A 72,089-nucleotide genomic window follows, 5' to 3' on the forward strand; every position below is an offset into this window, starting at 1 on the left:
GTTTATTTATTTTTTATTAAAAATTGCCATCTCCTCCCCTCCTCTTCCCCCTCCCCTCCCCTCCCCTCCACCCACACCCCTACTCCCTCCCTCTTGAGGCCAAACAGCCATCAGGGTTCTCTACACTATGTTGAGACCAAGGTACTCCCAACTCCCCCCAGGTCCAGGAAGGTGAGCAACCAAACTGACAAGGCTCACACAGAGCCCGTCCATGTCGTGGAGAACAAGCCCATCGCCATTGTCCTTGGCTCCTCGGTCAGCCTCCACCATCAGCCACCCTCAGAGAGTCCGATTTGGTTGCATGTTCCATCAGTCCCATTCCAAGTGGACTTGGTCATCTCCCATTAGTTCTGTCCTGCCGTCTCAGTGGGTGAACGCGTCCCTCATGGTTCTGACTTTCTCATGATCTCTCTCCACCCGCTCCTCATCAGAACTTTGGGAGCTCAGTCCGGTGTTCCAATGTGGGGCTCTGTCTCTATCTCCATCCATCGCCAGGTGAAGGTTAAGGCTCACAGTGAGCCCGTCCATGCTGTAGAGTTCACATTCATTGCCGTTGTCCTTGGTTTCTCAGTCCTCCTCCACCGTCAGCCACATTCAGAGAGCCCAGTTTGGTCCCCTGTTCCATCAGTTCCAAAAAGCATCTGTTCAACTATGTTTATAGCAGCATTATTTGTAATAGCCAGAACCTGGAAACAACCTAGATGCCTTTCAGTGGAAGAATGGTTGAAGAAAGTGTGGAATATATACATGCTAGAATACTACTCAGCGGTAAAAAACAATGACATCTTGAATTTTGCATGCAAATGGAGGGAAATAGAAAACACCATCCTGAGTGAGGTAACCCAGGCCCAAAAAGATGAACATGGGATGTACTCACTCATAATTGGGTTCTAGCCATAAATAAAGGACATCGAGCCTATAATTCGTAAAAATCCTAGAGAAGCTATATAAGAAGGTGAACCCAAAGAAAAACATATAGTTATCCTCCTGGATACTGGAAGTAGACAAGATTGCCGGACAAAAAATGGGAACATAGGGGTGGGGTGGGATGGGGGGAGGGGGGAGGGGGCGAGAAAAGTGTGAAGTGGAAGATGGGAAGAGCTTGGGGAAATAGGATGGTTGGGATATAGGAAGGGTGGATATCCGAACAAGAAATTATATATCTTACTTAAGGGAGCCATTCTAGGGTTGGCAGAGGCTTGACTCTAGAGGGGTTCCCAGGTGTCCAGGAAGATGCCCCCAGCTAGGTCCTTGGGCAGCTGAGGAGAGGGTGCCAGAAATGTCCAGATCCTATTGCCATACTCATGAATATCTTGCATATCACCATAGAACCTTCACCTGGCATTGGATGGAGAAAATGACAGAGCCCCACATAGGAGCACCGGACTGAGCTCCCAAGGTCCGGATGAGGAGCAATAGGAGGGAGATCATGAGCAAGGAAGTCAGGACCGTGAGGAGTGCGTTTACCCATTGAGACGGTGGGACAGATCTAACGGGAGACCACCAAGTCCTCTTCTTATCTTATTTCCATACCTCATGTATGTGTTGGGCCCAACTTTCCTTCTCTTTCAAATAACCTTTTCCTTTACATAGACAGATCAATGTTGTTCACAATGAGCATTTACCTTTACCACTGAGAAAAGAGAACATAAGTCAACTGTTCTACATCTGGCCTTTGCTAATTGCCTTATCTACTCAACTCACAGTCACTATCATAACTCCAAGATAAGGTCACATGTGTGAACAACAGGAGTTACATAAAGTTGATATTTTTCTTGTAATTTGATATCTCACTATTGATTGAAGTTTAACACAAAGGAATTGTTTGGTATATGGCCTTAATGTACCAGGATGCAGTCATTAATTATGAATATTAACTTTTCCCCTACAGTTAAAAACATGGTTTCTTTTAAAAGAATATTTTGTTAATTATTTGAGAATCTCATACAGTATATTTTGATTATATTCATATGTTCTCCCCAGCTCCTCAACATTTGGCCCTCACTAGCATTCATTCAGAGATAACTTCTGAGAAGATAATCAATTTGTCTGAAATGACAGCTCTATTCCTTTGTTGACATTTGTTTACTCTAGTCTTTAACAACCTCTCTTTTTCTTTTTTCAAATTAAGCACACATTGTATTTTCTTTAGTTCTCTGATTGTGTTAGCTAAAATATCAAGTGCTGTACTTAACATGATGAACAGAAGGGACACACCGCATTCTAACTCATCATCAGGGGACTTTTCTGACTTTGTCAATTAAATATGTTGCCTAAAATTTATTCAAATATTACCTCATTAAAAAGATGATATTCTACATTCTATGAGAATTTGGAAGAAATGGCAATATCATAATTAAAAATACTGCTTCTTCCATGATCTTTGCATTTGCTGCTCTCTACAATAATGTGATCTATGACACTGATGGTTTTTCAAATGTTGAACAAATGTCAGAATACCTTTCTATATATTCATTGTGTTGAATTCTGTTTACATATCACTGAATACTTTTTTATTACATATTGATCATGTATCATTGGGTTCTAGGAAAAGACAATATTAAAATTCACTATGAGACAATGTTTTCATACTGCACATGTCATAGGAAAAACAGCATGGCCACAGTTTTAGTACAGAACTTATGGAACCACCTCCACATGTGTGAGATATCACTTTAAAGTTGATAAATATGTATAAATGTGGAGGAATTTTAAATTTTTATTGTTTCACCATTTCATGCATCAATAAGATGCATTTAATCAGTTATGCATACCAATTTTTTTGCATTCCATTTCTGCATCAATGGAAACTTTTTTCTTAAGAAGCCCCTTCCTTGACATGGTCCAAGATTTGTGTGTGATCAACTGAATTTAATAAGAGCTAACTGCCTAAGCACAGGAAGGAGATTATTTAGCGGAGCAAGAAGTAGTCATCTGTGGCTACAGAACTGAAGAAAAGGACAGACTCTCTCACATTGATTACTAATTGCCAATAGTGTCTCTGGAGGGGTGCATTTTACATTGATTATATTTGCTTCCTTTTCTTTAAGATATAGATATTCATTTTATTTTTTGTAAAATGCATTTAGGTGTTTAACTAAAGCAACTCATTTTAAGCAGACAAAGCCCTGGGTGAAATTAAGACTAGTATTAGACAGAAGATAAAAAACAGCACTTTTTAAATTTAAAGGTAAATTCTTGTTATTTTTGAAAGTTTTTATTTTAACAGCACTTCTTTGTGGGATCAAAACATGATTTTTGCTTTGTAACTAGAATAAAGTGACTTTCCTCTTTTAAGAATTTAAAATAAAGTATAAATATGTCATTTCTCCTCTCCATCACCTCCTGACTGAACTTCCAATAGTCCCATCCTCACTGTCCGCTCCCACACCCAGGGCCTTCTCCTCACTATTTATTGCTGTTATATATACATAGAATCCTCAAATGAATAAGACCCTCTGAGTCTGCTCATTTCTATTTTTGTGTATAGTTTTCCAGGGATTATCAATTGATATTTTCCACTTTAGATATTTTGTTTGATGCATGGCATTAATTACCATTTTTTTGCTTTGATGGAATACCCATTAATGTAAACTACATTAGATATTAAGCTTTCATATTTTCAAGGTTGGTTAATAGGCCAATGAAAAATTAAAGTGTTCAATCTAAGAGAATAAAGGCATTTGCCTTGCTTGGTTTTCAGGACAATATTGGACTCAATTGTGTATTGGTCAGAAAGTCCTAGATTAATTTACCCCATCCACCTCCTCCTCATTACACTCCCAATATTAATCTTCCCACTTCTCAATCCCAAATTCACAGCCTCCTTTTTACTAATGATTATTGTTGTATATACATATAAAACAACATATTATTTGAATTATTGAATACAACCATCTGTATCCATTCATTGGTATCTGTGGGTATAAGATTTACGGCTGACCATGTGGTATTTTGCACATTTGATATTTTGTTTGGTACATTAATTTCATTGTTTTTACTTTTAGTGGAATATCCATTAATGTAAATTGTGTTAATAGCTATTCTTAATATTTTCAAGGCTTATTTGTAATCTAAAAAGAAAACAAAACTTTTCATAATAACACAATAAATAATTTTGTCTGGTTTGACAGTCAGAAGAGTCCTGACTTCTACTGTGTGTTTGTCACATTTTCTAAATTAACAGATCATGCAGACATATATAATGGATCTCTCTCTCATATATATATATATATATATATATATATATATATATGTATCTATATACATATATATGATAGATTGACATTAGTATTATATGTAGTAAGTACTATATATATAGAGAGAGAGACAGAGAGACAGAGAGAGACAGAGAGAGAGACACAGAAACAAAGAGACAGAGAGAGGCGATTTAATAGAACAGCTTACAGTGATCTACTAATGCAATGTTGGTTGTTTATGAATGGAAGTTCCAAAAATCCAGTATTTGTTCCATGCACTATGCCATATGTCTCAGCTAGCCTTGAGTATATGCTAGAATCCCAAAGAATTAGGCTCTAATGCAAGTGAAGGAATGAACTTGCCAAGAAGAGCTAGATTAAGCAGACAAAGAGAGATCAAGCTTCCTTTTTTCCATGTTCTTTACAAAAACTGCCAGGAGAATGTGTAGTCCAGAGTGGAAGTAGATACTCTCACCTATAAAGATCTTGATTAAAGCTGTAAGTTTTCATCTCAAAAATCCAGAGCAGAAGTTATCTTTCCTAATCAAATTATTTAATTAAGAAAAAGTCCCTCACAGGTGAGTGCTGTCATTTGTGTCTTTGCTAATTTCAGAAGTAGCTAAGTTGATAACTAAGAAGAGTCCTTGAGATTCTACTTTTAACAACTGCCCTATAGGTCCAGCTGTTCAGGTTGGCACCAAAATAAAACATTCATTCAACAACATTGCAGGTGAGGAGATGTCTGTTTGATCTCTCCTTTATCATCGATCTATTTCTCTGTTAATCCCCTAATCTGATTTTAAACTCTAAGTGTAGTCATTACAACTTGGATGGAAAGGTATCCGGGCAGTTGGGAACCAAGGAATACCACAGAGTCATACCACAAAACAAACCTCACACATGAGATTTACTGGGAGGGGGAAAACAGGAGGGTGTTTGCCTCTCCTTGGGGTACAAAACAGCCAAGAATTGAGCAAAAGGCAGAGTTTATATAGTTTCTTGGGGAGGGTAAATCTTTTCTGGTGAAGCTTTCTAGTATGTGAATTGCTGAGATTTAAAGTCCAGAGTTTGGGTTTATTAATCTGTGCTGTGGGGCCTGGGACATACCTTCAGGACATAGTGTTCTGTGGGTGGGATCTGGCATGTGGATGTCCTCATGGGAGGGTCACAGCTACTCACTTGCCTTGAAGTACTTACAATATGTAAGTGGTCTTTGGGTACTAGATACCTCCAAAGAGAAGCAGACTGATAAGATAGTTCAGTTGATGGTAATAATAGATAAAACTGAATACCGTGATAAATCCAGAACAGAAAAAAAGCTTGTCAGAATTGAACCAGTCCTTTTATAATTCTAATAACTCCTAATAAAGCCCAGACTTCCTCCCAAAGAATTGAACTCCCTCTCTTAGGGAACAAATGTGGAAATCACAGCTGCTATAAGTGAAAGAGAAAAAAAATCATTTTTATTTCAGGTCATCCTCAGAGAATGGTTTCACGCAACACTTCATACAGATATCCCCAGTACTTGGTGATATTATTATGCCCCTGAGATAATAGAAACCAGTCACCAAAGTTCAAAGAGGGGAAAATTCCTCTTCTAAGCAGAACAATAGACCCAAAGATGTCTGCATTCTCACTTCCAGGACTTGAGCTTATTACCTCTAGTGCCAGTTAGGACTTAATTAGAGATCTAAGGAGAGAATTTAAGCCATGAGGTATTAAACAATATTAATTTCTTGATAATACAAACAAGTGGACAAGAGGGTCAACTTCATAGAAACAAATAAGGAAAGGAAAAAGAATTGGAAAATGCTGGCGCTCAGCTCCTATGGATAAGTAAATTGTGGCAAAGGGTATGGAAGACCATTAGAGGTCATAGAGAAAAAAGAGTGCTCTGAGACCTGCCTGAAGGAATATCTGACTTGAGCATATGGAGATACTTTGAGATTCCAGCCTCCCCTTGTAAGATTATAAGTATATTTTATAAGATTATAAGTATATATTATAAGATTATAAGTATCTTGTCTTAGAACACTGTGCTGATCTTATCAACACCAGTTTGATATACCTGTGGTCTGAAATTATGTTCCTTTGTGAAATAAAATGCTGTGATGTGTGAATGTTCATTTCCTGGCTTGGAAAACACAGAGGACGGGGTGGGGGAAGCTGTGAGGAATAGAGGAAAAACATTTTATTTAAAGACTCTTCTGAAACCTGACTACTAAACAAAGTTCCTGCACTGGCAGAAGAAGAGAAGTCTTCCTTCCTGTGACAACACTGATGTGAAAAATCTCTAACAGGAAGGACTGGCCCTCAGATTGATAGAAGCATGTCTTCTGCTTCTAAAGAATTGATACACTGCTCCAGGAGCATGAGTAAGAACAATACCAAGACTCACCCTGATCCCAATGCTCAGAGTGCTGCTGTGCCTTGGTAAGAGATGGATCTGTGACTCCCAATGACAATGGGACATTCAGGTGCTATGGTTATTTTATGAACAATCCCCAGCTGTGGTCAAAATCAAGTGATCCCCTGGACCTCATGGTCTCAGGTAAGCATCCCTGATCAATCCTTTCTTAGTGTACAGGTACATTCAGGAATCTTCTCTGAGAAGAACTCTAGTGTAGAATAAGAGTAGCAAAACTCTTAAACTTTACAGTCCAAAAAACTTCACCTTTCATTTATGATCAGGAATCAGCATAGCTTTATGCAAGTCCTCTTCTCCAAGACTCATTGGAATTTAGCTGAGAAAAGGGGATCTAAGGGAGACACACAATTGACAAAGGGATCAGACATTGTCTCTGTACTAGTTGGGTATTTTGTTTTCTGATAAAACTCAGTGAGGAAAGTTTTTATTCCATCATATAGCCTTCAATCTATCATGAAGAGAAATTGAGGTAGGTACTAAAGGAAAGACCTGAAGCAGAGGCTATAGAGTAGCACTTCATGAAGGTTTATGCTCCAGTGGCTTGCTCAGACGCTCAAACCACTCACATCAATTATCAATCAATCAGAAAATTTCTCCTGTAGTCTTTCCTATAGGTCAATAAAATCGAGACAGTTTTTTTCAATTAAAGCTGCATCTTTACAGATGATTCTAGCTTGTCTCAAGATAGCAAAACATCATCAGAATAGTTTCTCGTTCCCAGTAGTTTTCTCAGCCTGTTTTCTTATACCATCAAAATCCAACTTTTATTTTCTTCTTTATTTTCTGAAAGCTTCGAGCCCATTATTGAGGTAACTGCTGTTCATGAAAGTCTTGGGGTACACAGATTGCAAGACCCAGTCAAGCAATTTTGAGTCCGTCAGTCTGGATTAGCCCCTTACATCCAATGATAAAGTTGTTTATGCCTGGGTGGGACTGAATTTTGATCTTGTTATACATCTGAGAACCCAAAGGCACAAAATTTGATCTGTGACAGGGTAAAACCCAGAAGTACTTAAAGTCCAGATTGAGGTATAAAAAAGCATGTCAAATTCAAGGGCTGGGAGCTCAAATATTCACCTGTGCATTCATTTCTGATAGAATCCAAGGAACAATTCCTCACCCCTACTGAGAATGGCAAGTGAGAGCTCTACTGGGAGGTGGGTACTGAAAGGCATGAAATCAATATGGGTTTGTGACGTTTCTGACATTGGGAAATTAGGGCTACTGGACTTGCTCAACCCTTACAAGCAGCAGGAAAAGTCCATGTAATAGCTTCAAAATCAGATGCCATTAATAAAATGCATTTATAGAACAATTAGAATTAGTCAAGACATGAGTAGCCTACAGGAATGGCTCAGCTCTCTTAAACATGTTACATAGTCTGTGCTATTATTTTGATTCTCTTCATAAACTCAGAATATTAGAACATGAAAAGAGCAAGACTATATGAGAATTGGTTGAGAAAGAAAATTCTAGATTAAGAGATAGACACAAACATTTGAGTTCTGTCAAGGATATGAGGAGCTGAGTACACAAATCGTATTGTGAGAAGACTTTGATGTGACCTGACTTCTTTGACCTCTTTATGCCAAAACCCACAGCATCACAACACCAAGGTCACCCAGTTGAAAATCTCATAAGGATGGCTGTGGCTGCCTTAATTCTGGTGACTCTAGTGATACTGCAGTCAGAGGCTTGGAACAGCAAGAAAATGGAAAAAAAAAAGATGCAACCAGAAGTTAAATAAGAAAGTCCTCTAGATTCCATACTTGAGAACACTGTGTAGAATAAGTCTGGTGGACCCATTCAATTCTGTAAACAAAATTGTATGTACAATAAGAAACTGTATTCTGAGAAAGTACAGGCAGCAAATAGGTTCTAGATGCATGCGATTCTGGAGTTCCTGTCAAGAGCACTTTATCTGCTCAATTATATTCCTTCCCTGACACCTTACTGTGGATATTTTCTCAATTATTCCTTTTCTCTTCTTACCTTCATGAGTATGTATGACATGGCCCTGGTTTTGTTTCAGTTTCAAAGAACATTTTACTTTACAATGCCAGAGTCAATATCATTTATCATGGATCTTTACTTTTACTACTGACAGAGAGAACACAGATCAGACAACAAATGCATTTATAGAAGCCAGATTCTGGAGTGAATTAAGTGGGATGAAAATAACGTCCCCAAATGCTCTATGGTGGCATCAGTATCATCTGTGATAATTACTAGATTGATTTGAGGACTCTTTTTGAACACTTCATATTTTCTTTCAATGCAATGACAATAGTAGGAAATAAAGAGGTACAATATTGTTGCCATGACTTTTAATGGTTTCATGACTTTTAAATATAGCATTTTCAGTGCTTGTTATGTAATATACTTACAAATAAAAGTCCTGACAGACTAACATAAGCCAGACCTGAAGTCTGTACATCTCTATGAACATTGGTGAAGTTAGAATAGCTATTCTAAAGATGTACTTCACATTGAGTTTTACATTTCCAAACTATCATCTTTGTAAACACATCCTGCACTTGGCATTTGATGATCACTTGTGGGTTCCAGTCACAGTCATTATCATGATTCCAACTTAAGATCACATGTGTGGAGTGCAGGAGTGATACAGCGATGATGTCTTCTTTGTCATTTGAAATTTCACAGTTTATTGATATTTAATAAAAAAGCAATTACTTTATACATGGTCTTAATCTACATGGATAAAATAAATAATTACAAATATTAACTTTTCCTTCAAATTTGAAAACCTGGTTTTATTAAAAGAGATACTCTGTCAATTCTGGAGAATTACATACACTGTAATTTGATCATATTCATATATACTCTCAAGCTTGACTACAATTGACCCTCATTCCCCAACAATTCAGAACTTCTGGAGAGATAAATTTGTCTTAAAGGACACTTTTATTCCTTTATTTTTTATTATAAAATATTCAGCTTTAATAAAGGAAAGAAAAGGAAACTTACAAAAGCCAAAGTTCCAGCGAGGAGCACAGGAAAACAAAAAGGAAGCAGGCCGCACACCTTAAGATTTTATAAGTAAATATTAGCCTAAAGGGGACATGCCTTACAAACAAGGTGATTGGCTCGGCTTCCCCTTCAATTCCACCCCTTTTTTCCTGTCTCTCTGGAGAAAACAAGAAAGCAAATGAAAAAGACAAACAAGAATAAAATAAAATGAACACATTAACAACAATAAAAACCTGAGACCACAAGAAATGCATATGAATACAGACACACATACACACACAAAACCTATAAAAACATTAAATCTAAAACCATAATATACAAGCAAAGGAGGGACAGAGGCAGGCAGGTCCCTGTGGCTTCAAGGCCAGTGTAGTCTACAAAGCATTCCATGACAGCCAGAACTGTTACACAGAGGAACCCTGACTCCAAAAACAAAACAAAACAAAAATATAAGATCAAAAATACCTTTTTAAGTCCATTTTGTGTTAGCTATCTACTAGTGGTCATGGGGCCTGCACTGAAGTGTGGTTTTTTTTTTATCTTTTTTTTTCTCATGGTTTAATTTTTTTTTTATATTTAAAAATTTCCATCTCCTTCCCTCTTCCTCCCCCCTCCCTACACTCCTCCTCCCCCTTCCCTCCCCTCCTTCTCCTCCTTCCCTCTCCTCGCCTCCACCCATACCTCCCCTCCCTCCCTCTCAAGGCCAAGGAGCCATCAGGGTTCCCCACTCTATGCTAAGACCAAGGTCCTCTCAACTCCCCCCAGGTCCAGGAAGGTGATCGACCAAGCTGAGAAGGCTCCCACAGAGCCCGTCCATGCAGAAGAGTCAGAGCCCAGCGCCATTGTCCTTTGCTTCTCAGTCAGCCCCCGCTGTTGGCCACATTCAGAGAGACGGGTTTGGTCGCATGATCCATCAGTCCCATTCCAACTGGAGTTGGTGATCTCCCTTTAGTTCTGTCCCACCGTCTCCATGAGTGAACGCACCCCTCTCGTTCCTGACTTTCTCCCTCATGTTCTCGCTCCTTCTGCTCCTCATCAGGACCTTGGGAGCTCAGTCCAGTGCTCCAATGTGGGGCTCAGTCACCTTCCCCATCTGTCGCCAGCTGGAGGTTCCCTCACAGTCCTGACTTTCTTTCTCATGTTCTCTCTCCTTCTGCTCCTCATCAGGACCTTGGGAGCTCAGTCCGGTGCTCCAATGTGGGGCTCTGTCATTTTCTTCATCTATCATCAGGTGGAGGTTCTATGGTGATATGCAAGAAATTCATCAGTATGGCTATAGGAACTGGCCTTTTCAGGCTCCCTCTCCTCAGCTGCCCAAGGAACTAACTGGGGGTGTCTCCCTGGAAACCTGGGAACCCCTTTAGGGTCAAGTCTCTTGACAACCCTCAGGTAGCTCCTTAAATTAAGATATGTGCTTCCCTGCTCCCATATCCACCCTTCCTATATCCCAAGCACCCCATTCCTGCGAGCTCCCCCCATTCTCCCCTTCACACTTTTCTCTCCCCATCTTCCCTTGGCCCAGTCTCGCCCAACCCTCAAGTTCCCAATTTTGCCTGGCGATCGTGTCTACTTCCAATATCCAGGAGGATTACTATATCTTTTTTTGGGAGTTCACCTTCTTATTATCTTCTCAAGGATCCCAAATTTATAGGCTCGATGTCCTTTAATTATGGCTAGAAACCGATTATGAGTGAGTACATCCCATGTTCATCTTTTTGGGTCTGGGTTACCTCACTCAGAATAGTGTTTTCTATTTCCATCCATTTGCCTGCAAAATTCAAGATGTCATTGTTTTTTACTGCTGAGTAGTATTCTAGCATGTATATATTCCACAGTTTCTTCATCCATTCTTCCAGTGAAGGGCATCTAGGTTGTTTCCAGGATCTGGCTATTACAAATAATGCTGCTATGAACATAGATGAGCATATGCTTTTGTTGTATGATTGGGCATCTCTTGGGTAGATTCCCAATAGTGGAATTGCTGGGTCCTGGGGTAGGTTGATCCCGAATTTCCTGAGAAACCGCCACACTGCTTTCCAAAGTGGTTGCACAAGTGTGCATTCCCACCAGCAATGGGTGGGGGGATAATGTGGGAGGAGCAGGAGGAAGGGAGGAAAGGGGAACTGGGACTGATATGTAAAATAAGAAAAGATTGTTTAAAAAAATAAAATAAAATAAAAAAGAAACATCTGAAGTCTTCTGTGGAGACTACAGCTCTTTGACCAAACTGAATGGGGTAAAGGGTTTCTTTGGATTACATATATTGCACAATCCTAGGCCACATTCCATTGAGGGAAGTCAAGGCAGAAACCTGGAGACAGAAACTGAAACAGAAATGATGGAAGTTCACCAAATACTGAATTGTTTGTTCCCCATGCTTTGCTCACCCTGCTTTCTTATACAATTTGGAATGATCTCATGAGGAGTGGCACCACTCATAGAAGTCTAGGCCTTCTCACATTGACCATGAATCAAGAAAACAGACTTGCCTGTAGGCTAATCATATGAATGCATTTCTCAGTTGAAAGTCCCACTTGTCTAGTGACTACAGCTTGTGTCACATTGGTCAAAACCACAACTATTACACTATCCCAAAGGTTCTCTTTTGCATTTTCCTGCATCTACTATGAGATACATCTTTGTCTGTCTGTCTGTTTCTTTGCTCTTTTGAAACAGGGACTTGCTAGATAGCCTCCAACTTTAGATCTTCCTGTATCAACCTACCAATAGATAATGTTACAGGGACTGTGAACACACTGAAAAAGGAAATTTATTTGAAGTCTCTTTAATCCAAGTTGCCTTCCAAAAGTGTTTCAAAAATTCAGCAGAGAGATGCTTTCAGGCCCAGGTGACATAAATTTTTTAATCCAGTTATGCTTTGGGGCAATGATCTTTTATCCTGTCACTTGTATTGTTTTTAATAAAACACTGACTGACCAGTAGCCAGATAGGAAGTAGAGGTGGGGCAACAAGAACAGGAGAATTCTGGGAAGAGGAAAGCTCAGTCTCGAGTCATCACAGAGAAAGCCAGACACAGAGCAAACAAGATGAGAATGGGTCAATTTAACATGTAAAAATTAGTTAATAAGAAGTCTGAGCTAATAGGCCAACCAGTTTATAATTAATTTAGACCTCTGTGTGTTTCTTTGGAACTGAACAGCTGAGGGACTGGATTGGACAGAAAGTTCTGTCAACACAGTTATAGCAAAAAAATCAAATAGAACATCTGCAGGAAAATGGATGCAACTTAAAACTATTATGTGTAGCAAAATAAGCTGGATTCAGGAAGATGAATACATGTATACATTTATATTATACATACTGTGTGTATGTATGAGTGTGTGTGTGAGAGAGAGACACACACAGAGAGAGGAGAGAGAGAGAGAGAGAGAGAGAGAGAGAGAGAGAGAGAGAGAGAGAGAGAGAGAGAGGGAGGGAGGGAGAGAAATAAAGAACTAGAAAAAGTATCATGGGACTAAATTAAGAGTTCTTAGCATAAGTTTTCTAACTTGGAGGAAGTTTCATATGTGCATGAAATGTGTTTTGATCATATCCAATGCTCACTCCAATCCCGCAAATGGCTGTTTTATAAAGTGTAGGTCAACCTTTTCCAGGGCTCAGGGAACATCACAAAATGAAAGACAGTGAAATGACCATAAGAGCCAGAGGACAGGAAGGAACACTGTGAAATGCGAGCCTCTGAACATAGCTGTTACACACAGGAACTCACAGCAGGTGCTATTACCTAGTTTGTCAATAAATACCAATATGTAGAAGTCTCCAATGGTGTGGTGACTGAAAGCCCTTCAGGTATATTCTCAGGTGATGTAATAGGATAAAATGTTGAGACTTCTTTCTAAATACATAGGCAGTTGTAAATATTGGTGTTACCTTGGTGTTACTGCTATTGTGAGTTTTAATTATTAATGTCACCCTGACACAATCTAGAATAACTTCAAAATAGAATATGAAAGAGAGTTTGTCTAAGTCAGAGATAATTGGCCTATAGGCATGTCTGGGAAAAATTTTCCTGTTTAGTTTAATTGGTTTGAGGAGACCTACCCACAAATTAAGGAATGGCACCATTTCCTAAACAGGATATCCTGGACTGTTTAAGAGTGAAGAAAATTAGCTGTGCATAAGAATACATTCCTTGATCTCTGCTTTCTCACTATGTCTGCCTCAAGTGACTGTCTCTGTAACACTGTTAGTCAAATAAACCTTTTCTTCCAAAAAAAAAAAAAAAAAGACCTGAAGAAGGACACACATGGAGGGCCCCAGGAAGGGGAAGTAGTTAAGATGCTCTGAGTAAGAAGTATCACCTTTCACAATAGCCACAAATAGCATAAGATATCTGGGAGTATCTCTAACCAAGGAAGTGAAGGATTTATTTGACAAGAACTTTAAGTCTTTGAAGAAAGAAACTCAAGAGGATACCAGAAAATGGAAGGATCTCCCCTGCTCATGGATTGGGAGGATCAACATAGTAAAAATGGCAATTCTACCAAAAGCAATCTATAGATTCAATGCAATCCCAATCAAGGTCCCATTAAAATTCTTCACAGAGATTGAGAGGACAATAATCAACTTTATATGGAAAAACAAGAAACCCAGGATAGCCAAAAAAATCTTATACAATAAAGGTTCTTCTGGAGGCATTACCATCCCTGACTTCAAACTCTATTACAAAGCTACAGTATTGAAAACGGCTTGGTATTGGCATAAAAACAGAGAGGTCGACCAATGGAATCGTATAGAAGACCCGGATCTTAAACCACAAACCTATGAACACCTGATTTTTGATAAAGGAGCCAAAAGTACACAATGGAAGAAAGAGGGCATCTTCAACAAATGGTGCTGGCATAACTGGATGTCAACCTGTAGAAGAATGAAAGTAGATCCATATCTATCACCATGCACAAAACTCAAGTCCAAATGGATTAAAGACCTCAATATTAATTTGAACACATTGAGCTTGATAGAGGAGAAAGTGGGAAGTACTCTACAACAAATGGGCACAGGGAACCGTTTCCTACGCATAACCCCAGCTGCACAGACTTTAAGGGCAACATTGAATAAATGGGACTTCCTGAAGTTGAGCAGCTTCTGTAAAGCAAAGGACATTGTCACTAAGACACAAAGGCAGCCTACTGACTGGGAAAAGATCTTCACCAACCCTGCAACTGACAAAGGTCTGATCTCTAAAATATATAAGGAACTCAAGAGACTAGACGGTAAAATGCCAATTAACCCAATTAAAAAATGGGGCGCTGAACTGAACAGAGAATTCTCAACAGAAGAAGTTCGAATGGCCAAAAGACACTTAAGGTCATGCTCAACCTCCCTAGCTATCAGGGAAATGCAAATCAAAACAACTTTGAGATATCATCTTACACCTGTCAGATTGGCTAAAATCCAAAACACCAATAATAACCTTTGCTGGAGAGGTTGTGGGGTAAGGGGTACACTCATCCATTGCTGGTGGGAATGCAAACTTGTGCAACCACTTTGGAAAGCAGTGTGGCGGTTTCTCAGGAAATTCGGGATCAACCTACCCCAGGACCCAGCAATTCCACTATTGGGAATCTACCCAAGAGATGCCCAATCATACAACAAAAGCATATGCTCATCTATGTTCATAGCAGCATTATTTGTAATAGCCAGATCCTGGAAACAACCTAGATGCCCTTCACTGGAAGAATGGATGAAGAAACTGTGGAATATATACATGCTAGAATACTACTCAGCAGTAAAAAACAATGACATCTTGAATTTTGCAGGCAAATGGATGGAAATAGAAAACACTATTCTGAGTGAGGTAACCCAGACCCATAAAGATGAACATGGGATGTACTCACTCATATTCGGTTTCTAGCCATATTTAAAGGACATCGAGCCTATAAATTTGGGATCCTTGAGAAGATAATAAGAAGGTGAACTCCCAAAAAAAGATAAAGTAATCCTCCTGGATATTGGAAGTAGACACGATCGCCAGGCAAAATTGGGAACTTGAGGGTTGGGCAAGACTGGGCCAAGGGAAGATGGGGAGAGAAAAGTGTGAAGGGGAGAACGGGGGGAGCTCGGAGGAATGGGGTGCTTGGGATATAGGAAGGGTGGATATGGGAGCAGGGAAGCATATATCTTAATTTAAGGAACTACCTGAGGGTTGTCAAGAGACTTGACCCTAGAGGGGTTCCCAGGTTTCCAGGGAGATGCCCCCAGTTAGTTCCTTGGGCAGCTGAGGAGAGGGAGCCTGAAAAGGCCAGTTCCTATAGCCATACTGATGAATTTCTTGCATATCACCATAGAACCTCCACCTGACGATAGATGAAGAAAATGACAGAGCCCCACATTGGAGCACCGGACTGAGCTCCCAAGGTCCTGATGTGGAGCAGAAGGAGAGAGAACATGAGAAAGAAAGTCAGGACCGTGAGGGAACCTCCAGCTGGTGACAGATGGGGAAGGTGACTGAGCCCCACATTGGAGCACTGGACTGAGCTCCCAAGGTCCTGATGAGGAGCAGAAGGAGCGAGAACTTGAGGGAGAAAGTCAGGAACGAGAGGGGTGCGTTCACTCATGGAGACGGTGGGACAGAACTAATGGGAGATCACCAACTCCAGTTGGAATGGGACTGATGGATCATGCGACCAAACCCGTCTCTCTGAATGTGGCCAACAGCGGGGGCTGACTGAGAAGCAAAGGACAATGGCTCTGGGCTCTGATTCTTCTGCATGGACGGGCTCTGTGGGAGCCTTCTCAGCTTGAGCGATCACCTTCCTGGACCTGGGGGGAGTTGGGAGGACATTGGTCTTAGCATAGAGTGGGGAACCCTGATGGCTCCTTGGCCTTGAGAAGGAGGGAGGGGAGGTATGTGTGGAGGGGAGGGGAGGGAAGGGGGAGAAGGAGGGGAGGGAAGGGGGAGGAGGAGGGGAGGGAAGGGGGAGGAGGAGGGAAGGAGATGGAAATTTTTAAATATAAAAAAAATAAACCATGTGGAAAAAAAAAAGATGCTCTGAGTAAACTGGGATGGGATAGAAGAGAGGGGATGGGAGATAGGAGCATAAGGGATTGAGATGGCCAAGTTAGAGGAGGGATGGAAAGGGAGGACAGAGAAAGAGGTACCTTGATAGAGGGAGCCATTGTGGGGTTATGGAGAAATCAGATGCTATGGAAATTCCCAAGAATCCACAAGGATGAATCTAACGAAGACTCCTAGCAATAGTGAAGAGGGTGCCTGAACCGATTCCCCTAGAAACAGATTAGTGACTACCCTATTTGTTATCATAACACCTACATCCAGTAACTGATGGTTCACAGTTAGGCACTGGACTGAGCTCCTGGAGTTCAGTTAAAGAGAAGAAGGAGAAATCATATGAGCATGTGAGGGAGGTCAAGATCATGATGGGGAAAATCACAGAGACACCCTACTTAAGTTAATGGGAGCTTAAGGACTCTGGATCAACAGCTGGGGAACCTACATGAGACCAAACTAGGCCTCTGCATGTGGATGACAATTACATGATTTGATCTGTAGGGGTTCTGGCAATGGGATCAGGAATTATCCCAGGTACATGAATTGGCTTTTTGGAGCCCATTCCCTATGCTGGAATACCTTGATCAACCTTGATACAGACCGGGGTAGGGGGGTGTGAGGTTGGTCCTATCTCAACCTTGTTTGTCAGATTTTGTTGACTCCCCGAGGGAGGCCTTACCCCTTTGAGGAGAGGATAGGGGTGGGAAGAGTTGGGGAGTGGGAGAAGGAGAAGAAGAGGAAACTGGGGTTGGTATGTAAAATGAAAAAAATGGAAAGAAAAAATAGAAATAAAAGTTATTAAAACAAGCATGGTGGTAGTTCACACCCGTGTTTCCAGCATTTGTCAAGCTGAAGAAAGAACTCAGTTTAAATATAGTCTGGACCTCATACTGAATTCTGGAATACACTGGATTGCATAATAGAGACTGCCAGGAAAAAATAAAAAGAAATTTCTGACAGAAAAAAAAGGAATTTGAACATCTCTAGCCATTGCATTGAGGAAAACCCTCCTTCGTGTCTGAAATATAAAAAGGATTCTCTCTCTCTTCTAAGAGTCCACCCAAGAGCAACTGAGAACTTTTCAAAAAGGAACTGTTCCTTTTGCCTATGGAGGAAAAGATGTAGAAATCCTGTGGTCAGGAACTCAGGCCTCAAACATCCTGTGCATCCTACTGTCTCACAAGTATCTGTTGTCTGTGAATGCACACAGACGGGACGATAATTGGGCTGAGGCCATATCAGCATCATGGCTCCACAGGACACCACCTATCTGTGTCTCGGTGAGTCCTGAACTGAAAGTGGGTTAGCAAGACAGGCAGGGTTCCCACAAAAGCTAGCACCTCTCTTAACACGGAAGCTAGGTGACTTTATTGGCAGCCAAGAGTAACCTAGTCTCCCAGCATTCTGCTCAGGTAGTAGTAACTGGGTCTCTGTTAGAATCTAAGCTGTGGGACTTGTTTGCCTCTATTCAGTTCATGACATACTGTCTGGGTTTCATGACCATTTATGGGCTTTGTGAGAGGAGAGGGAGAGGGACTGAAAATGTAAGGGTGACCCTCAAGGCTGGTTATTTTGGGAAAAATACTATTATGAATAAATAGACATACATTTGAAAACAAGAGCTAGATAGAAAAAATGATACACCACAGACAAAACTAGATGATCTACAGAAGAAAGGTGATAAATAAATGATTGAAACTGACTTGTAGATTTATTGATAGATTGCAGATAATAGACAAAAGATGATCAATTAATAAATAATAGCAATACAGGTAGATAGAGACAGATGATTGACACATACATATATACACACATGCATAATAGACAGATAATAGATAGAGAGAGATACCTGAAACTACTATAGATAATAGATAGGTGGTAGATAAATAAATAGACAAACAAACAATGCATACACACACACACATACAAACACACACACACACACACACACACACACATAGATTTACTCCATAACTCATTATGCAGGGAGATCTGCACCAGAGGTTGGATACTGGAAGTTGAATTTTCATCAATGATTCTCTTCCAGCAGTTTTCCTGGGACAGACAATTTGGGCACAAAAAGGTAAGTGCCCCCTAAGTCTTCTTTTTCACAACACTTAGGTACTACTCACAACTGTTGTGGAGTAGAATAATGAATGGAAAGATGGTCTTAAGATCAGGTAAATTCCCCCTCTACTCTCATCCTAGTGTCTGCTGTTTACATCACTGTGTTATCTCATTAAGGGGACCCCAGAGCCCTCTGGAGCTACAGCCTTGGAATCTGCTAGTGGCATGTCTAACAAAGACCTGTGTTTTACTAACTATTCATATGAGGAAGTCCTGAGTTGTCTTTCTGATTGTTGATTCCCTTTTTTCTCCAAGTTCATTTACTTCACCTATTTAGAGGAAGTCAATCTATCCTAGCTCTACTACAGTATTCATGTACTCTACCACAATGTTGAGACCTAAGTAGTACTGAGGGAAGCATCAACATAAACTAACAGGAGTACTAATAGTGTTAAATTCTGTATACTCTGTCCCTGTAGCTCCTGTTTTGACCTCCTAGTGCATGTGAACCCTCATATATCCTGTCTCCTCTCTTTAACATCCTTCCAAAGACTGGGTTATTTGTATGCTTATGATAAAATTCTAGGTATCTCCTGCTTATAGTTTCTCAGATCTGTCTTAGGTGTGATGTTTATGCTCCCTCCCACCTTCCACTTCCTGGCTTGTATCTACTCCTCCATAGTGTCTTCTCTTCTTTTCTCCCACGCTAACATTCTTTCAGCTTATCTTTCACTTTTTGCATTTATCAAGTCTCAGTCTTGCCTGTAATGGCTCCTTCCCTCTGCAGTCCTCCATCCCCCCATGCATACCTTCTTGGCAACTCCTCCACTTCCCTTTCTGAACTTCCACCCCAGTCACCTGATCTCCTTTCTGTAATAACGCTGTTGATGACAGAGTCATACTTGGAATGTTAAACTGCACAAATTCAAAGGGCTCAATGCGTTGTAGCACACAATGGAATCAGGCCACATGTGCCAATCAAACCAGGTAAATTAATATTTCCATCTCAGTATATGGAAATAACACAACATGCATGTAAAGATCATAAGACAAACTTGGATATCTGTCCTTGCCTTTTACCCTAGTATTATATGTGTTTTAGAGCCTTTCAAATTCCTCTCACCTGTTTATTCACAAAACATAATAATAGATTATTGAAAATTATAGTTTTCTAGTTGTGCTGTAAAGAAGAGCATTTATTGAACTATTATTAAACTTCTACCTGTCCCCACTCCCTCATACTCCCCAGCCTCTAGTGATCACTATTCTACATTTATGTCATATTTATTGTCATCATTAATTATTGTTTATTTAACCCCTTTTCTACAGGACAGTGATGTCAGGTATATATTATTCTAAATGATTGATTTATTGACTGTTAGGATCAGCTATAAAATTACTCAGCTGAGTAAAATTACTCAGCTGTTTTAACTATACAATATCATGGATGTATCCATAACCCTCATTGTGGGTCTAGGACAATTCATGGGTTCTGGGGAAGGGATGTCATTTTCTTCAGTACTGTAGTCTCTACTAAGTTACCCACATACCATTAAATAATACATGTCCAGGAAACTCTGGTGGCATTTGGTGGGTCAAAAGAAGACATCAAAGTAAAAGGGGGCTTCTGGACAAGAGTGGACTCAGCCACAGAGCAAGAACAGAAGGAAATGGGGGATGGCAAAAATGGCCAAAATTTATTATATGCATATTTGAGAATAAAAGGGTATTTTAAAATAGCCTTTCTGAACATCCACATATGAGAGTGAACATACAGTACTTGTATTTTTGTTTTGGCTTGGCTTTGTGATACCAAAGGTCAAACCTAGAACTTTTTGTTTGGTAGGAAGTGTTCACCAAATGAGCTGCTCCCACAGAACAGATGAAGGAAACCTGTTTCCTTATAGTGAATAAAATGCCTGTTCCATATAATGAATAAAAGCTGAGAATAAAGTCTTCCAGATGCACAAATCACTTGATCAAGGCAAATCAACAGTAATCAGGAAAGCCAAGAAGATAAGTAACATATTCTGGCTCCCTTTGAGGCCCTGGATCAGCACCATGATCTGCCCATTTCCAGTTCCAGGCAACCATGAGTCTTTGCCTTCACTGCTGCTGCTTGAAGTAGTGTCTCTCACTAGCCTGGGGCTCATTGATTGAGCTAGCCTGACTGGCTCGCAAGCCCAGAAATATGCTTGCCTCTAATCTGCTTGCCTCTGCCTCCTGCCTCCTGCCTCCTGCCTCCTGCCTCCTGCCTCCTGCCTCCTGCCTCCTGCCTCCTGCCTCCTGCCTCCTGCCTCTGCCTCTGCCTCTGCCTCTGCACTGGGTTTGTAAGTGCACCTCACCACTCCTGGCTATTTGTGTGGGTTTTAATGTGGCAAAGTTAGGTGCTCATTCTTAAAGGTCAAGGGGGCTGGAGAAATGACTCAGTGATTGAGAGCACTGGCTGTTCTTCCAAAGTACCCAGGTTCAATTTCCAGCACCAACATGTTTGTAACTCCAAGATTTGACACCCTCACACAGACACATGCAGGAAAAATGCCAATGCACATAAAATAAAATACATTTTTTTAAAAAGAAGCTTGAAAGTCAAACACTTTATCAACAGAGATTTATCTCCAGAGACCCATAATACTATTTTTAAATGAAATGTTAATAGGTCCTTTGTAGTTCAACTCATGTCCCCCAACATCAATGGAGTAAAATAGCTTCTGCAAGCCATCTGAGCCTAGGCTGTTTCCTTTCAGAATTTCCCATTCCTACCATATCTGCTGCCACAAGTCCTGTGGTTCCCTGGAATGGGTCTGTGAGGATCCTCTGCCAGGGAATTCCTGAAGCCTTCCTATACCAGTTATCTCTGATGAAAAACTCTACACACACAGTTATAGAGAAGAAACTTGGATTTCAGAAAGAGGCCGAATTCATCATCAACCACATGAATACAACCACAGCAGGTTGTTACCAGTGTCGGTACAGGAACAAGGACCACTGGTCACAGCATAGCAAACCCCTGGAGCTGGTAGTGACAGGTAAGGAGATACCTTGGGAGCCTGGTCTTCTGATAGTTATTTTGTCTTAATTTTGGCAGACTTTGTTTTGTTTTTGTATTTGTTTTTTGTTAATTACATTTGTTAGTAGATAACTTGATACCATGTACACAATACATATGGACCACTCTCACCCCCACTTCTGCTCATTTTGTTTTGTGACCCACTGAGATTAACCAGGGCCATTCCTATTACTAAGGGTTTGAAGGTATCTTATGTGGGCTCAGCAGTAGGTATACAACTAAAGGCAATGATTCCCCCTCTCCCAGAGTCTGTCAGTAGCCAGTAATTTCATCACAAAGGGTAGGACCCCTTGATTACTCCCTCATCCCCCAACTCCCCTACTTCCTTGACTTATTATTGACAGGATTGCTCTTGTAGGTAATTACAACTGTATGTTAATAATTGTGGTGGTTCTTTCAAGTCTAGAGAGTGACATTTAGTAGGCCCTACTCTGTCTTCCAACTCTTAGATAATCCCTGTTCACCTTGGGCAGTGTTGCCTGGGTCTTAGACAGAGATAGCACAAACATCTTGTTTATGTCTGGGCCTACAACTGTCTTTATTCTGTGCATCTTGGGCAGCTGTGAGTATCTGCATTCAATGATGTTCCTCTTTTAGTTTTTATTTAAATTGTTTTCACATAATGTATTTTTAGCACATTCCTTTCTCTCCCCCAATTCTTCCCAGATCCTCCCCACCTCCCATATTTTTAGAATAGCTTTAGGTTCATAGAAAAACTGAGTTGTTGAAGACCAAGAAGACCAAGAATTAACGAACAAATATTGACATATCTCTCTTAGTTGATATCTAAAGCATATTCAGAGTTTCTTGGCTGGTATCTAATGGTCCTTTTCTCCTCCAGGACCCCTTCCAAGATCTCACATTGCACTTGGTTCTCTCTTGTTTTAGATAGCTTTGAAAGCTTTGAAATGTACAGGCAAGTATTTTCCGGGACTTCCCAGTCTTAGAAATTGCCTGATACTTTTCTCATGACTACACTGGGTCATAGTTCATTACAAGAAAAACAGAGGTGACGAATGCTGTATTTCAAATGTTCTTACAACAAAAAAAAAAGCTGTGTGAGGTGATATATATGTTATTCACTCTAACTAGTCATTATACAATATATACACACAATAAATATCATGGTATACAAGGTAAGTACACAAAACCTTTTTAGTTTAAAAACTAGACCAGGTCTGATGATGCACATTAATAATCAAATAATCCCAGAGGTAGAGGCAGGAGGAACAAAGGTTCTAGGTCATCTATTGCTTCATAGTTAACTTGAGGTTAGCCCAGGCTACATGAGAGAGTATTGAAAGAAATGGGGAATTGGGGGGGGCAAAGGAAGGAAGGAAAGGAAAGAGAAGAAGATGACAGGTGAGGAGAGAGGAGTGGACATGGGAGGGGAAGGGAAGGGAGGAGGGAGGAGAAATTGGGTGTGTTAGTACACACCAGTGATCCCAGCTCTCAAGAAGCTGAGACAGGAGGATTATGAGTTCAAGATCACATCTCAAAACCTAAGTAAATTTTAAAAAATCTACCCACAAAACCACCTGGCCCTGCTCAGCCTGGGCAGATAGAAGACACCCATAGGCTCTGACCCTGCTCACCCCATGCAGGTGGAAGACACCCATGGGCCCTGGCCCTGCTCAACCTGAGAAGATGGAAGACCCCCACGGGCCCTACCAGCAGCTCAAGGCAATAATATGGAGGAGAAATTGGAGAGAAGGAGTAGAGCAGTTCAAGTACTGGGAGAGAGGCAGAGCTGAAAAAGTGAAGGCAGTGAGAAAGATGCTGATGTGGGTGGCCTGAACTGCCACCCAAACCCATGGTGATATTCTGCTGGGCTTCTACCAAGGGCCATGTCTGGGTCTGTGGCCCCACAGCAGCCAGGGTCTGTGTGGATATCCATGGCTCCTGTTACTACTGAAGACCATGTGGAAACCCAGCATCTGGGTCACTACCTGAGACCATGCTGGTGTCTGAGGACCATACTGATCTGAGTGGCCTGCGCTGCCACCCAGAGCCATGGTGACATTCAAGCCCAAGATGCTGCAGAGAGTCATGGCTGGGTCTGTGGCTTGCCTCTGCCAGGGTCTGTGTTGTCTGTGGCTTCTTTTACCATAAAATGCTATACAGGTGCCAGGAATCTGAGCTGCCACTTTAGACCATGTTGGTGCCCAAGTGCCATGCTGTTCCCAGGGCCTTTACTGATCTGAGTGGCCTGTACCGTACCCCAGGACCAGGGTGACAATCAGGTCTGAGCTACTGCCAAGGATGATATTATCTGGGTTTATGGTCCTGCTGTAGTTGGGGTCTGTATTAATTTTTGTGGCCTATGTTATGACCTTGGGGAGAAGGGGGAAATGTAAACCATTCATGTAGAAATCCTAGGGCCATCATGAGCTGCCCCCCCACCCTTTCCTGGCCCTAGAAGATCTGCCCCTGACCCTCTCTGGCTGCTACAGCATGAGAACTGGCCCCACCCCACGTGGGAGAGCTGGCTCTAATGACCCCGACCCTGGGAGATATGGCCACATTCCTCACTATGGACACAGGAGAGCTGACCCCGATGGTGGGAATGCAGAAGAGTTAGCTCTGCCCCTCACCTGAGGAGGACTGTCCCATTGGAGGCCCGGACTGGCCAGATCAGCTACTATGCGAGTATCATATCCAGCACTCTGTGTTGGCCCACCCCGTCTATGGAGTACAGGAACTGGTCCTGTGGAACCATGGCTGCAGGATCTCCTTGACTCTGGGCAACAATAGGATGCCTAAGAGGACTATCGGTGCAGGACCAGTATTGTTGGTGTACTGCAAGCCAGAGGCCTTGAACCAGACCAACAACTGATTATAATGAACAATTGCAAGTAAAGCTATTTGGACAGAAGGGTCTGCTGAATGACACACCACAGCTACCAGTGCCGCTAAGATGAATGAACAGGTGATGGAGAGGCAGGAAAGGCAGGGGAATGAAGTCTTTGTTGTTTGTTCATTAATAGTTTTATTTTTTATTTTCTTTTGGGGGGAGTTACAAGGGGGAAGAGCAGATATGAGGGGACTGGGAAATGAGTGGGGTTGAGATGCACGATGTGAATTTCCCAAAGAACCAATAATAAAATTACTCTTTAAAAATTAAAAATGTTAATACATAATGAGTAGTATGGTGTTTGCCTCTTATACATGAGGCGCTGGATTCCAACCCCATAACAAATAATTAATTTGTTTTTGTTCTTGTAGGGTTTTGTGTGTGTGTGTGTGTGTGTGTGTGTGTGTGTGTGTGTGTGTGTGTGTTTAGTATTGCTTCTCTTTCCATGTCATATAGCCATACATTAATTTATGTATAATGTAAAAGTCTATTATCCACAAATAAGAGAAAACATGTGATACTTTTTCTGAGTCTGATTTAATTTACCTAATATAATAATCCCTATTTGTATCCATTTTCCTACCAGCGACATAATTTTATCTTCGTGGTTGGAAACAACCCCATTGTACATCACATCCCCAGACAGACATAGAGTTGATTTCGTAACTTTTTTCTACTTGTGAGAACAAGTATCACTCCATGTCCCATGCTACTCTTCACTCGTGATGTTCCTACCTCACTTCCCAAGTGCTGAGATTACACTTACAAATCATAATGCCTGGATGTAAATAATTTCTTAAACAGCAAAAAGGCAACATCTTTTAGTCAACTTACTCAACTGAATATTTTCTCCTTAAAATATTTATTATTTATGTCTATGAGTGTTTTGTCTGAAAGTATGTCTGCACATCAGAAGAGGATATCATAGTCCATAGGACTACAGTTATAGATGGTTGTGAGCCACCATGTGCATTCTGGGAATTGAACTCGGGATCACTGAAAGAACAGCCAGTGCTCTTAACTGCTGAGCCATTTATCCACGACCATCAACTGATTTTTTTTTTATTTTCTGTAAATGGATGTTTCCTTGCATGTTTGTCTGTGAACCATGTGAATACAGTACTCATGGAGGTCAGAAGAGGGCATCAAATCCCCAAGAACTGGAATTACAAACAGTTGTGTCTCTGGCTAGTGTTTTTAACTGCTGACCCTTGCCCCAGCCCCTGAAAATAATTTTTAAAGAGCAAAATTTTGCTAACAGCTCACTGTCTTATCTTTCAGGCTTATACAACGAACCTGTCCTCTCCACAGATCAAAGCCGTGTGCTGATAGCCGGAGAAAGCATTTCCTTCCAGTGTAGTTCAGCACATGACCTGTTTAACAGATTTTCACTGGTCAAGGAGGGAGATGCTTCTTTGCCACAGCACCAACATAAAGGGTACCAAGGAATCTTCACTCTTGGTCCTGTGAACCCTAACTTCTCTGGGAACTACAGGTGCTACTGCTGGCACAACAGCAGTCCCTACGTGTGGTCAGCCCCTAGCAAAGCCCTGGAGCTCATTGTCACAGGTAGAGGCATCACATCCCAGTTCTTTGTTCTCCACCAACATGGTGTCTAGGCAGGAGTGGGAAGAGATGCTCTGAGATCCATGAACATGGGAGTAGACTCACTCTCCTGAGGAGCATGAAGAGAAAGGGGCTTCTCACTCCACACTTATCTTTCTTCATTTTCCGAAGTCTTCCAGTGTACCCTTCAGAAACCTATGATATATGTTTCAGGGTGTTTGTGAGGGGTGCATGCATAGTGCTGGCAGGGGCCAGAGAGGGTGACAGATTCCCTGGAGCTGAATTTACAGATGATTCTGAATCACCCATTGTGGATACTAGAAGCTGAACTCAGGACCTCTGCAAATGCAGTGAATGGTTCTAACTACTGCATCATCCCTTCAGCCTCCCAGTTTATCGATAAAGGAAAGGTCCACATTCAGAATCACTTCTGAGGGATCCGTGTTGAGACAGAAGATCCAAACATAGTTTAGTCTGGTGCATTTTCTTCATTTGCAGAATTTTTCATTACAGAATCCTCTGGGAGTGGTTGAATATAAAGACTGAATTGTAGAACTCATTTTTTATGTGGTTTGCCTATAACACTGTGCTTGAAGGAAGGAGAAAAAGGTCAGACTTCAGGCAGAGGAAACCAGTTGCTGGTAGCTCAGTGGGCTGACCACAATCCGTATCTCATGCCCATCTTCTGAATAAAGTGTCATCACCCCAGTCATGCAATAAGCTCTGCAGTGTGGTAGCTGTGCATCACAGTGCTACAAAGCTGGGTAGATCTTTTCGATTAGTGTCATGGAGACAACTGAATTTCCATGCAGAAGAATTGAAGTACAATTAAACAAGAACACATTTCTGATTGGTTAGAGGCCTAACTGCAAAATATATCCTGTGGGAGACCACAGAAGAAAATTACCTTGACCCTGACATAGAAGATGGTTTCTAAAACAAGATGCAGGACCTGCCTGCTCTATAGAAGAGGACTAATCAACTCAACCCAACTAAATCCTAAAATACATGTTCATGATAATAATAAAAAGGGAAAAATACATTTCACGTAAATGACTAGGTAATAGAATCATCTTGGTTTTCTGAGATAGAATCTCACAAACTCATGCATGCTAGACAAACCCTCTTTTAACAGGAAAATGGTATTGAACATTTAATTTTTCTGAACATTGTAGGCTCACATATTACATTACAGCCAATGGAGGAGGAAACAGGTTAACAATGATAAAGACTGTCTAATACATAAAAATAAAGATATGTAATTCACTGAGCACCATTGTCTATAAAATGTCACACAATAATTGGTGTTGAGAAGTTGGAATGAAGTTGAAAAACAGATCACCTGCCTATTATACATACAGCAATTGGTTCCATCCTCATCACACGGGTCATTTTTAAGTAGAAATGAGTTTTAGCTAAATTTATCTTAAATTTTACCATATATATCCAAGGCAGTGGTGGCTGAGTGTCTATTTTGCCACATTTGAGAGTAATATAAATTGTCATGTAGAGTGACAAAAATATGAAGAAAAAATTTTAGAGCTCCTGACTCAGAGAGGTGTTGAAAAAATAGTTGGGTGGGCAATGAAACCACCAAGAGAGGTGAGAAAGACAAAGTACAAACTCCCCATATTCACTTCCTTTTCTAGGAACCACAGTTTCGCACCCTTGGCCTCCCTCTATCTTACATACCCTAGAAGTGTGGTGCCTGAGAATATATGAGCTCATTAAAAAGGATTAGGATAGAATGGATCATGGCCAACAATTACCTATGTCTTTCCCTTATGTCTCTAGACTCCACGAAGCAAGGTTACATGATGGAGAATTCAGTCCGGATGAGTATGGCAGGGCTGGTGCTTGTGGTCCTCTTGGTGATACTAGCTGAAGACTGGAACAGCCACAGGATATCACACAAGGAAGACTGTCAGGAACTGACTGCACCAAGATGGAGCAGACAGTGACTGCTGGTGGGGATGGGGGCTATCGGTGGGGAGGCTTCTTGCAAAAAGGAAAAGCAATTAGAGGCTCGAATCCATTTGCAGAAAGCAAGGCATGGGTGTAAAGTATCCACCACCCATGTGTTTGAACACTGGCTCCCCAGCAGATGGTACTGTTTACGAGGATGTGTAAACTTTAAGATGTGCTATAAGTAGGTCACAGGGGCTACTATTTAAATGTTATACTCACTTCAGGTTCCCACCTAGCTTTCTGCCACCTGTGGAGCTGCTCCTATTTCATGCTTTCCTGCCACAATAGAATACTTCCTCTGAAAACATCAGCCAGAATTAGCCTTGCCTTCCTTTCTTTTAAGACAAAAATAAATTAACTAGTACACAGAGTTATCACACGGTGTGGTCCTAGGTGAATCTGATGCTGTTTCTTCTCTCCTGGTTAGTATTCTGGTTAGTTTTAAATACATTTTTCTTTTATTTGTGAGATTATAATATAACTACATCCCTTGGTTAAGTTGGCTTTTTTGTTTACTTTTTGTTTTTTGGGGGGGTATTGTTTTGGGGGGTTTGGGTTTTTTGTTTTGTTTTGTTTTGTTTTGTTGTCAACTCGACACAGGTCATATGGGAAGAGGAGACCTCAACTGAAAAAATGTCTCAATCAAATTGCCCTGTAGTCAAGTCTGTGGAATATTTTCTTGATTAACATTTGTCATGGGAGGGTCCAGCTCACTGTGGGTGGTGCCACCTTGGACAGGTGGTTCTGAGTTTTATAAAAAGCAAACATACTGGACTGAGCTCCCAAGGTCCTGACGAGGAGCAGAAGGAGCGAGAACATGAGGGAGAAAGTCAGGAACGAGAGGGGTGCGTTCACTCATGGAGACGGTGGGACAGAACTAATGGGAGATCACCAACTCCAGTTGGAATGGGACTGATAGATCATGCGACCAAACCTGTCTCTCTGAATGTGGCCAACAGCGGGGGCTGACTGAGAAGCAAAGGACAATGGCTCTGGGCTCTGATTGTTCTTCATGGACGGGCTCTGTGGGAGCCTTCTCAGCTTGGTTGATCACCTTCCTGGACCTGGGGGGAGTTGGGAGGACTTTGGTCTTAGCATAGAGTGGGGAACCCTGATGGCTCCTTGGCCTTGAGAGGGAGGGAAGGGAGGTATGGGTGGAGGGGAGAGGAGGGAAGGGGGAGAAGGAGGGGAGGGAAGGGGGAGGAGGAAGGGAGGGAGGGGGGAGGAGGAGGGAAGGAGATGGAAATTTTTAAATATAAAAAAAATAAACCATGAGAAAAAAAAAAGCAAACTGAGAAAGACATAAACAGAAAGCCAGTGTGCTGTACTCTTCCATGACCTCCATTTCAGTTCCTGACTCAGTGTTCCTGCATTGAGTTCCCATGATGACAGACTATAACCTGTAAGCCAAATAAATGTTTTCCTCCCAAAGTTGCTTTGGTCATGGTGTTTTACCACAGCTATAGAAAACAAACTAATGGCCGGGCAGTGGTGGCGCACACCTTTAATCCCAGCACTGGGGAGGCAGAGGCAGGCTGATCTCTGTGAGTTCGAGGCCAGCCTGGTCTACAAGAGCTAGTTCCAGTACAGGCTCTAGAAACTACAGGGAAACCCTGTCTCGAAAAAACCAAAAAAAAAAAAAAAGCTGCAGAGAAACCCTGTCTCGAAAAACCAAAATAAATAAATAAATAAATAAATAAATAAATAAATAAATAGAAAACAAACTAAAAACATTGATTATAATTATAATTTCCATCATTTTACAACCTTTTTATGTTCCTCCTTTTTGTGGTACAGGGGATTTTTCTCATGCATGCTAGATGAGTTTTCTACAACTGTCTTTCATCCCAGCCCTCTTTTCATTTTAAGACAAGCTTTCGTAGAGTTGTCCAGGCTGACCTTGAATTCATCTTGTGGCACAGACTGACCTCAAACTTGTGGTCCACTGTGAGAATGTTTTTTGAGAAATGCTATTTAAAGTTTGCCTTTACAAATTAAACTTCCATCCAACTCATAATCAAGTCAATAATGTGCTTTGAGATCCTTATAGCTATGTACTAATTCTTCTGACAAAATATAGACTCAGCCTGTTTGAAATTACCTGAACTCTGAGATAACCTTGCAGTCAAACTTATTGTTCTTTGGACTTCCAATGTAAGTAACTTCTCCAAGCTCGGCTGAATGCACAGCCTCAATTATACCACATTCCCCATTTCATCTTTGTGATACATTCATGCCCTGAATGTGTGTGTGTGTGTGTGAGAGAGAGAGAGAGAAAGAGAGAGAGAGAGAGAGAGAGAGAGAGAGAGAGAGAGAGAGAGAGAGAGAGAGAGAGAGAGAGGTGGTGAACAGATCTAAGACTATGTGCTGGCAGAGACAGCTGATCCGAGCTCACAGGAGCTCATAGATTCTAGACCAACAGTCAGGGTCCCTGTATGAGACCAACCTAGGTCCCCTGCATGTGTGTGACAATCATGTAGACTTCTAACAGTGAGAGAAGGACCTTTCCCTGGCACTTAGCTTGTTTTTTGGTAGCTTTTGGTAACCTGTTCTCCATGCTGGATTGCCTGACTTGATCCTGCCTCAACTTGCTTTGGGCAATCCCATGGAAGGCCTGTCCCTTTCTGAATGGAGACAGAGGAGGGGTGGATGAGGAGGGGGTATAAGGAAAAGGGGAGGGGACAGGACAGGAGGAGAGCAAGGAGGGAAAACTGATTAGTATGCAAAATAAATGAAAAATGTTAGTTAAATAATTAAAAAGACTATGTGCCGGAATCATCGAGGGGTTGAAAACAATGACCCACATGCAAAATATGTTAGAAGCAACATTTGGGTATAGAATGATGATATGTGATTATGGCTTTGCATGCTGTTCTGAGTAAGTAGGGCCAGGAGCACAATTTTCTACCTCATAGACTCCTGTAAATTAAGAAAACAGTCCCTCTTTCCTTTTTGCAGCTGTATTTGCTGTGTCATTTGATACATAGAGAGCACGCCTTTATTCACACTACTTCTTAGATTAGACCATTCACTTTTACAGTAGGTTTGTTTTAAATTAGACAAATACTAGATTAAACAGGAAAGACCAAAATTCTTCTGAATATATCCAGCCCATGCCTGAGTAGCCAAAACCAAGAGTCTTTCTTCTTCTATATGACATTGTCACAATCTTCTTGCCTCAGCCTCTTGAGTAGCTAGGATGACAGGTCTGCTCCAGCAGGCTCGGACCTAATTTTATGTTCAGATTTTCTTCTTTATTCTTTATGTTTTTTTATATTCTCATTTGTACTGTTCAAGAATTCCATGTGTGAATATATTTTGATGAAATCCACTCCCATCTCCTCCCCTTGTATTTATCCCTATCCACACCACCACTCCCCACCCTTACTTCATATACTCCATTTTAAAACTCACTGAGCCTAGTTAGTACTGCCAGTATGTGCATGGCTATAGGGACATATGCTGGAACATGGGAAGCCTCTCAATGGCTGCACCTTAGGGAAAAAATGACCCCCCTCTTCCAGCAGCTGTCAGTTACCAAAATAGTTCCTCAACTAGTGGGTGGGACTTTGTGACCTCACTCCCCATCTACACTGGGATTTAGATTTTTTAAATGTGTATCCACCAATTATTTAAAAAAACTAGTAGGCTTGCTGTAATAGCAAGTCTTCTGCTTTGTCCTTAAGGTATTGGTTTTGTCTAAATGTAAATTAAATGAATAAACACAAGAGCAAATGAAGGTCACAATCCTATTTGGGAAATATGAAACCGTATTAAATGACAACTTTATTTGGGGCACAGAGTTTACATTTACAACTTTAAAAGATGATATAATTTTGTCTTTTAACAGTACTAATGTATCTCACACTATTGAACCAATAATTGTATATCTTAAGAAGTTCAAAGAAATAGACCAGACTCACAAACACTAGCAACATGCATTTTTTATTGTATATGTAATTTGAGGTGGAAGAAGGACATAAAAGTATAATGAGGATTATTAGAGATGTGGAAGGAGAAAATGGGAAAGGTGATAAAAAGTAATGGAGAGGATGGGTATCTTTAGGACCACAGAGTAGTGTGCACATGTAGGGAAATGTCAAACCGAAAGCAATTAATACATACCAATACAACTGGATAAAATCTCCATGAAATTAATTGAAAATTTATATCATTAAAGAAATCATGAGACAGGAAAGATGGATCAGCTATTAAAAGCTAGACTCACAACCAAAAGCAAGAAATTCTGAGTTTGAGAAAATAGGATGTGAATTCCTGCCTTGATGTTCCAGTGATAGACTTTAATGTGGAACTGTTAGCCAAAAAAAAAAAATTCCTCCCCTAGTATTCCTTTGCCAGAGTAATTTATCACAGCAATGAAAGTGACACTATGCAGTGATTAAAAGACAAAACCCAAGAATCCACCAGGTGATAAGAAGTTGTCAAAAATCATCAAATGTCTAGTCCCCTGAATATCATGAGCCTATTTTCTACCCCTGTGGATGTGCCTATTCTAGATATTTCATAAAAATTGACTCAAACAATACATGGTCATTCATATCTGGCTTCTTTCACCTAATATAATGTTTTGATCATTCATGTTAGGGCGTGTGTCAGTACTGGATTTCCTTTGATTTGTGTACAATATCCCATTCTATGTTTTTTTTTAAAAATCACATTTTGGTTGTTCATTTATCTACTGATGAACATTTGGATTATTTACTTTCTTGACTATTATGAATAATGCAGTATGCATATATGTAAATGAATTTTATATTTCCTTGGTATCTGCCTAGGAGCAGAATTGCTGGATTGTATGGTAATTCTTATTTTTCATTGCTGGAGAAACTGTTTTCTAGACTGTTTTCCAAAGTAAAAACACTATTCTGATGAAAATAAAATAAAATAAAATTATAGCAGAAAATCTCCCAAGTCTAGAGAAAGACCTAGACATCCAAACAAAAGTGTTGTCTTGAACTCCAAGTAGACATGATCAGAGTAGAACTCTGTATGACATAATACAGTCAAGATATCAAAAATACAAAACAGGGCTGGAGAGATGGAGAGAGAGTTAAAGAGCACTGCTTCTTCTTTCAGAGGTCCTGAGTTCAATTCCCAGCAACTGTATGGTGGCTCACAACCATCTGTAATGAGATCTGGTGCCCTCTTCTGGCCTGCAGGCGTACATGCAGACAGAATAATGAGAATACTGTATACATGATAAATAAATAAATCTTAAAAAATGCAAAACAAAGAAAGAACACTTAAAGCCATAAGGGAAAGATATCAACTCACTTATAAAGGCACATAAATCAGAATAATGTCAGCTCTCCAAGCAACCCTAAAAGGTATAAAAATGTGGGATGATATATTTCAAGACTTGAAAGCAATTAGCTCAACTAATGTTGCTATTTCCAGGAAAGTTGTGCTGTGAAGTTGGCAAGGAAGTAAGGACATTTCAAGATAAATACAAACTAAGCCTGGTCATGACCACAAAACAAGCCTCAAAGAAGATAAGAAAATTAATATAATGTACATAAGAAGAACGTCTCCCAGTAAGTGCCTCCTCAGTGGCAAGACTGTAAATAACCAACTAGGTCCTCTAGAAACCTGGGGAAGTTAGTACGTGGGTGGAAAGAGGTCCAGCTTGCCAGATAAAGGCTACCACATGAAGAGGAAATAACTTGGGCAGTTGTCCTCATCAACTCAAGCCATGACACGCAATATGGACAAGTTCAACAGAAACACCTGGGCTAATTCCCAGAATCTGACAGTAGCCTGGTACCTCCATGTGATGATGCTTCTCTTTTAAAGCTGAAAGCAGAGAGGGAAGCTGATAGAAATGGACAAGAATGGCACTTCCTTATGCTGAAAAGAGTTACCACAATAGAGGCATAGAATGTGAGAACACTAAACAGAGTTGGGAGAACCAGCTTGCTCAGACTTGAGTTCAGTCACCTCAGGTGGGAAGTCATTGAACTGGCAGAAACACATTGGACAGGAACACAAGAACTCATAGTAAATGGACGTAATATTAAAACTAAGATGGAGAGGAAAAACACACAGCAGGTGTAGCTTTAGTGATATCCAGTTTGACCCAAAAATGCATACTCGGGTACAGACCTGTAAATGAACAAATTTTATCAGTCAGATTTCAGACAATGACACATACAATCACTATCATACAGGAATACCCACACAGAGAGGAAGCAGAAGAGGAAGACATGAACAGTTTCTACACAAAACGAAGTCAGCAGGACATACAAGAATGAAATACTAATCATTATGGGTGACTTCAATGCAAGAGTAGGATCTGGAGAAAGAATGGACTATTGTGTCATGGGAATGTATGGATTGGGACAATGGAACGTTAGAGGGAAACAACTGCTTGACCTCTGGAATGCAAATGATTTGTCCATATCCAACACAAAATTCAAGCAGGCTAAACCATCAAGATTCTGGACATGGGGATCCCCTGACAAATGCACATATAGCCAAATTGACCATTTGGTTTCCTGGTCATCAGGAAACTCTTATCTAGCCTCTAAAACAGCCGATCATTTCCTAGTGCTGACTTAGGGTCAGATCACCAACTTGTTATAGCCAACATTCAACTTAGGAGAGGCATGCCAAGCAAGACAAAACAGAAGATCGATCATAAACAACTGATGAACCAGCTGTACAGAGAGAGTATAGAAAAACCACTAAGAAAAAGATGAGGGCAATCATTAAACAACCCTTTACAGATATAGGAAGCAAATGGGAGGAAATCAAAAGAGCTATACGGGAGGCTTCAAAGGAGACACTTGTTTATGCAAAGAGGGCAACAGCATAGAATGAATTTCTGCAAAGATGATCAATCTGGCAGAAGAAAGAAGGAGCTAAAGAGCAAAGAGAGAGGAAAACCACAGGCAGCAAAACACCACAACTACTCAGGGCGATCAAAAGAAGAACAAAGAAGGATAGAGAGCTGTGTATACAAGGTCTATGCAAAGAGGTCAAAGAGGTTAGACTCTATAATAAAACACATCTTGTTTACAAAGTTATCAGATGAATAGCTGCCAGATATGCTCCTCAGACTTGGGTGATTAAAGATGGGAAAGGTCATTTATTAACAGAACCAGGGGAAATAAAGCAAAGATGGAGACAATACTTTGACATCCTGTACAATGGCTCTAATGCTGTCAACATAGACTACAATGAGAAACACATCAGCAGCCACTCCAACGCCAGAGATGATGAAAAATATTAAATATTGACAGGAGCAAGATAGAGGAAGCTATCAAGAGAGCAAAATTCAAGAAGGTCTCAGGAATGGATGGCATCACAGTGGAGGAGCTGGAGGCAGCTACAATAGACTCAGGAGCCAGGCTGAGGTGCTTCTCAGACTCTTCAGGGAGATATGGGAATATGAACTAATTCCTATGGAATGGAAGCACTCAGTCATAATTCCCACACACAGGAAGAAGGACAAGCTGACTGCTCAAATTACAGGGGCATTAGTTTGTTGTGCCATAGCAGCAAGATCTTCTCCTCCATTATCCTGAAAAGGATCAAGGGAAGAACAGAGAAAATCCTGGGAGGGGCAGAAAAATACAAAGAATTTGGAAAAGACATATGCCTATTACATTGACTTCAGGAAGGCTTTTGATAGCATTTGGGGAAAAGACTTTGGGAAACAATGAGGTTCTACAGATAACCAGAGAAAAATCATAAGAATTCTAGGGAATGCCTATAAACATATTTTTGCATTGGTCAAATCTGTGGAGAACTAAGCAATCAGTTTTAGCCAATCATAGGAGTGTTGCAGGAATTCATCCTCTCACCACTCCTCTTTAATATATTCCTGGAATTAATAATAGCAACAACCCTGGAGGATGAGAAGATAGGCATGCAGACAGTTGTGCGAATCAATAACTTGCATTCCGCTGGTGATATCGCACTACTTGCTGAAAGTCCAAATGAGCTGCAGGCCATGGTAAATAGAGTGGTGGAAGTAAACAAAAAGCCTTGATATGAAAGTAAACATCGAGAGACTGAGATACAACACATGTGAAGGGCACACAAGGATTTTAACATTGTAATAAAGAATCATAACCTCAGTCAACTTTGTCTATCTGGGAGGAAACCTCAGTTCAAAGGAGGGAATTATTTTAGACATAAAGAGGGATGTAAGGGCTGCATTCCAGGCATTAGGAAAAGTTTGGTCAGCAGCAAGAGACATAATGAGAACAACAAAATTACAATTCTATGAGTCACTTGTCTTGAGCTGCCTTCTTTACAACTCTGAAACCGGGACAATGAAATGCTCCTCTGAACAGCAGTTGAATGTGTTTGAGATGGCATGTCTCAGGAGGATTCTAGGTATCACAAGAAGAGATGGGCTACACAATGATGACATTAAGACACATCTCCATCTACAGAATGAAGTAAACTACTGGATACAGCAACAGCACTTGAGATACTTTGGCCATGTTGTGAGAATAAATGATTGCAGATACCTGCTTGGAGGAGTGCACAGAATAAGGCAAAGAGGAAGGCCCCCCCCCTCAAAAAAAAACTCTGAATAGCCAGCATAAAAGAAGACTATGGAACCTTGGGTATGACAATAATACAAGCAGCTAGGACTGCCCAGGCTAGGAAAAACTGTAGAACCAACATAAATGAGCTACCCGTGCATGCTTAAGCATTGCAAAGGCATGGATGATGATGACGACGACATAGGAGAAAAAAAAAGATGCTCTCGGTCACAAGGGTATGGGAAATAACAAATTTCATGAGAAGAAGAGATATAAAAGACAGGAAGGAATCCATGGTGTCCAACATAGTGAACCAGCTAACCTCAACAATAATGGAGGAGAAAGAAAGAGCAAAAATTTGACAACAAGCCAGTAAAATGCTTGTCTCACAAGTATGAAGACCTCGTTCAATCCCCAAAAGCCACATAGATAATAGAGCCAGGCAGAAGCTGGGAAGATGGCTCTGCAATTAAGATCACCCACATGAGGAGGCTCACAATCACCTGTAATTCCAGCTCTAGGGAATCTTATTCCCTCTTCTGGCCTCTAGCAGCACTACACTCATGTACACATACCCACACACAAACACATAAAATTAAAAATGAAATATTTAAAACATAAAAGCCAAGTGTAACAACACATGCTTATGATCACTGTGCTGGGAAGGGAAGACATGTGGGTACCTAGAACTTATATATCAGCTGACCTTATCTACTTTGCAAGTTTCTGGCTCTGGAGGGTTGTTGTATACAAAAATATGTGGATATGTGCATGCACACACACAGAAACCTAGTAAAGGTTAGAGAGATAGCTCAGTGATTAAAATGCTTACAATGCTAGAATGAAGACCTGAGTCCAGCTCCCTAACACCCACATAAAATATCAGACGGACATCAAAGCCCACTTGTAATTCCAGCCTGAGAATGCAGACAAGGGGTCTCCAGAACACGTTGTCTAGGGAGATTTATCATATTGGTGAGCTCTGAGTTTGATTGAGAGCCCCTGACTCAGTGAATAAAGTGGTAGAGAAATCAAAGTTGATCCATGACATCAACCGCAGGCCTCCACATGCACACATGCACACAGATCTGTCTATACATATGCAAACACACATACACTTACATATGTATGCCACACACATGCACCTGAAAATAAAAAATAATAATAGCATTTTCCTTGAATAAAATAGCAAATATTTTAATATTGCATTAGTGTTGCTTTCTGATTAAACCAATGATCAAATTCAAACACATGCATGTTACACACAGAAATACAAAGGTTAAAAATCCCCATTTTAGGAAATACTCAGACTTTTTGCTCTGTAAATCTCCCCCATGACTTCCCCAGATGAATTTATAGGTTGACCTAGAAATGTATTTCAGACTGGGCAGATGATGGTCAAGGGAAACTTTTAGATTCAAAATGTGGTTAAACATGTTGTGTGAACCACATCTCTGCCTGAAGCCCAAGGTTGGTGGTGAGGGAAGAGCTGTGAATCTTTATGTTTAAAAAATGTGTGAAAGTCCCATGATGAGTGGTGTTGGGGCTCACCCACCACATCCTGTGCATCTCCCCCAGCCACTGGACTCAGTCCACACACAGGTCAGCATTGGTCTTGCCAGTGGTATGCTGCCGATACTCACTGCCCTGCTCTGCCTGGGTGAGTCCTTCAGGAAAGGGGGATGGAACCAGAGCAGGAGTCAGGGAGACATTGTATCATTATTGTTGTTTTCTAGGGCTATGTCTGAGCCAGAGGATCAACGCAGAGAAACGTAAGTGCTTCCTTGAGACCCTCAGGATTGGTCTCATGCTTTCATTTCAAGGGTCCATCTGAGAGCATCCAGAGACAGGCAAGCATGCTGCCTCACTATGATGGCCACATTCTAGTGGCAGGGGGAAAGTAGGGAAGATAGGTAATGGCTCATCTGGGACTCATGCCTCTGGTTCCTTTTCAGAGAGTCTTCCGAAACCTATCATCTGGGCCAAACCCAGTACCAGGGTCACAAATGGAAATGCTGTGACCATCTGGTGCAAGGGACATCAGACTGCTACCCATTATCAACTGTACTTTGAAGGAAGCTTTTCAGCCTTGGAAAGACCTAAGCCAAGTAGATCAATCAATATAGTCAACTTCACCATTCCACAAATGACCTCACATACTGCAGGGAAATACACCTGCTGCTATCAGAGTGGGGAGCGCCAATCAAAGAGCAGCAAAGGCCTGAATCTAATAGTTACCGGTGAGTGTCTTGTTATTAGATGTAGAGTCAGCTTGGTATGAATCATGGAGAGTGCCAGTGTTCATAAATACTGAAAACTCGTTTGTTTCCTTTGCCATCCTTTTTTAACTTTTTTTTATTTTTTTAAAAAGAAAGCAAACTATATTTTTTTCATTTTACATGCCAATCCCAGTTCCCACTCCCTCCCATCCTCCAATTCCCTCCATCTATCTGCCACCACACCCCCCCCCCATCCACTCCTCAGAGAGGGTAAAGCACATTGTTTGGAGGAGGTCCAAGGCCCTCCCTACCATATTTAGGTTGAGCAAGGAATGCATCCAAAGAAAATAAGTTCCCCAAAAGCCAGTACAAGCAGTATGGATAAATCCTGGTGCCACTGCCAGTAGCTCCTCAGTCTGCCCCAGCCATGCAACTGTCAACCACAGTCAAAGGGACTAGTTCAGTCCTATGCTGTTTCCTTCCCTGTATGGCTAGAGTTGGTGAGCTCCCATTAGCTCAGGTAAACTGTTTCAGTGGGTACCTCCATCATGATCTTGACCTCTTTGCTCATATCTTCAACTGAACAGTACTCCAATGCAGGTCTCTGCCTCTGTATCCATCAGTTGCTGGAAAAAAGTTCTATGGTGATATTTAAGATATTCATCAGTCTGACTACAGGACAAGGCCAGTTCGAGCATCCACTCCTCTATTGCTTAGGGTCTTAGATGGGATCATCCTTAAGGATTCCTGGTAATTTCTTTAGTGCCAGGTTTCTTGCTAGCCCCATAATGGCTCCCTCAATCAAGATACCTCTTTTCTTGCTCTCATCTCTGTCCTTCCTCCATCGCGACTGTCCCATTCCCTCAAGTTCTTTTCCTCCCTCTCCTTCTCCCCTCATCTTCCCCTTCCATCCTCTCTATGCTCCCCACCCCCATGCTCCCAATTTTGTCAGGTGATCTTGCCTGTCTCCTCTTCCCAGGGAAATCTATATATGTTTTTCTTAGGGTTCACCTTCTCTAAGCTCAATATCCTTTACAGCTAGTATCCACTTATGAGTGAGTACATACTGTGTTCAACTTTCTGGGTCTGGGTTACCTCACACATGATGGTTTTTCCTAGTTCTATCTATTTGCATGCAAATTTCAAGCCGTCATTGTTTTGTACTGCTGAGTAGTACTCCAATGTGTAAAGATGCCACATTTTCTTTATCCATTCTTCAGTTGAGTGGCATCTAGGTTGTTTCCAGGTTCTAGATATTAAAAATAATGCTGCTGGCCGGGCAGTGGTGGCGCATGCCTTTAATCCCAGCACTCGGGAGGCAAAGGCAGGCGGATCTCTGAGTTCGAGGCCAGCCTGGTCTACAAGAGCTAGTTTCAGGACAGGCTCTAGAAACTACAGGGAAACCCTGTCTCGAAAAACCAAAAAAAAAAAATAATAATAATAATAATGCTGCTATAAATGTAGTTAAACAAGTGTCCTTGTAGTATAATTGAGCATCTTTTGGGTATATGCCCACGAGTGCTATTGCTGGGTCTTGAAGTAGGCTGATTCCCAATTTTTTGAGAACCTGCCATACTGATTTCCAGAGTGGTTGTACAAGTTTGCATTCCCACCAGGAATAGAGGAGTGTTTCCCTTATTCCACATACTCTCCAGCATAAGCTATCATTGATGTTTTTGATCTTAGCCATTCTCACTGGTATAAGATTAAGATGATATCTCAGAGTTGTTTTGATTTGCATTTCCATAATGGCTAAGGATGTTGAACATTTCCTTAAGTGTCTTTCAGCCATTTGAGATTCTTCTGTTGATAATTCTGTTTGGTTCAGTACCCCACAATTTAATTGAGCTATTTATAATTTTGATATCTAATTTCTTGAGTTCTTTATATATTTTCAAGATCAGTCCTCAGTCTGCTGTGGAGTTGGTGAAGATCTTTTCCCATTCAGTAGGTTGCCTTTTTGCCTTATTGACTGTGTCCTTTGCTTTACAGAAGCTTTTCAGTTTCAGGAGGTCCCATTTATTTATTGTTGCTTTCAGTGTCTGTGATTCTGGGGTTATACATAGGAAGTGGTCTCTTGTGCCCATGCATTGAAGACTACTTCCCACTTCCTCTTCTATCAGGTTCAGTGTGGTCAGATTTATATTGAGGTCTTTAATCCATTTGGACTTGAGTTTTGTGCATGGTGATAGATACGAATCTTTTCATTCTTCTACAGGTTGACATTCAGTTATGACAGTACCATTTGTTGAAGATGCTTTCTATTTTTATTGTATAATTTTAACTTCTTCATCAAAAATCATGTATTCATGGGTGTATGAATTAATATCTGGGGCTTTGATTTGATTTCACTGGTCATCCCCTCTTCTTTTATGCCAATACCAAGTTGTTTTCATTACTGTAGCTCTATAATAGAATTTAATGCCAGGGACGGTGATGCCTTCAAAAGTTCCTTTATTATACAAAATTGTTTAGGTTATCCTGGGTTTTTTGTTTTTCCATGCATTGAATCTATAGATTGCTTTTGGTAGGACTGCCATTTTTATTATATTGATCCTACCTATCCAAGAGCATGGAAGATCTTTCCGTTTTCTGGTATCTTCTTCAATTTCTTTCTTCAAAGACTTAAAGTTCTTGTCAACAGATATTTCACTCCTTTGGTTAGTATTACCAAAGATACTTCATGTTATTTGTGGCTATTGTGAAGGGTGATGTTTCTCTGATTTCTTTCTCGGCTTCTTTATCATTTGTATATAGGAGGGCTACTGATTTTTTTGAGTTGATCTTGTATCTTGCCACATCACTGAAAGGATTTGTCAGCTGTAGGAGTTCCCTAGTAGAGTTTTTGGGGTCTATTATGTATACTATCATATCATCTGCAAATAACGAAAGCTTGATTTCTCCCTTTCCAATTTTAATCCGCTTGATCACCTTTTGTTATTGATCTAGCCAGAACTTTAAGAACTGTGCTGAATAGATATGGAGTGCAGAGCCTTGTCTTGCTCCTGATTTTAGTGGAATCACTTTGAGTTTCTCTCAATTTAATTTGAGGTTGGTTGTCGGCTTGCCGAATATTGCTTTTATTATGTTTAGATATGATCATTGTATCCCTAATCTCTCCAAGACTTTTATCATGAAGGGGCGTTAGATTTTGTCAAATGCTTTTCAGCATCTAATGAGATGATCAAATGGTATTTATCTTTCAGTTTGTTTATCTGGTGGATTACACTGGTAGATTTTCATATGTTGAGCCATCTCTGCACCTCTGGGATGAAGCCAACTTCATCATGTTGGACTTTTTTGAGGTTTTCTTAAGTTCGGTTTTCCAGTATTTTATTGAGTATTTTTGCATCTATGTTCATGAGTGAGATTGGTCTAATTCTCCTGGTTGAGTCTTTGTGGTTTTAGTATCAGGGTAACTGTATTCTCATAAAAAGAATGTGGCATTGCTCCTTCTGTTTCTGTTATGTGGAAAAGTTTGAGGAATATAGGTATTAGCTCTTCTTTGACATTCTGGTAGAATTCTGCACTGAAACCATTGGGCCCTGGGATTTTTTGGGGGGGGACTTTTGATGGCTGCTTCTATTTCCTTGCAGGTTTAGGTATATTTAAATTGTCTACTTGGTCTTGATTTAATTTTGGAATGTAGTACCTATCCAGAAAATTGTCCATTTTTTTTTACATTTTCCAATTTTGTGCAGTACATGTTGATGCAGTATGACCTAATAGTTCTATGAATTTCCTCAGTGTCTGTTGTTATGTCCCCTTTTTATTTTTGATTTTGTTAATTTGGCTGTTCTCTCTCTGCCTTTTGATTATTTTGATTAAGAATCTGTCTACCTTATTGATTTTCTCAAAGAATCAGCCCATTGTTTCATTGATTCTTTGTATTGTTTTCTTTGTTTCTATTTTATTGATTTCAGTCCTCAATTTGGTTATTTCCTATCTTCTATTTCTCCTTGGGTGAGTTTCATTTGTTCTAACAGGCGTGCTGTTAAGTCACTAATGTGAGCTTTCTCCATTTTCTTTATGTGGGCACTTAGTGCTATGAACTTATCTCTTTGCACTGCTTTCATAGTGTCCCATAGGTTTAGGTACATTGTGTCTTCATATTTTTTAATTTCTAGGAAGTCTTTAATTTATTTCTTCCTTGACCCAGGGGTGGTTCAATAGAGCACTGTTTAATTTTCATGTGTTTGTGGGCTCTCTGAAATTAGTGTTGCTGTTGAATTCTAATTTTAAACCATGGTGATCCACAAAGATACAAGGGGTTATTCCAGTTTTTGGTATCTGTGGAGGTTTACTTTGTTTTCAAATATGTGGTCAATTTTAAAGAAGGTTCTATGGGGTGCTGAGAAGAATGTGCATTCTTTCGTGCTTGTGTGGAATGTTCTGTAGATGTGTTAAGTCCATTTAATCCATGACATCTGTTAGTTCTCTTATTTTTCTGTTAAGTTTCTGTCTGGTTGACCTGTCCATTGGGGACAGTTGGCTTGAAAGGTGTTGAAGTCTCCTACTATTAGTATATGTGGTTTGAGGTCAATTTCAGCTTTAGTAATGGTTCTTTTACATATGTGAGTGATCTTATATTTGGGTCATAGATGTTCAGGATTGAGACTTCATCTTGATGGATTGTTTCCATTATGAGTATAAAGTGTCCTTCTCCATCACTTTTGGTTGATTTTAATTTGAAATCTATTTTGTTAGATGTTAGGATAGCTACATCCACTTGTTTCTTAAGTCCATTTGATTGGAAAATCTTTTCTCAACCCTTTACTCTGTCTGAGATATTGTCTGTATTTGAGGTTGAGGTATGTTTCCTGTAAACATCAGAAGGAGGAGTCCTGCTTTTATATCCATTCTCTTAGCCTATGTCTTTTTATAGCTGAATTGATTCCATTGATATTAAGAGATATTAATGACCACTGATTGTTAATTCCCATTATTTTTTCAGTGGTAGTAGTAGTGTGTTTCCTTTCTTTGGGATTTTATAGTGGGAAGTTATCTTTTGCCTGTGTTTTTGTGGGTGCAGTTAGCTTCCTTCGGTTGGGCTTTTCCTTCTAGTACTTTCTGTAGGGCTTGATTTGTGAATAAATATTGTTTAAATCTGCTTTTGTTATGGAATATCTTGTTTTCCCCATAGATGATGATTGAAAGCTGTGCTGGGAATAGTAGTCTGGGCTTGCATCCCTGGTCTCATAATTTCTGCAACACATCTGTTCAAGACTTTCTGGCTTTCATGGTTTCCATTGAGAAGCCAGGTGTAATTCTGTTAGGTCTACTTTCATATGAAATTGACTGTTTTCCTTTGCACATTCAACATTCTTTCTTTATTCTGTATGTTTTGCATTTTTGTTTTTATATGGTGAGAAGACCTTTTTTTCATTCCAGTCTATTTGGTGTTCTATAAGTTTCTTGTACCTTCATAGGAATATCCTTCTTTAGGTTGGGAAAGTTTTCTTTTTTTCTGTCTCTGAGGTCTGTTTCTTCTTTTTTTATTTTTCCATTCAAAAATGTACACTTCCTCCCCTCCTCCCATTCCCCTCCCACTCCCCCACTCACCCTCCTCTCTCACCCTCCTCCCTCCTTAAGAGAGGGCAGGGTACCCTGCTCTATGGGAAATTCAAGGCCCTCCCTGCTCAATCCAGGCCTAAGAAGCTGTGCATCCAAATGGACTAGGGTCTCAAAAAGCCAACACATGCAGTAGAAACAGGTCCCAGTGCTATTATCAATGGCTTCTTAGTCCGCCCCCATTGGCAGCCACATTCAGAGAGTCCAGTTTGATTACACGCTCGTTCAATCCCGATCCAACTAGATTTGGTGAGATCACAATAGATCAGGCACACTATCTCAGTGGGTGGACCAACCCCTCACAGTCCTGACTTCCTTGCTCATCTTCTCCCTCCTTCTGCTATTCAACTGGACCTTGGGAACTCAATCCATTGCTCTGTCTCTATCTCCATCCATCGCTGGACGAAGACTCTATTATGATATTCAAAATAAACATCAGTGTGATAGTGGGTCAAGGACAGTTCAGGCACCCTCTCCTCTACTCCTCAAGGCTTAGCTGGGGCATCCCCATGGACACCTGGGATCCCCGCTAGAGCCAAGTCTCTTGCCAACCCAAAAAGAGCTTCCCTGCTTCTATATCAGCCCTTCCTCCATCTCCACCCTCCCACTCCCCATGCTCTCACCAGTCTTCCCTTTTCCCTTCTCTCTCCCCCTCTCCCCTTCCCCTATTCCCACTCCCATCCCTACCCCCACCCCATGCTCTCAACTTTTACCCAGCAATCTTGTTTGTTTCCAATTTCCAGGAGGATCTATATATGTTTTTCTTTGGGTTCACCTTGTTATTTGGCTTCTCTAGGCTTCTGAACTATAGGCTCAATGTTGTTTGTTTATGATTAGAGTCCACTAATGAGTGAGTACATCCCATATTCATCTTTTTGGGTCTGGGTTATCTCACTCAGGATAGTGTTTTCTATTTCCATCCATTTGCATGCAAAATTCAAGATGTCATTGTTTTTCACCTCTGAGTAGTAGTCTAATGTGTATATATATTGGGTATATTCCCAAGATTGGTATTGCTGGATCCTAAGGGAGGCTGATTCCCAATTTCCTGAGAAAATGCCACACTGATTTCCAAAGTGGTTGCACAAGTTTGCATTTCCACCAGCAATGGATGAGTGTTCCCCTTACTCCACATCCTCTTAAGCATAGGCTATCATTGGAGTTTTTAGCCAATCTGACAGGTGTAAGATGGTATCTCAAAGTTGTTTTGACTTGCATTTCACTGAACGCTAAGGAGGTTGAACATGACCGTAAGTGTCTTTTGGCCATTTGAACTTCTGTTGAGAATTCTCTGTTCATCTGAGTACCCCAATTTTAATTGGCTTAATTAGAATTTTAATGTCTAGTATCTTGAGTTCTTTATATATTTTGTAGATCAGACCTTGGTCTGATGTGGGGTTGGTGAAGATCTTCTCCCATTCAGTAGGATGCCTTTTGGTCTTAATGACAGTGTCCTTTGCTTTACAGAAGCTTCTCAGTTTCGGGATGTCCCATTTATTCATTGTTGCTCTCATTGTCTGTGCTATTGGGGTTATACATAGGAGGTGGTCTCCTGTGCCCACGTTTGCAGTCTACTTCCCACTTTCTCTTCTATCAGGTTCAGTGAGGCTGGATTTATATTGAGGTCTTTAATCTATTTGGATTTGAGTTTTGTGCATGGTGATATATGGATCTATTCTCATTCTTCTACAAATTAACATCTAGTTATGCCAGCACTATTTGTTGATGATGCTTTCTTTCTTCCATCGTATACTTTTAGCTCCTTTGTCGAAAATAAGGTAGTCATAGGTTTGTGGGTTAATATCCGGGTCTTCTATTTGATTCCATTGGTCAACGTCAGTGTTTTATGCCAATACCAAGCTGTTTTCATTACTGTAGCTCTGTAATAGAGTTTGAAGTCAGGGATGGAAATGCCTCCAGAAGTACCTTTATTGTATAAGAATGTTTTGGCTATCCTGGGTTTTTTGTTTTTTCATATGAAGTTGATTATTTTTCTCTCAAGATCTGTGAAGAATTTTGTTGAGATTTTGATGGGGATTGCATTGAATCTATAGATTTCCTTTGAAAGAATTGCCATTTTTACTATATTGATCCTACCTTTCCAAGATCATGGGAGATCCTTCCATTTTCTGGTGTCCTCTTCAATTTCTTTCTTCAAAGACTTAAAGTTCTTGTCAAATAGATCCTTCACTTACTTGGTTAGTGTTACCCCAAAATACTTTATGCTATTTTGGCTATCATGAAAGGGGAAGTTTCTCTGATTTCCCTCTCTGCTTCTCTATCCTTTATGTATAGGAGAGCTAGTGATTTTTTTTAGTTGATCTTGTATTCTGCCACATCACTTAAGGTATTTATCAGCTGTAGGGGTTCTTTGGTAGAGTTTTTGCAGTCACTGATGTACACTATCATATCAACTGCAAATAACGAAAGTTTTACTTCTTCCTTTCCAATTCAAATCCCCTTGATCTCCTTATATTGTTTTATTGCTGCTGATAGAATTTCAAGCACTATGTTGAAGAGATATGGTGAGAGTAGACAGCCTTGTCTTGTTCCTGATTTCAGTGGAATGGCTTTGAGTTTCTCTCCATTTAATTTGATACTAGCTGTTGGCTTGCTGTATATTGCTTTTGTTATATTTAGATATGAACCTTGTATCCTTAATCTTTCCAAGACCTTTATTTAAAGGGGTGTTTAATTGTGTCAAATTCTTTTTCTGCATCTAATGAAATGATCATATGGTTTTTTCTTTCAGTTTATTTATATGATAGATTACATTGAAGCCTACTTGATTGCAATGGATTATATTTTTGATGTGTTCTTGGATTCGGTTTGCCAGTATTTTGTAGAGAATTTTTACATCGATGTTCATGAGCGAGATTGGTCTGTAATTCTCTATCTTGGTTGAGTCTTTATGTGGTTTTGGTATCAGGGTAACTGTAGCTTTATAAAAAGTTTGGCAATGTCTCTTCTGTTTCTATTATGTGAAACACATTAAGGAGTATATGTATCAGCTCTTCTTGGAAGTTCTGATAAATTCTGCATTAAAACCATCTGGTCCTGAGCTTTGTTTGGTTGGGAGTTTTTTATGACAGCTATTTCCTCATGACTTATAGGTCTGTTTAAATTGTTCACCTGGTCTTGATTCAATTTTGCTATATGGTATTTCTCTAAAAACAAGTCAATTTCTTTCACATTTTCCAATTTGTGGTATATAGGCTTTTGTAGTAAGATCTAATGATTTTCTGAATTTCCTCAGTGTCTGTTGTTATGTCCCCCTTTTCATTTCTGATCTTGCTAAATTGTGTGTTTTCTCTCTGCCTTTTGATTAGTTTGGATAGGGGTTTGTCAATCTTGTTGATTTTCTCAAAGAACCAGCTCTTTGTTTCATTGATTCTTTGAATTGTTCTCTGTGTTTCTATTTTGTTGATTTCAGCCCTCAGTTTGATTATTTCCAGTCTTCTACTCCTCCTGGATGAGTCTTCTTCTTTTTTTTCCTAGAGCTTTCAGCTGTGCTGTTAAGTCTTTAATGTGAGCTTTCTCCATTTTTTTTAATGTGGGCACTTAGTGCTATGAACTTTCCTCTTAGCACTGCTTTCATAGTATCCCATAGGTTTGGGTATGTTGTGTCTTTATTTTCATTGAATTCAAGGAAGCCTTTAATTTCTTTTTTTATTTCTTCTCTGACCCAGGGGTGGTTCAGTAGTTGGCTGTTCAGTTTCCATGAGTTTGTAGGATTTCTGCGGGTAGAATTGTTAAATTCTAACTTTATTCCATGGTGATCCAATAGTACACAGGTGGCTACTACAATTTCTTTGTATCTGTGGATGCTTGCTTTGTTGACGAATATGTGATCAGTTTTTGGGAAGATTCCATGAGATGCTGAGATAAAGGTATATTCGTTCCTATTTTGGTGGAATGTTCTATTGATGTCTGTTAAGTCTATTTGATTCATTACTTCTTTTAATTCTCTTATTTTTTCTGTTAGGTTTCTGTCTGGTTGACCTATCTTTTAGTGAGAGAGAAGTATTGAAGTCTCCTAATATTAGTGTGTGGGGTTTGATGTGTGCTTTGAGTTCTAGTAATATTTCTTTTACATATGTGTGTGCTTTTATATTAGGGGCATAGATATTCAAAATTGAGACTTCATCCTGATAAATTATTCCTTCTCCATATCTTCTGATTGATTTTTATATGAAGTCAATTTTGTTAGATATTAGTATAGCCACACCCACTTGTTTCTTAGGTCCATTTGACTGATAAATCTTTTTCAACCCTTTACTCTGAGTAAATGTCTGTCTTTGTGGTTGAGGTGTGTTTCTTGTAAATATCAGAATGTTGGATCCTGTTTTCATATCCATTCTCTTAATCTGTGCTTTTTTATAGGTGAATTGAGTCAATTGATATTAAGTGATATTAATGACCAGTGGTTGTTAACTCCAGTTACTTTTTTGGTGATAGAGTTTGTGTGTTTCCCTTATTGAGTTGTAATGGTAGAGGATTGTTAGATATCTGGGTTATTGTGGGTGTTGTTGGCTTCCTTGGGTTGTAATTTTCCTTCTTTTACTTTCTGTAATGCTGGGTTTGTGGCTACGTATTGTTTAAATTTGTTTTTATCCTGGAATATCTTGTTTTCTCCACTGATGGTGAAAGAAAGCTTTGCTGGGTATAATAGTCTGGGCTTGCATCCATGGTCTCTTAGTTTCTGTAGCACATCTATCCAAGACCTTCTGGTTTTCATGGTTTCCATTGAGAAGTCAGGTATAATTCTGATAGGTTTACCTTTATATGTTACTTGACCTTTATCCTTTGTAGCTCTTAATATTCTTTCTTTTTTTCTTTCTTTAAATATTTATTTATTTATTATATATAGAATATTCTGTCTGTGTGTATGCCTGCAGGCCAGAAGAGGGCACCAGACCCCATTACAGATGGTTGTGAGCCACCATGTGTTTGCTGGGAATTGAACTCAGGACCTTTGGAAGAGCAGGCAATGCTCTTAACCGCTGAGCCATCTCTCCAGCCCCATTAATATTCTTTCTTTATTCTGTGTGTTTTGTGTTTTGATTATTATATGGCGAGGGGATGTTGTTAGGTTTTTGGTTTGTTTGTTTGTTTGTTTGTTTGTTTGTTTTGATCGAGTCTATTTGGTGTTCTGTATGCTTCTTGTGTCTTATTGTATAGGAATATCCTTCTTTAGGTTGGGAAAGTTTTCTTCTATAATTTTGTTGAATATATTATCTGGGCCTTTGAGCTGTTATTATTCTCCTTCTTCTTCTCCTATTATTCTTAGGTTTGGTCTTTTCATGGTGTCCCAGATTTCCTGGATGTTTTGTGCTAAGAATTTGTTGGATTTGCCATTTTCTTTCATCAGTGTACCGATTTCCTTTATAGTATCTTCAGCATCTGAGATTCTTTCTTCTATCTCTTGTATTCTGTTGGTTATACTTGCCTCTGTAGTTTCTGTTCATTTACCCAGATTTTTCATATCCTGCCATCTCTCGGTTTGTGTTTTCTTCATTACCTCCATTTCAGTTTTCAAGTCTTAAACTGTTTCCATTACCTGTTTGATTGTTTTTTCTTGGGTATCTTTGAGGGATTTATTCATTTATTCTAACTTTTTGTTAGTCTTCTCATCCATTTCTTTAAAAGAGTTTTTTACACCCTGTTTAATGGTCTCTAACACTTTCATAATGTTATGTTTAAATTCTATCTCTTCTACTTCTTCTGGATTAGGGTGTTCAAGTCTTCCTGTTGTATGTTCACTGGACTCTGGTGTTATCATGTTGTTGTTTTTTCAGATTGTTGGAGGAATTCTTGCATTGGTGTCTGCCTACCTCTTCCTTCAAATGCTGTTAGGAGAGTCTTGGCAGCTTGTTCCGATCTTTGCTGTGGCTAACTGTGTACTTGGGGGTTCTTCTTGGTCTGCCCTCTCTTAGGTCCCCTCAGCCCTGGAGTTGGCTCTCAGATCTTCTCCACCCTGAAGTAGGCTGTGGTGGTGGATCCCTCCGGATGGATCTACTGGTACTGTATCAGGGCTACTTGCCGGCCAAGGACCTCACAGACAAAAGGGCAGGCTTGGTAGATGCCAGCTTGGTGAAACAACGAAACCACTGCAGCCTTGCACTCGCCACTGTGTCCCTAGACCCTCAGCCCCAAAGCAGACCAAGTTGTAGGATCCTAGGACTCCGTAGATGAAAAGGGGTGCTTGGCGGCAAGTTGGGGTGGGATAAGTAGAGAAATACAGTAGCCGGAGAGAAGCCCCACTGAATACCCAGAAAGTTTAGGGGATTGGAGGGTGCCTGTACTCCCCAGAATGTCTGGCTGGCCTCGGTGGGGCACATACTTACCCCTCTGGATGGATCTGAAAGTTTTCTTTTATGATTTTGTTGAATATATTTTCTGTGTCTTTGAGCTGGTGTTCTCCTTCTTCTACCCCTGTTATTTTTAGGATAGGTCTTTTCATGGTGTCCCAGAGCTCCTGGATGTTTCGTGTTAAGAATTTACTCAATTTAATGTTTTCTTTTACCAGTGAATCTATGTCCTCTATAGTATCTTCAATACCTGAGGGTCTCTCTTCAATCTTTTGTATTCTGTTGTTTATGCTTGCCTCTGTAGTTCCCATTCATTTACTGAGATTTTCCATATCCAGAATTCCCTTGCTTTATGTTTTCTTTATTGCCTCTACTTCATTCTTCAAGTCTTGAACAGTTTGCTTCACCTGTTTGATTGTTTTTTCTTGGGTTTCTTGGGTTTCTTTGAGAGATTTATTAATATCTTCCAATTTTTGTTTGTCTTTTCCTCTATTTCTTTTTTTTTTTTTTTTTTTTTTTTTTTGGTTTGTCGAGACAGGGTTTCCCTGTAGTTTCTAGAGCCTGTCCTGGAACTAGCTCTTGTAGACCAGGCTAGCCTCGAACTCAGAGATCCGCCTGCCTCTGCCTCCTTAGTGCTGGGATTAAAGGTGTGCGCCACCACTGCCCAGCCTCCTCTATTTCTTTAAAGGAGGTTTTTTTTTTTATTTCTTCTTTAAAGGTCTCAATGATCTTCATAAAGTTACGTTTAAAATCGCTTTCTTCTACTTCTTCTAGGTTAGGATGATCAAATCTTCCTGTTGTATGACCACTGGGTTTTGGTGTTACTATGTTGCTTTTTAGGTTGTTGGATGACTTCTTGCATTGGCACCTATCCATTTCTTCCTTCAATTGATGCTGGCAGTATCTTTGCATCTTAGTCCAATCCTTGCAGTGGCTGTCTGTGTCTTGGGAACTGTTCTTAGTCTGCTCTATACTATCACTGTCTGTGTCTCAGGGAGCCACCGAGGTCTCTCTTAGCCTGCTCCCTTGATCTGCTCTCCTGGTTCGCTCTCCTGCTTCACTCTCCTGGTTTGGTCTCTTGGTCCACTCTGTGTAGTCACAGCTTGTGCTTCAGAGCTTGTCTCTTGGTCCTCTTTGTGTAGCTGCAGCTTGTATTTCAGCTTTCCTCTGAGTTTGTGGGGTGGGGCAGTGTTGGAAGGCTTAAGGGCTGAGTAAGACTTGGAGCTTTCAGGGTCCAAAGGATGGGATGGATGATTTGGAACAGCCTACCTGCAGGAACTCTCCTACTGGCTGGCTAGAAAAGTAAAGGCAGGTCAGGGAGGGACCCAGGTTTTACCCAAGTATGGAGGACCTAGAGAGTGGGGTTTTCTTCCAGGTGGCTGGTCACTCACCAGTTGGTCCTTTGTGTGCAGTACCAGGCTGTGTTTCAGAGTTCCACTGAGGTTGCAGGGGGTGGGGGATAGGAAAGTTTGGGGGCAGGGTGGGACTTGTAGCTTGCAGCGCCTAATAAATGGGATGGGAGTATTGGAGCAGCCTTCATGCAGGAAACTCCCCTGCTGGCTGGCTAGAAAAGCTGAGGCAGGTGGGGGAGGAGCCAGTTTTGCCCCAGTATGGAAGGCCTAGAGAGTGGGGTGTCCTGCCTAGTGGCTGGTCCTCTCTGTGTAGTAGCAGGCTGTGTTTCAGAGTCCCAGTCACGAAAACTCTTTATACCTCACTCTGACACTGCTTATCTTGACTGGAAGTCAGGCGATGTGTCTAATCATAGTAACTTTCTTCAGGGTTAAACTTCAGAGTCAGCTTTCTCTCCTGGCATCAAAGGCATTTTAGGTCATGATCTCTGAACAAGGTGTCTATAATAGACCACTGTGTGCGGGGTATGTCTAAGAACTGATGGACAGGAGAATCAAACCTGGGCAAGAAGAGGTTGGCACATAATGAAGTTTCATCAGAAAATGTAGTCATGCTCATGGCTCTCAAATTTAACCTAGCTTGAAAAACACCTAGAGGCCTTTTAAAACACAGATAGCTCTCACATACATGCTCATGGGAGCATTAGTCACAACAGCCAAAAGGTGGCTAGTTAGATGGCTCATGAATAATAGAGCTTGCTGTTCAAGTATGAGAAGCTTAATTCGATCGCCAAATCCACGTAAAAAGTCAGGTATGTCTGAACACCAGAAGTGGGAAGGGAACAACACCTGATTGCTGGGGCTTGATAGGAACCAGCCTAGCTGTGGGTTTAGTGAGACCCTGTCTCAAGGCAATAAGATGAAGGATAGAGCAGAGCACCCACCTCTGGCCTCCACACATAAGCTTACAGGTACACACACTTATATACACACAGGAGCATACACAACACATAGCACATACAATCACACAGAGAAAAAAATAGATTAAATAAGTAACTAAATAAACCAATAGCTAAAAGGAAGCAATAACACTAGTGTCTCTTGGTGAATAAATGGATGAATGAAATGTGCTATAATCATACAGTGGAATATTACTCTACCTTTCAAAGGAAGAAAATTCTGGAACACTCTATGACATGGTTGAACCCCAAGGACATTACATAAATGGAGACAAACCAGTCACAGGAGGACAAATACTGTCTGATTGCACTTAACCAAGTTATCTGGAATGGTTGAATTCATAGAGACAAAAAAATGTAGAAAGGTGATTGCCAGATCTTGGGAAGCCAGAAATGGAGTTGTTTAAAATAGTTGAAAAGTTTCTGGTTTTGAGAAGAAAAAGTTCTTGAGGCAAAGGATACTTATGGTTTATAGCAGTGTCATATGCTTAATGGCTCTGAACAAGTGTGTACAAGTTCATGGGTGCACAGGGAAGAGTGTGTGTGTGTGTGTGTGTGTGTGTGTGTATATATACACCAGAGGACAGTCTCAGACATCAAGACATCATTTTCCAGGAGCTGTTTACCTTGGTTTTTTAGACAGTCTTTTGTTGGGATCTGGGACTGACCAAGTACGTACACTAGGCCAGCTGACCAACAAATCTGCCGGTCTCTACCTGTCCATCAGTGGGATTACAGGCATGCATCACCTTCCCTGGATTTCTATGTAAATACTGGAGATCAAACCCAGATCCAAGGATCAAACTCGGGATTTTATCAACTGAGTTACTTCCCCAGCTCTCCTCCCTCAACCCCCCCAAAAAAATTTGTTTAGGGCAGTATATAGCCCAGGAGGCCTCAACCCTACACACAGAACTAAAGGCAAATAAGAAATGCTGTCAGCAAGAGATAGTCTTATCCAGCAAAGAGCGTACCAATCGGTTAGCCCATACCCAATGATCAACTCTGAAAACATACCAACAAACAAACAAGTAACCGTATACAGACTAAACAGGTTGTACTCACATATTTAGGAACATGTGTAATCATATACATACATATATTTATGTATACATATATGTATGTGACAACAGTTAATAAAAAGGACACCACAAATTTGAAAGAGAGCAAGGAGGGGTATACAGGAGCTTTTGGAGAGAGAACGGGGAAGAGGAAATGGTGTAATTATACTATAATCTCAAAAAATAACAATTTTTGAAGCATAAAAGGCTATCCTATCCCTGGGTTTCTAACACAATGGTTCTGGATAGGGGCAGAGCACCTTCAGGCCACTGGTTTTGGTCCTGAGAGCCAAACTCAAAACCACGGGTAGGGAAAGATGCAGAAACTAGGCCTTAGTCCCAAAAGATAATGGCTCTATCTGTGACAACCACAAGTTTAGGAAGCAGAGTGAGCACAGATTCCAAAGAGTGATACATGGTCATAGGGAAAGGAAAGCAGTGGACTGAGGAATTGGCATATGAAAATGTGCTGTATATACCATCCCTGTTTCCCCCACAGGTCTGTATGACACGCCCAACCTCTGGGTTCATCCAGGACCTGAAGTAACCTTGGGAGAGAATGTGACCTTCTTCTGTCATCTGGAGACTGGGACAAGCAAATTCTTTCTGCTCAAGGAGGGAAGATCCAACCATGTCCAGCACAGAGTTGGGAACATCAAAGCAGAGTTCTCCATGGGCCCTATGACCAGAGCCCACAGAGGGACATACAGATGTTTTGGCTCTTACAATGACCATGTGTGGTCTTTCCCCAGTAAACCTGTGACACTACTCATCCCAGGTAAGGACACTCTCACCTGTGTCTTAACCACAACCCTAGGGGATGCCCTTGGCAGTGATTAAAAAGATAACAAAGAGTTCTTTACTTTTTAGAGATACAGCTGGCCAATCAGGAACCCCGGAGGGGCAGAGAAAGGTGAAGGAATAAAGGATATAGGAGGAGAAATAAAATTCTCACTTTTAAAAATTGTTTTCCATTTCTAGGAGATGTTGATAACACCACCCTTGCACCCACAGACCCTACTTCTTCTCTTGGTGAGTCACTTCCAAATTCACCAGAAAAGAGCTGGAGAATTAGCTATTGGTAAAGTACTTAGTCTGAGAACCCAAGTTGGATCTACAGCACCCATGTAAAATCCAGGCATGGTACCCTACATCTGTAATCCTGATGCTATGGTGGGGGAATCCCTGGGGCTCAGTGTCAAGCCAGTCTAGTTGAATCAGTGATTTCAAGGTTTATTGAAAGACCCTGTCTTAAAAACTAAGATGGAGAGGATTTGAAAAGGGTATCCAATGTTGACCTCTGGCCTCCTCACTCACACACACACACACACACACACACACACACACACACACACATCATAGGAAAGATCAAACTTTTCTAATGACACTAAAATGAGGCATTTACTCATAACATCCATTTAATGTACATCCCCCAACTAGCAGCTGCTGCAGAGTCAGTCAGCCAAACATCCTTACCTTTGTGAAACTTATATTGTAGCAGTAAGAAGCAAACCAAGAGACAAGTAAGAAAAAAAATAATAAATGTGTTCTCTAGCACATAAAGAGGGAAACAGTGATATAGAAAAAGATAATGGATGAAATTGATCAGGGAGGAAGGCAACAATATGAAAGATGGTTTCCCAGAGTGGGAAGCATCTGAGATAAAAGCCACAGGGAAACTACGTGGAGGTACAGAGGGAGAGAGATGCATAGCCATGGGAAGACATATAGATGATACAAAACTGCTGTGAAGCACTGGGGTCAAAAACAGTTGTGTGGGCTAGTTTCATCTCAGTTTTTAAATTTGTATTAATTCTTTGAGAATTTCATGTGATGTTTTGATGATACTCAACTCCTACCAGATTCACCCCCTCACTACCCAACTTTTGTACCTTCACTTTTTAAAAAACTCATCAATATCTTGTGTGTGTAGCCTTCCACAAGAGTATGGTCAGTCTACCAGGGGACAAAAACCCTAAAGAAACCTACTCTTCCTTTGCTTAGCAGCTGTAAAGTGCTAGTGGCTCCCCCTCCAGGGGTGAGACTTCACATCTATCTCCTCTTTCCATGTTGGGATTTGGTCTAGCTTGAGTTTGCACAGGCTGTATAAATGCTAACATAATACCATGAGTTTGCATGTGCAGCTACCCTATGTGATCAGAAGACACTATTTCATTGTAATCACCCACTACCTATGGCTCTTACAGTCTTTCCACCCCCTCTTCCACAATAATCCCTAATCCTTGGGAGAAGGGATGTGATAAAGCTCATTTAGGGCTGAGAATTCCACAGTCTCTCTTATTCCCTGCACTTTGAGAAACTACAGGTCTCTATTTTAGTTACCTTCTCTGGTGGAAAATTCATTTCTGTTGCTGTGATAAAACACCCTGGTTAAAAGCAACTCTGAAAAAGAAAATATTTATTTGGTCATCTGTAGAAGGAGCAGTGGGCCACTTCCCGCTGCCCGGCTCCCGGCCGCGGGCTAGCTTTACCCAAAATAATTATATGGAAACTGTATTCTTTTAAACACTGCCTGGCCTATTAGCTCTAGCCTCTTACTGGCTAATTCTCACATCTTGATTAACCCATTTCTAATAATCTGTGTACCACCACGAGGTAGTAGCTTACAGGGAAAGATTCTAGCCTACATCCATCTCGGGTCAAAGAATCATGGCTTCTGACCTCATTGCCTTCTTCCCAGCATTCTGTTCTGTCTACTCTGCCCACCTAATTTTCTGCCCTATTAAAAGGCCAAGACAGTTTCTTTATTAACCAATGAAAGTAACATATAGAAAGAAAACCCACCTACATCAGTCATCTCTGAGAGAAAGTCACGGCAAGAACTCAGGCAGCTAGTTGCATTACATCCACAACAAAACACAGAAAGAAACAAATACATCCATGCTACCTGTTTCAGCTTTCACCCAGTGTTCTCCTATCCTGTCATTCATACAACCCTGCCCAGGGAATGGTGATGTCCACAATAGTCTGGGTCTTCACACATCGATTATTAATAAAAGCAATACCACAGGGACATGCCCACAGACTAACCTGATCTAAATAAATCCTCACTTCAACTATCTTTTCAGACAGTTCTAGATTGTGGCAAATTGACATTTAAATCAGAGCATCATAGGAGTGATGATGGGGATGGGGTGAAGCTCACTTCAGATGGTGAAAAAAATGTCATGTGTGAATTTGTCTTCATGTGAGAAGGAAATTATATTGAATGAATGACAAAAATGAGGCTTGCCCAGAGTTTCTCTCTAGCATGACCATACATTAGTACTCTGTGTGAATCCATACTTAAGTACATCTGTTTCTTTTTTATTTTTTTTCTCATTTTTTATTAAAAATTTCCATCTCCTCCCCTCCTCTTCCCCCTTCCCTCCCCTCCCTTCCACCCAAACCCCCACTCCCTCCCTCTCCAAGCCAAAGGGCCATCAGCTTTCCCTTCACTTACTAGTCTACTCTATTTCCAGATGAAGCCCTGAGGACTTAGATTCCTAGGTGGGAACCAATGTTGCAAAGCCATGAAATGCCATGGGGCCTATACAGAAAAAGAAATGTTTCAAAGGAAGGATCTAACAACATTGTTCATTCATCCCTTCTTCTTTTCCTTATCCTCAGATTATTGGGAGTACAACTTTTCAGCCGAAGAAGAATCAGGATTACAGAAGGGTAAGTGGACATTTAGAAGCATAGATTCTGAAGAAAGGCATAGGGGAAATCAGGAATGTCAAAGAAGAAGAGGGAGGATGGGGTGGGTGTAGCCTTTGCCAGCAGTGACCCTTTCTTCTGACTCCAGACTTTGCCTTCTGGGATCATACAGCCCAAAATCTCATTCGGATTGGTCTGGCATGCATAGTCCTGATGACTCTAGTATGGCTTTTGGTTGAAGACTGGCTCAGCAGGAAGAGGGATAAAGAGGGGACCAACAGATCACCAAGTCGGGAATACAAGAGAAGATGGAGAGTACAGCATTCCCTTGAAGGGGAACAAAGGAATGCAATTTCTGTGTGGGAACTGAAGGCAACTCCTGGACCTGGGGCCATATGAGCTCTATGCTGCCCCCTGGAGGAAGGAAGGCATCATTGCAGGAATGAAGGGGTAGTGTCACCCAGTCTGGCAAAACATCCTAAAAGGGCATGGTGAGATGAAATGTCTTTCTATTATAGACAAATTCTCTGTCTCTGTTAAACTTTAAGTTTAAAGTTTATTTACTGCAAGCTATACTTTTAAACACTCTGGTCTTTCCTAGAAAAAAACTACCTTCAAAAAAAAAAAAAAACATGTTGGCCATGGGAATATTTTCTTACTACTTTTGTCTTTAGCATTTTTTCTAATTTTATTTATTTATTTTTACATGTATGGGTATATTTGTGCATGTATGCTTGTGCACCATGTATGTAGCTAGTGTCAGATCCCCAAGGACTCAAGTTACAGATGTCTGTGAGCTGCCCTGTGGGTGCCAGGAATAAAACACAAGTCCTCTGGAAGAGCAACAAGTGTCCTGAACAACCAAGCTGTTGCAGCGTATTTGTTTACACTGTGTAAAGATGTTTCACTGTAATCGGTTTTAAAAGAGCTCAATAGCCAATAGCTAGGCAGGAGAGAATAGGTGGGACTTCTGGACAAAGAGAAAAGTCTGAGATGGATCTCTGTGCATAAGAAACACCAGGAAGACATGGAACAAATCAGACATACAGAATGGAAGAGAGGTAAAAGCCACCTGTCAAAGCATAGATTAGTAAAAGCAGGATAATTTAAGTTATAAGAGCTAATTGGAAAAAAAGCCTAAGGTAAGGCAAAGCTTTCATAATTAATAATAAGTCTCCATGTTGTTATTTGTTAACTAGCAATCCAAAGAAAGACTGGCTATACTGAGCCTTATCTCCAGCTCCATCCTCAATTCAACTTTTGTATTGTGTGTCCATGTGTGAGGTACATGTGTGCACACATATGTCATGTCACTCATATGAGGTCAGAGGACACCTTTGTGCAGTTTTCTCCTTCCAATTATTTTAAAACATTATTTCTTTTGTTTTCTGATATAATACAACTATATCTCCCCCTTCCTCCCTTCAAACACTCACATCCCTCCTTGCTCTCTTTCAAATTCATGGCCTCTTCTTTTCATTAATTGTTGCTACACATATATGTATATACATATATGTTCCTAAACACATAAGCTTTTTGTGGGTTCCAACGATTGAATACAGATTCTTAGACATATACAGCAAGTGTTTTTAACCTACTGAGCCTTCGCCTTGCTAATCTATCATTCTTTCTTCTTTCCTTTGTCTACAAGAATTCCATTCGAAATAAGTACTGAACAACAATACTAATAAGTAGACATATACTGCTCTAGCTAGAATTATGTCAATTTGATACAAGTTAGAGTCATTCTGGAAGAGGGAACCTCAGTTGAGAAAATGTTTCCACAACATTGGCTTGTAGGAAAGCCTACAATGCATTTTCTTGGATGATGAGAGATGTAGAGGGCCCAGCCCACTGTGGGCAGTGTCATTCCTAGACTGAAAGTCCTGGGTTCTGTAAAAAAGTAGGCTGAAAAAACATGAGAAAAAAGCCAATAAGTACCACCCCTCCCTGGCCTCTGCATCAGCTCCTGCCTTCGGGTTCCTGTACTGATTTATCTCAGCAATGGTCTGTGGTATGGAATTGAAAAATGAAATAAACCCTTTTCTCCCCAAGTTACTTTTGGTCATGGTATTTTATCACACACCAGAAACCCTAACTAAACATGTATGAAATGTTTCAAAACCCATTGCAACCACAACATACCATTATAAATGCAAACTATGAACAAATAATGCAGAGATATAGGTGTGTCCTAGCTAGTTCTCACCCAATTCTTTTTTTCTCATTTTTTATTAAAAATTTCCATCTCCTCCCCTCCTCCTCCCCCTTCCCTCCCCTCCCCTCGACCCATACCCCCACTCCCTCCCTCTCCAGGCCAAAGAGCCATCAGGGTTCCCTACACTATGTTAAGTCCAAGGTCCTCCCAACTCCCCCCAGGTCCAGGAAGGTGAGCCACCAAACTGACAAGGCTCACACAGAGCCCGTCCATGCCATAGAATCCAAGCCCATCACCATTGTCCTTGGCTTCTCAGTCAGCCTCCACCGTCAGCCACATTCAGAGAGTCCCGTTTGGTCAGTTGTTCCATCAGTCCCATTCCAACTGGTCTTGGTGATCTCCCGTTAATTCTGTCCCACCGTCTCAGTGGGTGAACGCACCCCTCACAGTCCTGACTTTCTTTCTCATGTTCTCCCTCCTTCTGCTCCTCATCAGGATCTTGGGAGCTCAGTCTGGTGCTCCAATGTGGGTCTCTGTCTCTATCTCCATTCATCGTCAGGTGAAGGTTCTAGCTAGTTCCTTGTGCAGCTGAGGAGAGGGAGCCGGAAAAGGCCAGATCCTATAGCCATACTGATGAAGATCTTGCATATCTCACCCAATTCTTGGTTTCCCCCATCTATATACAATGTGGGTCCTAGGGATTGAACTCGTGATCACCCTTGGTGTCAAGTGACTTTTCCATCTGAGCCATTGCACCTTCCCTTGATATTATAGCACCAGAACCACGTTAGTGATCACATACCCATGTTCCCATCTGTAGTATAGGTTTCATGTGAATTGAGTCGATCAATTTGGTGATTATATTCTCAGTCCTCAAGGAGATATCAGGAAACACACTGAGTTAGTGGGCACATGAATACAACATGGAACTTGAGACTTCTGAGTCTTGATATGAGGTAGAAGGTCCCGCAGCTCTTTCTTCCTTGAACTATTTGATTGCTCCAATAATATACTAATATGGATCATCATTCCCTACTATAAAGACACATCAGGCATGTAAAACCCATCTCTAAAGCTAAGTTTACTGTTAAGGATATTCCTAAACCCAAAGAAATGCTATAAGGTACTTTATTGTTATTCTTTACTGGTTGGTTGCTTAGTTGGTTGATTGGTTTAGGCTGTTTTGTTTTGTTTTGTTTTGTTTTTTGAGACATAATCTCACTATGTGGTTCAAGATGCCCTCAAATAGGGGGAGGACCTTGGACTTCCCACAGGGCAGGATACCCTGCCCTCACTTAAGACTGGAGGGGGAGGGAGGAGAGTGAGTGGGGGAGTAGGAGGGGAATTGGAGGAGGGGAGGAAGTGGAAATTTTTGAATGGAAAAATAAAAATATTTGCCGGGCGGTGGTGGCGCATGCCTTTAATCCCAGCACTCGGGAGGCAGAGGCAGGCAGATCTCTGTGAGTTCGAGGCCAGCCTGGTCTGCAAGAGCTAGTTCCAGGACAGGCTCTAAAAAGCTACAGAAAAACCCTGTCTCGAAAAAATAAAATAAAAATAAAAATATTTTTTAAAAAGATGCCCTCAAATTCTTGATCCTCCATCCTTGGCCTCCCAAGAGTTGGGATTATAGGTATGTGCCACCATTCCTGGTTTGATACAAAGATGTAATGAGGAGTAATATCTAGAAAGTAGCCTAAACTCTGGTATACATGTCACTCACTGCACTCTAGGCAACTGGTGGTTGTATCCATTGCCCAGGGGACTCCAAATTGAATTTTCTTCTCTGTTTTCTCTATTGGTAGAACTTTCTAATTTAGTATAATCTCCCAATACCCTATTCAACCCAAGATTAAATGGATTGGTTTGGAGTGAGTTTATGACATGTTAAATTTTCCCTATTCTGGTTTATGTCAAGGAACCAGTCAACTTAAACAAAATAGTATGTAAGTTAGGAATTTTTATAGCCTTCTACCTAGAATCAGAACTTGGTTTTGGTAAAGGAGCCTCCTCAGGGGAATGAAGAGGGTGGTCCTGACCAGCCCTAACCCTCTTAACTCATCCTAATCGAAATCTCTCAAACTGATCACAAGCAATACCCAAGAGTTCTACCACATTTATATTTTGTAAGATACTGAACATGATATCTTAAATATAAAAATGAAGGATGCACGCCGGGCGGTGGTGGCGCACGCCTTTAATCCCAGCACTCGGGAGGCAGAGGCAGGTGGATCTCTGTGAGTTCGAGACCAGCCTGGTCTACAAGTGCTAGTTCCAGGACAGGCTCCAAAGCCACAGAGAAACCCTGTCTCGAAAAACCAAAAAAAAAAAAAAAAAAAAAAAAATGAAGGATGCAGAGAAAACACCTTCAGTTGCTAAGTTAAATTATATATAAAAAAAACATTATTATAAAAATCCAAAATGAGTACAGCTTCCATAATGGACAAAGTATCAAAATTTTAAACAAAATTGTGCATATTGTTTGTCAGAAATGCCACAACAAAATACTACAGGAAAAGTATCACGTCATAAATTTATTACCTTAAAATTGTGATATGCTCTGAGATGAGATATTCACTATTGATACACTCTGTGAGAGAGAGGAATCTCTTTAGATGTCTGCCCAATATAGGTGTCAAAGCATAGCTCCAACCCCCCAATCACACAGATGAATCTCATTAGTCTCAGTGATCACAAAACAAAATGAATGTAAGATAGTTTCAGGAATGAAGGGTGGGCAGGAGTGGAGGGAAGATGGAGGATGACAGAGATCACCATGCAAGGTGTACATGTGAAAACTGTCTAAAAACAAATTTAAGAAATAATTTTTAAGATCAACATTTGGACAGGGTTGGTTTCTCATGAGGCCCTTCCCTTTCTTCACATGACTAGCGTGTGTGTGTGTGTGTGTGTGTGTGTGTGTGTGTGTGTCCAGCAGAAAACAAGACAAATTAAAGATTTTCCCAAGGCCGCTCTCCTTGGTTGTCGTCTCTGCGTCTTCATGTCTTCTTCCATTATTTTCTCACTTCATCCTCCTTTCCCACCTCTGTCCCTGTGTCTGAGTCTCTGTGTCTCTCTCTGTCTCCATCTCTCTTACCACCTCTCTCTCCCTATCTCTCTGAGTCTCTATCTGTCTTTGTCTGTCTCTCTGTCTCTATCTGTGTCTCTGTCTCTCTATGTCTCTGTCTCTGGCTGTCTCTATGTCTCTGGCTATCTGTGTCTCTCTCTTTTTTTTCTCTCTCTCTGCCTGCTACCTGTGGATCTGGATGTAAAGCTCTCAGATTTTGCCCTACCTCCATATATGTCTGCTTCCTACCATGATGATCATGGAGTAACCCTCTAAAACTTTAAACAATTAAATGTTTTCTCTGAACCCTAGACTTTTACCCTCAGAACTTTAGATCATTTTATCGGCTTTTTCCATTAAACTATGGTCCACAATTTTCTTTTTTAATTTTTATTAATATTTTAATATTTATTATTAGTTAATATTTATTATGTATGAGCACATATATGTGCATGCAAGTACCCATGGAGTCAAGAATAAAAATGTCAGATTCATGGTGCTGGAATTACAAGCAGCTGTGTAGTGACCAACATTCATTCTGGAGCTGAAATCTGATCCTCTGTTAAAGCAGTAAATGCTCTTAACCACTGAGCCATCTCTCCAGTCCCTGGATTCACCATTTTCTCATGCCAAAAATGGTTCCTCCTATTTTGAAAAACCTTAACCCTATTCACACATACTCTTCTCACTCTCTCATACTTACACATATGCAGAAGCCCACAAATCACGTAATACAAATCAGACCCTGACCACTGGTAAAGGTACGATAAAATAAATAACTTAAGTTGTAACATTTTCGTGCAAGCATATCATTGTGTTTGGCTTGTATTCACCCTTTCATTGCCCTCTTTATCCTCCTTTCCCCACTAAATAATCTTCCTTCTATATTTGAGTCATTTGTGTTAAATCTGCATCCCAAACATGAGAACATATATATTTGCCTCTCCTTCCCCCATTACTTTTTTAATTTGTGTTCCTGCAATACATTTAAAATGTCTCTCATACCAAAGTGCTTTATTTTTTTTCAATAATCTCTTTTACTAAGTATGTCATTTTTATTACAAAAGCAGGTTACATCAATGTTTTGTTTGAGAGTGGTCTCGTATAGCTCGGGCTGGCCTTGAATTTGCTATGTAGCTCAGGATGACCTTAAACTTCTGATCCTTTAGCCACAACCTACCAAGTGGAGGATTGCATGCATGAAATCACCATGCCTGGATTCATTTTCTTTTCTTCTATATAGAAAGCCAATTATAACAACACAAGACTATTCAGCATCTTGTTCTACCCTCCCCCTTATGTAACAGTCTCCTTCATCCTCAACTTCAATTTTCAGAATTTTAGTTACTCGGGAATCAAAAGAAGTGGATCTTTGTTAGTTCCAGGCCAGCTCAGAGCTACATAGTGAAGCCCTATCTGCAAAAATATTTCCACTTTCCACAGTACAATGATGATTTGGGACAGTTTGAGACAGAAGCACCATATTTCATAGTTATTTTTATTTTATTGTTAATCTCTTACCCTGCCTAATTTATAAGGTTCGAGGTCTAAAGAAGTGGTTCAGTATTTAAAATGTTTGCCATAAAATTGTGAGGACATCAGTACAAAACTTCAGAAGCCATGCAAATGCCAGATGTACATAGAAGCTCACCTATAATTTCATCCTCAGAAGGTGGACATAGAAAGTCCCTAGAGCAATCAGCTGGAAGACTAGCCATATCATCAAACTCTGTGGGAAGAGATAGGGGATATGGGCCACCAAAAAAATGATGAATAAAAGGACCACAATGAAACTCATTAATTGTATGCTAACTTTAATATGTGGGGGAAGGGGAGGTACCTATAAGTTTATATGTGCACTGCATGCATGAAGTACTTGTGGCATCCAAAAGACAGTATCGGACCTCTCCAAACTGGAGCTACAAGTAATTGCTAACTACATGATGTGGTTGCTAGGGACTGAACCCAGGTCATTTGGAAAAACAATATACACTTTTTTCCACCAATTCATCTCTCCAGATCTCCTGTATACTAACTGAAAAACTCATACAAACACTTAAAAAGATTCTATGCAGTTTTTATTTCTTTTATTAAATGTGTGTGCACACACAAACCACAGCACACATGTGGAGGTCAGAAGACAACCTGCAGGAGTTGGTTCTCTTCTTCCACCATGTGGGTCCTGGGGACCTAACTCGGACATCAGGCTTCTCTGCAATCACCTTTGCCCACTGAACTATTTCATTAGCCCTTGTGAAAATTTTTGTAAAAATTATTTCTTAAGCATGTGATCAAACCGGACTCTCTGAATGTGGCTGACAATGAGGGCAGACTGAGAAGCCAATGATAATGACACCGGGTTTTGATTCTACTGCATGTACTGGCTTTTTGGGAGCCTAGTCTGTTTGGATGCTCACCTTCCTAGACCTGGATGGAGGGGGGAGGGCCTTGGACTTCCCACAGGTCAGAACACCCTGACTTCTCTTAGGACTGGAGAGGGAGGGGGAGGGAGATTGGGAGGAGTGGGAGGGAAATGAGGGGATTGGAGGAGGCGGAAATTTTTAATAAGTAAAAAAAGAAAAATTATTTCTTAAACCATTGCTATGCATATATGGATTGATGTGGGACCCACCAGAGAACTTACCAGTAACTATACTTCCAAAGAAAAACTACCCCCATCCTCCATCAATTGCAAATAGCTCCTCAGCTTGCAGTTGGGGCTTTCACAGACATCCATAATGGAAAATTATACTGGGTGGATCGTGTGCAATATATTTTTTAAGTTTTTACATTTTTTTCTATTTCAAAATTCATTTATCACATTTATAGCCCATTATGCATAGATGCCACACTATACATTTATGTAGATTAAGATGGTGATCTGCTGTGGGACAGCAGTCTTTTATCCTGATGCTTGTATTATTTTTAATAAAATGTTGATTGGCTAGTAGCCAGGCAGAAAGTAGAGGCGGGGCAATAAGAATTCTGGGAAGAGGGAAGCAGAGTCTGCAGTCATGACCCAGATGCAGAGAATACAAGATGTGACTGCTTCACCAAAAAAGGTACCAAGCCATGACAAGAATTATGGGCTAATAAAAGTTATAAGAGTTAATAAGAAGCCTGAGCTACTAGGCCAATCTGTTTATGATGAATGTAGACCTCTGTGTATTTCTTTGGGACTGAAAAACTGCAGGACCAGGTGGGACAGAAACCTCTGTCAACAGAATGGAGCTTGGCCAACAATGATCACCAATAGATACTTTGCCCTTCCGACTACTCCTAACACCACATGCTATCATCACCCTACACATTTGGAAACATCTGGAACCTTTTATTGTGTCAAAACACATATGCATATAGTCAGCTGCCATTTTAACCCTTTATTGCCCAGTGGCTTTTTGCACTCACCATTGTGTGTGGCCATCACTACTATCTACTTCCTAAGCTTTTAATTCACCCAAAAGAGTTATTATAGAGAGGAGACCAGATGGTTCAGCAGGTAAACGGATCTACTGCCAAGACTGAAAACCTGAGTTCAAGTCTGGTGACCCCCCACCAAGGTAAAAGGAGAGTGCCAACTCTAGAAAGCTCTCCTGACTGCCACAATAGTACTATGGCGTGTGCACACCCACACACAAACACATAAAATCAAAAGTATAATAGAAAATATTGAATGGAAATGCTATATCCAGTGATCAAGTTATTCTGCATTTCTCTTCTAGCCCCGGCAACCATTAATTGACATTCATACATTTGACTACTTCAGAAAAATGTCTTCCTGGTTCTAGAACTTTTAATGGGCAGAAACCACAAGACTAATAAAATCTTGCAATGTGCACCATCTAATCAGTGAAGAATCTGGCTTTTAATGGCAGTCATACTAAGGTTGAAACCTCTGATATAGAGAATAAATGGCTTAGGGTTTCCTATCTGAAAATTCTTTGGGATTTTGAACATGCATACACACACACACACACACACACACACACACACACACACACACGTCAGTGTTCATACTGTGTGAAGAAATATCTAAGAGTTTAGTTTATCTCTGGGGTACCTGATGGTCCCCACCTCCCAAATCTGTGTTTCTTTGTTACAAGAACTGCATGCAAGATTTCTTAAACAGTCTGTAGTACTGAAGTTTGGATCAGGATCTTTTATTGTTGGAACTGAAAGATGCTGTCCTCTGTGTTGATAGATTGGACATTATAGGCAGAATCACTGATCTCCATCCATTAGTGTTAACAGCACCTCCTAGTTGTGACAACCAGAAATGCATACAAATACAAATATTGCGTGATAGCTCTGTAAACTTTCTGCTGTGGATAGAGGTTAATATAGACTCACAACTGGTCAAAATGCAGAGAACACATGACTGTGGAGTACTCTACCCTAATACCACATCCCTTTCCTCCAAGGGTCAAAAAACACCATGGAAGAGGGAGTAGAAGGGCTGTCATCCAAAGGATGGGGGGATTCCATTGTAAAACACTGTCTTTAAGGTGTGACAGGACTACTGCACTTGTGGACTCACAGAAGCTCTGGCTGCCTACAAAACACCAAGCCATTAAACATTCCAGAATGGATGTGGGAGTGATTCATAAGACTCCTCCCATAGATAAGGAGCTTTGGATGACTGCTGAGGAAGTCAGTTTTCCTTGGTAGATTATCCATACTGCAGTGGTCAGCCCTGTACCCATAAGCATACTTGAGGCACTAGTTGGACTCAAGAGGGCTACCAACACACACACACATACTTGGGAGAGGAGTGCTGTAGGGGAGTCTGGGAGGAGTTGTAATGAGAAATGAGTACAGATATGACAAAAGTACATTGTATACATACATGGCATTCTCAAAGAATAAAATTTAAAAGTACTGGGGTATAGCCCAAAGATAAAACACCCATCTAGCCTGTACAAGACCATGAAATAAATCCCTAAGCATGGCAAAAGAAAAATTTTAAACTATATATTTCTATTCAGACTCTCAAATGAAATAGTTTTAATCCAAAGGATTGACTTAGTCCCACATCTAATAACTTACTTAAATCCCAATTCTTAATTTCTCCAACATATTTCCATTATTGTGATCTATGTATCAGACTTCTTTGCCTAGGTTCATCCCACTATGGTTAACCCAAACCCTGAGTTGACATCAATCAATGTTATACCAAATACTACAGAAATCAAGTATTTGACAAGACTTACTTCCATAGACCCAGTGAAGATGGAGATGCTAAAACTAAAGTAATTAAAAATTGGACATCTTTAGTACACACCCCTCAAGGCTCACAGAACATTGAAGAGGAGTGAGAAAAAAACAAAGTCAGAGGTCAGGAACAATAGGTCCAAAACAGTGACTCCTGGGTGTGGCAAAGCGGTTATGTGCCTTATAAAACTGTGTAAGATCAAGCCAGCAACACTCCAGTGTGGATGGGGGAGAGGCTCATGATGCTCCCCAAGCCCCCACTGAGGAGATACAGACCTTTGATGACTGCTAAGGAGGAGTCAGTTTTCTTTAGGGAAGTGGTCCATGGGAGGATGCTCATGCTGTAGCAGGTGGTCCACAGCACAGCATCTACAGGCAGCACTAACTGACATTGAGAGGGCGATGTGTTGGGGACACTCAGGATGAGTTAGAGGAGAGTGGAGGACTATATGGCCAAAACACACTGTAGACTCTGAAATTCTCAATGAATAAAAATTTTAAAGTTGTCCCTTAAGTTTTCAACCTACATAATTACATATTAGTGATAAGGATATTGATGTAGAGGTGCAGACTTATGCTTAAAGCAATAATTGTCTACTTAAGACTGGTATAAAAATTATGGGAGGATGTGGACCAATTACCTTCTCTCAATGCCTGGGAAGAAATACTAAGCAGTAACTGTAGTCAGAGGCTGTTAGTTCATTCCAGGCCACTTAGACCTGAAGTAATCACTCAAAAACTATATTATTTAAAATACTATTTGGCCAATAGCTTAAGCATATTGCTAGCTAGCTCTTATATCCTAAACTAACTCATCTCCATTAATCTGTGCATTACCATGAGGATGTGGCCTACCAACAAAATTTCGGCAGGCTCCAATAGAGGCGTCTGTCTGGCAGTGACTACATGGCTTCTCATTAACTCTACCTTCTCCCTCCCTCCCTCTCTCTCTCTCTCTCTCTCTCTCTCTCTCTCTCTCTCTCTCTCTCTCTCTCTCTCTCTCTCTCTCTCTCTCTCTCTCTCTGTGTGTGTGTGTGTGTGTGTGTGTGTGTGTGTGTGTGTTCTAGCCTGGCTATATTCTGTCAAGCCATTGGCCAAAAGCAGCTTTTTTTTCCTCATTTTTTTATTAAAGATTTCCATCTCCTCCCCTCGTCCTTCCCCTTCCCTCCCCTCCCTTCCACCCATACCCCCACTCCCTCCCTCTCCAGGCCAAAGAGCCATCAGAGTTCCCTTCACTATGTTAAGTCCAAGGTCCTCCCAACTCCCCCCAAGTCCAGGAAGGTGAGCAACCAAACTGACAAGGCTCGAAGTGAGCCCGTCCATGCCGTAGAGTCCAAGCCCATTGCTGTTGTCCTTGGTTTCTCAGTCCTCCTCCACCGTCAGCCACATTCAGAGAGTCCGGTTTGGTCGGATGTCCCATCAGTCCCATTCCAACTGGACTTGGTGGTCTCCCGTTAGTTCTGTCCCAGCAGCTTTTTTTTAATTAACCAATAAAAGCAACACATATACAGAAGGACTTCCCACACCAAGTAACTGAAATTTTTCTCTAAGAAAAATTCCTAAGTGGGTCTGAATTTTCAATTAACAGAAATAGATTGTTGGTAACAGAGGGAAAAGTGTGTTTCCCACTAAGAACGTGAGGGGTGGAGGGGAGAGAACAGGTAAATAGAGAGTTACAGAGAACGACAGCAACAGGAGCGAAAGGGTGACATGCTGAAAGCAGTGGCACACACCTCTTCAATATGCCGATGGAGACCGAAGGGTCAAGAGTTCCAGACTAGCCTGAGCTACACAATCGCGAGATCCTGCCTCAAAGACTGTCAATAGTTCCTTCAGAAGTAACAGTTAATAGTTGTTGGAGAATGTTGTCATTCTCTTCAGTAGTGTAGTTACTGACAAGTTACTCCCACCCACTCATGGGCAAACAAACTGAATTAAACTCAGTAGCTCATGCACAAAAGAATGCAAAAGTGGGGGATGGGAACTTGTTGGAGGAAGGGTTTCAGCCAGAAAGGAAGAAAACCAGAAGAGGAAAATTGGGGGGAGGTGGATGAGAATGACTGGAATTTAGTACATACATGTATGTAGTTGTCAAATAAAAATCAATTGCACTTCTTCAGTTCAATAGATTATAAAGCCAATTTGGCAAACTGACCCATATCTCACCCATTTTCTAAGTTTTTATTAGGATATAGGATATTGTCTACTGTGGCTGTTTTCATGCTTTAGGGACAGAGGTGGGTAATATAACAAGGGTGTATTTTGTTCTGCTAAAAAAAAATACCTAACATTACTATTGGGTACTTAATGGAAAAATTTTTATCAAACTCTTGATTATGATATGATAAAAAACTAGTAGCTAAAACACTCATCCTATTAAATTTTAGGGTTATTACTATGATGAAACATCATGACCAAAAGCAAGTTGGGGAGGGAAGGATTAATTTGGCTTATACCTCCACATCATAGGTCATAAAAGGAAGTCAGGACAGGAACTCAAATGAGGCAGGAACCTAGATACAAGAGCCACAGAGGAATGTTGCTTTACTGGCTTGTTTCAATGGCTTGCTCTGCCTACTTTCTTATAGAACCCAGAATCACCAGTCATAGATGGCACCACCCCCAATGGGCTGAGCCCTCCTCCCATCAATCACTAAAGAAATGCCCTACAGGCTTGCATACATCCCAATCCTATGGAGGCATTTTCTTAACTGAGGTTCCCTCCTCTCCGATGCCGTTAGCTGTGCCACACTCTGACAGATCTACCCAGCAAGCAGATCATTTCACACCTGAACTCACATGCCTGTGACTATATACACTGGACCTGCACAAGATCAGCCATCTAAAACATTAGCACAGATCAAGAGGGTCTGTGAAGCTTCTCACCTAGCTGAGGAGCTATTGGCAGAAAATGGCTGCTAAACAAAGACAAGTCTGTTTTCTTTAGGAATGCAGCACCCAAGAGGCTACATTAGAAGGTCCTATACTGATGGACGTACTGTCAGCATTAGACTCTACTCAGTGGGCTTGAAAACATAAAAGCACATGAACCATGGTTCAGATAGGAGTAGAGGTAGAGAATAGGAAGCAGATTAGCTCAAAACATTACACATATGTATAAAATTCAAATTAAAACTTTTAAACACTAAACTTGTAGACCCATCAGGCGACTATAAAACTAAGAATTTTTTTAAAGAGCTAGGGAATAAAAATAAACAAATACAAACCTCCTTGCATCCCCATTTTCTATGTATGTCAATCATGAAATTTATTGCTAAGCAGACTCAGAGATTGTTAATAAATGAAGCTTTAAGATACAGAGATGCTCAGCCAAGCACTGGTGTGAGCTCCAGGAGCCCTGGGGAAGAAAGAGAGGGATGATTAAATGGGCCAGAGGTGTCAAGGTTACGACAAGGGAACCCACAGAGACAGCTGACTTGAGTTGTGGGAGCTCACCAACTTGGCACCGACAGCAAGGGAGCCTGCATAGGACTGACCTAGGCTTTCTGCATGTGTGTGACAGTTGTGTAGCTTAGTCTGTTTTGGGGACTCCTAACTGTGGGATCATGACCTGTTTCTGGTGCTTCAGCTGGCTTTTTGGAACCCATTCCCCATGCCAGGTTGCCTTACCCAACTTTGATGCAGGGAAGAGGAGCTTGGCCCTGCCTCAACTTGAGTGCCATGCCTTATTGACTCCCATGGGAGGCCTGCCCCTTTCTAAATGAAGAGGGAAGAGGAGTAGATGGGGGTAAAAGGGAGGTGGGGGAGGGAACAGGAGGAGATGAAGGAGGGGAAACTTGTCAGTACATAAAATAAATGCAAAAAAATAAA

The 72,089-nt window shown here is 40.8% G+C and overlaps 2 protein-coding genes across 3 annotated transcripts in view; both read left to right on the plus strand.

Annotated features, from left to right (window-relative positions):
- LOC119821564 (leukocyte immunoglobulin-like receptor subfamily B member 4) overlaps window positions 1–2,660 on the plus strand; it is a 6,252-nt gene extending 3,592 nt beyond the window's left edge. Inside the window, exon 5 of one of the 2 annotated variants that reach the window (XM_038340662.1) lies at window positions 1,984–2,660. In XM_038340662.1, the coding sequence (XP_038196590.1) occupies window positions 1,984–2,078 (95 nt within the window). In that variant the 3' untranslated portion in view covers window positions 2,079–2,660. Of the gene's footprint in view, window positions 1–1,329; window positions 1,375–1,983 lie in introns of those variants that run through there. The other variant, XM_038340663.1, reaches the window with a different exon arrangement.
- Window positions 2,661–17,897: 15,237 nt separating this feature from the next.
- LOC119821767 lies at window positions 17,898–59,176 on the plus strand. Its single transcript, XM_042055581.1, has 12 exons — window positions 17,898–17,931; window positions 18,699–18,734; window positions 21,466–21,747; window positions 25,924–26,205; window positions 27,985–28,165; window positions 35,439–35,552; window positions 38,274–38,467; window positions 38,651–38,935; window positions 54,665–54,943; window positions 55,147–55,197; window positions 57,796–57,846; window positions 57,974–59,176. The coding sequence occupies exons 1-12, from the start codon at window positions 17,898–17,900 to the stop codon at window positions 58,222–58,224; spliced, it is 2,040 nt and encodes a 679-aa protein (XP_041911515.1). The 3' UTR covers window positions 58,225–59,176.
- Window positions 59,177–72,089: the final 12,913 nt, after the last annotated feature.

The sequence above is a fragment of the Arvicola amphibius genome, chromosome 8 (genome assembly GCF_903992535.2).
Source record: "Arvicola amphibius chromosome 8, mArvAmp1.2, whole genome shotgun sequence".
Classification (NCBI taxonomy): domain Eukaryota; kingdom Metazoa; phylum Chordata; class Mammalia; order Rodentia; family Cricetidae; genus Arvicola; species Arvicola amphibius.

Coding starts and splice junctions, on each gene's coding strand:
- LOC119821767 (XM_042055581.1), top strand. CDS start 17,898: ATGGCTCCACAGGACACCACCTATCTGTGTCTCG. Junction 21,748..25,923: donor CCTGGAGCTGGTAGTGACAG/GTAAGGAGATAC, acceptor CTTATCTTTCAG/GCTTATACAACGAACCTGTC. Junction 54,944..55,146: donor TGTGACACTACTCATCCCAG/GTAAGGACACTC, acceptor TTCCATTTCTAG/GAGATGTTGATAACACCACC.